The sequence below is a fragment of the Ptychodera flava genome, chromosome 1, assembly GCF_041260155.1.
Source record: "Ptychodera flava strain L36383 chromosome 1, AS_Pfla_20210202, whole genome shotgun sequence".
Taxonomy (NCBI): Eukaryota; Metazoa; Hemichordata; class Enteropneusta; family Ptychoderidae; genus Ptychodera; species Ptychodera flava.
In genome coordinates, this window is record NC_091928.1 from 47106538 (window position 1) to 47178626 (window position 72089).

The window sequence follows — 72089 nt, forward strand, 5'->3', positions numbered from 1 at the left end:
ATTACTTTGCCATTTGTTTTTTTAATTAGATACTTGGTAGCTACTTGGTACGTGGTAGCTAATTATCATAGTCAGTGGGTTGGCGTGTGGATTGGTACTTTGCTCGGAATGCGGTCACGGCAGAGGAGATAGGGTATGTCAGCTCGGCTGACACTCAAACAGATCAGTCTGCGGTCGACCATTCGCTAGATTTAGCGTCTTTGTTTTGAACATGTTTACACAGTCATCGCCAACATAGTGTGGCCAATAAAAACACCTACTCGAAAAATGTTACCTCGTCTGCGTCGTTCCCTAATAAGCCTTCCAGATCTCGTCTCCGTGCCTGTTACATCTTGGTTTGATTTACGCTACGTATTAGATACATCTATGAACGTTGATTTTTTTGTAATTCACAATTCTCCATTTTACCCACTCTATAGGAAACGCTCCCATTCTATGGCCCCGTTCTTTATGACCCACACTTTATATTGACTCGCCTTGTTGAAGAATTTAAAATCATGTCAATAGTTGTTTTTTTATCTTGGATTGTTTGTCTTTCACCCTTCAAGCCTGCAGTATCTTGTCTTTTCTCTATTCTTCTACGACTCGTCGCTTACAAAGCACCACAACTTTGACATAACTTGACAGTTTCTAAGACCCTCCCTGCAACTTTCCACCCTATGGCCGTTCTTTGCCAAGTGTACGTACAACAAACACGCGTTGACGTCCGTTGAGCGCTGAAGAATTACTCGTCACTGAAACACTGCTCGATTCGACATCATCGTACCAGCAAAATACTTTATCGCCAGAACATTACATCCTCAGTTAATTAATCACAGTACACGCACACCAATAACGACTTACCCCTTGCTAAGTATATTTATCTAGCGTCCGCCACGACACTATGTTCGTTTCAATCTTACGGCCGAGCTTGGTTGTTGGAACAATAATGGCCTCCGTCATGCATTTTGTCCTGCATCCGTTATCGTACTTTTAAACCAAGAACGACTGCTATGAGTAAAAATATTACATCTGACTGATCTACTGCGAGGAAGACAAAACCACCATGTCAGCTTTTTTGTAAGAGTGGACTGATTTTTTTCTAAATTTTGCTTTGGTTTCGTTGAACAGCCTAAGGCTATCAAACTCCAAGCTAAAACTTATCCAATAATCGATAATTTTTTAAGTAAATCCTTAGACTTACCCCCAGACATGTTGGGACTTTTTTTCAAATATTAGTAAAAGTATGAATGTGGAATAAAACGTGATCTCTCTTGTTTAAGAACTCACAGGGTGGCCCATTTACGGCATTAATACACAGATTAGTAGGTTAAGGTTGGAGACGTTTAATTCTGCCAAGAATTAGCGAACCTTTTTTGAAAACTGAGTGCGTATGCCGTGAAAGTATTTCAGTCGGATGACAAGCATACCAGACTTTTTTTGCAATGAATTCTCTTCTATATCAATCGCTATAAATCTTTATTGTTTCAAATTGGTCTTATTTATTGTTGACTGTAATCGCTGTCTATGGCACCTTTCTTTCGAACAGGTGTAGTATGACGGAGGGACCCCCTCAATTCTATGGCCGTTGAAAACTCCAGAGCGCCCGTACAATGCCACATTCCAGCCTGTGTCTGAGGCGAGAGAGACGCAACCCATTGTACTGAAGAATAGCCATGTCCAAACGCGTCTCGGCATTTTTTTTCGACTGTCGTACCTGCGGTGTGGTGGTGATCATATCGACGAACACTTTTCTCCAACGAATATTCTGGACATATTTAATGCTGCAAATTTAAGTAAGAAATGTGTATATAAAAATCGTCCCTGATGCTGACAAATATCGTGTCGACACAGCATGGAATTTGTCGATTGAAAAAACAGAACAAATAATAGTAAATGAAAGACAGCGTGAAGAAATGATAACAAGCCGTGCATCTCCGGTCCTGGAAGTCCCATCGCGCGAGAAAATGTTGTTAAAGGGCTATATATTGGTTAGTAATCGCTTAGCTGGTGTTAAACTGATTGCAGAGGTATAGTCATATACCCCCTTGCATACTTGATTTGAGAATCATATCATCCCTCCCACGAAGGTGTCAGAACAGACAGGATGCGTTCGCCCTCTTTGAGACACGCTGAATCGGATGTCGTCCTTCACAAAGAAAAAAAATCTTCATTTCCACATTGTGATGACAGAAGTGAAAAGGGCTTTCTCCGCTAAACTGCATGTTTGAAAAATGTTTGTGTAATTTCCGTGAAGATCTGTTGATACACTGGATTACTCCAGCACTGTGATAAAAGATGCGATGTTTAAATCTCAAAAGCGATTACCGGAAAGCGCGTCTCCGGTTGTATTCAGATTCACATTCAGACCAGCGAGAATCCGCTCCCGCAAGCGAGATGTGTCGAAACAAGTGACCGAGAAAGCGATCTTGTTAAAAGAGGTTGCGGACGAAACTGGCCAAAAATAGCTATTAGATCAGACGGCAGAATTAACACTTGTTTCTGGAAAAAATATTCCCTCTTGCCTTCTGGAGCATTCAACCATTGTTCAATGAAGCACCCTTGTGTTTGAGGGTAAGCTAGTGTTGGAGTGAGCCGATACGGCTTAGACACGTCACAGGCTGGGCCTAATTGGGCATCTATTTGCCTCGAATTGTAACCGGCACATTTTAAACCGCGCATAATAGCCCCCACTTCGCAACAAAAACCCCGCCGAGCAAACCCCCCAAACTACCGGCATTGTCTTTTTATCTCATTAACCCGTCTTCCCACGATCTCTTCTTTGGATGCGTTTCTCGGTGATTTAGTCACAGACAATGGCGCCGACTACCAGCGTAACCACTATGTGAACTCGCGGACATTCGCACCGGCCACCGAACTCGAAACAGACCGAATCCCAGCCGAAGAATACCGACGTCGCGCGAGAAAAACTGAGCCTTGCACGAGAAAAAGATATCCGTCGCACTTGGCGTGAATTTCTTATCACTCAAGTACAATTATTTCTTCACATATCATCAAATCGCGGAATATTTTGTCATTGTTCGAATGTCCCTTCAAGACACGAAACAGTTCATGAATATTTCACAAGCTTGCTGACTAAAGACTTTTTCTCCCCTGTCCATCGTCGATTATTTGTAACCGTTCATTCATGAATGCAACGCACTTGACTACCTCCAGGAGGAAAATAAGATCGCTCTTGTTGATTGACAAAAACAAATCTTGTACCTGTTCTACTTCATTGGCGTCCTACTGTACACGACCGCTATGTAGCGATGGCCCCGTTAACGCGCTCGCCCACGTGCTACTGCGAGAATGAAGAACGTCCATCACTGTAGCTAACTTCGGCAAAATCTTTAAGGATATGTTTGAGGGTGTCCTTTCTTACACGAATGTACGGCTAGCCGTCAACTGACGGTGTCTTTGCCTATTTCTTGAGGGCTTTTCTATCGCGACACTCTTACTCAGAAAATATTTATCTTTGATTTACATGTGAAGGACGAGTACATGACTGTTTCTTGTTTTATTTTCACGCTTCACCTCGTAAAGGCAGTCTCCACTACTTTGGAAACATTGGTTATGATGCAAAGGGAGGCACCAGTACAAACATAACTCGGCCACAACACAAAGTCGTGTTTCCGAATGCGGATGAGGAAAATGGACATTTATTTCTCTGTTTAGCCCTTAAACTTTAACGATGTGTCTTTTTAACAAGTTTCGGTAATGTCAGTGACGGTTAAGGGTCACAAATTAGAGACCGACGCGTGCGCGGCGCGTGCGCTGTGTAATTTCTGCATCTTGCGAACAAACTGAAGCCAAGGTGCACGACAATTACTTTCAAGAGTTATTGCATCAGAGAGGTATTCCAAGGGGAGTCGGTTCAATGACAACCACTGAAAATTGCAGAGAGATTGTGGGAACAAGTCTGCATGGACAGTGTTTTTAATTCCTTAACACTTTTCTCGACGCAAAATTTTAAAAAATCGACGAACAGCAGAGCTCAATGTTACGGAAATAAAAACCTAGCTCATCCTGACCGCATTACGTCCATGCGTGGCAAACTGCAATCTGACGGTAAAAGTCAATAATGAATTTTTAATCATTGCTGGCTTGGGTTAGATAAAAAGACTGCAGCAGTAATTTAAATAGAAGACGTGGGCGCCAACAATAAGTTAGCTAAGTCGGTTCGTTGGTGAGTCATTCTCTTCGTCTTTGTCGCTCTTTCAGAAAGTGCGTCAGAAAGTCAAGTCGGTCAGTCAGAAAGTCTGTCTGTCTGTCTGTCCATATCGTCTGCAGCGGTTTGGTCACTCAGCTCAAACATAGCCTCAAACATACCATGGTGTGTCATCTATCCATCGCCATTCATATCGGATCTTTGGCTTGTTCCCCGATCCGGTCCGTCAGTGTATGTGGCATTATGTCAGTCTGTCTGTCTTTCTGTTTGTTGTCTGTCTGTCTGCCTGTCTGTCTATTCGTCGCTTCTCTAACTACTCTCGCGTAAATTCTATCGTTCTTTTAACTGATTTCAGATCTATATCTATTATATATATAATTTATATATTTATGAGGTGATTTATATATATATATATATATATATATATATATATATATATATATATACTTATGCCATTATCTTAGTCACATTCCTCTCACAGCATTTAAAGATCCACCTTGTCTCCGTACGCTCAATGCGTCATGCCACATGCTCACCGCAGGAAAAATATGTTTGCCGCCAAAAGTTTTAACTTTCGTCTGCCTAGGCTTAATTTTATTGTATCCTGTTTGCAAAATCCCCTTCTGAGTTGAAAGACCTTCGTTAGATCCATTCCATCGGACAGATAACGTTGTCCAAAAAAACGACCAACACTTGAATGGCTTCGGCGACAAGATTGAGCACCGATAAAGCCCTTCTCACACTGACTGACAGTAATCGTCACGATAAAACCCGAGAAGAAATTCATTCACGAAAACAGAAATAACCCCCCTACTTGTCCGCCTTGCAATCTCATTATATTAGCCTCCATTGTCACCCTTACAAAATCGGCACTAATTGCGTCCACCTCACTTAACCAAGTAACAAGATTGCCGGAATTATTCCTAGATCTCGTTGTGTCGCCGAAAAGAAAGCACGGGCTCCCTTTGGTGATATAAGTCGAGCCCCCCGGGCGATAAACCTGTTTCTTTGGGGGATGGTTTTGTCAGCGACAGTAATCCGGAGAAATGGTCCGTTTACTCTCAGGTTTTCGTCTGGTCGCATTGTGGATGGCCGAGTAGGTTGCCCAGTGGCGCGTTAATTGGTGGACAAGTCGTCAGAAACAAAGAAAAAAACCAACACGCAATTCATCCGGCGCAAGTGGAGATCTGTTACATTATTATGTTGCTTTGGCAAGATTCAGGGCCGCTAAGCTCATTTAGCGCAACGGACCTTTTTTGTTTCTCCAATCTTGTGTACAGCGGAACGGCGTCCTTTCCAAAGTCTACCTGTTTTTTTGTCTTGTCTTGTCTTGCTTTGTTTGGTGTTTAGAAATACCCTGACTGGTCAAAACATCATGATGCTGTGCCCACATTTTACATATCAGTTAATTATTCCTAATATGCGAACTGTACCACTCAGTTTTATTTGCCGCGAAACCGGTCGACTCCGAGCTGTCAGTCGAACTTGCAAATACATGGGCTATGCCTTTACCTACACCAAACTTCTGCAGTACATGGAAGCCAGTGCTGAATATAATCCATCGGCTAACTTACATAGGATTAGAGAAGACACTGGCAGTTATCTTCCGCAAACCCCCTGTAATCCTCTTACAATGGTGCTGTATTAGAGACACCGCTATGGTGTTAGTTTCAAGAATTTAACGTCCATTCTGGTGACTCCAATCCTATTTTCCAACCATTTTGTGCCAATTTTGAGCTAATTCGGTCGTTTCCCTCTGTAATTTGCAAACCTTGACTCCAGCTTCGAGACCGAAACCCCTCTTTCTCATGGGCGTTACATTTATTATAAATTGTCCATTGCACGACAATTTTTGATCACAAAATACTTCCCGCCATAATTATGATCGCTGGTTCTCTTTTTTTGGCAATGTTGAAATTTGCAGGATTGCATTTGTTCGTCTGAATAGTAATCCTATACATATTTTCCCGCCAAAATTGTGTAATATTGTTGTCTCGTCTTACCGACCAGACACTTTCGTTCCTCATGAAGTTTTGCGTTATTGCTTTCTCTTTCGCCCCATCTGGAAGCCGTTTTTCTCACACATTCGTAAAACAGCTTCACAATGAACAAAAAATATAAACAGGCAGGCCTGAGGCATTGGTATATTCAATGAAATCATTTTCAATAAGTTGATGTCCTGGAACGATTTACATGTTGGATTCTACATTATAAGCTGTCGTGATATTTGTCGAAGTGCATCTTATTATGTCTTTCCCTCTCCCGCGCCCTCTTATGATCCCCTTCCCCGCCAAGAAGATAGGAGCGCACGACTTGTCGTTTCAAAGAAAATTAACAACGGCGATCCAACTCAAAGTTCACAGAAGGCCAGCCATTTTGAATTTGATTATTTTAGCTTAATTAACAGCTTTGTTATTCTCTAATTAACACGTTGTCTCTTAATTAGCGATTTGTTATAATTGCTTCCAAGAGAGAAAGTATACACAACCAATCTAGAACAAAGGAGCAGAAGTAGATAGTTTTGAGGAGTGTCAACGTTTTCTTGACTCGTGTGTGACCCCCAAGCAGTCATGGCAGAATTCTCAAAGTAGCATTCATGTTTTTTTTTCCGCATTCGACTATTTATCAGGTTTTGATTTGTTTCATTCTGAGTACGTTTTATTCGTGAAAAGTCATTTTTGTTTAGCTTTTATGTCACTTGCAAACTTAATTGTAAAATAATAATAATGAAAAAATAACTCGTCGTAATAATTAAAATTTTCGTCCAATATTGTTAAGTTCCTTTTATCATTTGCTGTAACTTTTGGTAAATTTCTCTGCATTCTTGTCGTGTTCGTAAAATGCAATTTCTTGTTCCAATTCCTAAATCACGTCAAAATATTTAGTATTTAAAAGTCAACACAACCTGTATATATAAATGATGTCCAATGACTCTGTGTACAACTGAATTTCAGACCGGAGAATAATTTTGTATTTCAGCGTATTTTAGGGATGAGAATAGGAAAATATTCTTGTTTTCAATAGTATTTAATGAAGTCATCATTAATAAGAGTTTGAGTGAAAAGAAAAATGTTCCATGACAGGGTTTTTTTTTAGTCTACTGATAGTCGTCCAAAGTTGCCGCCATTGTGATTTTAAAATGATAAACTTCAAACAAAGGCATTTTCAATAAAAACCCTGTCTCCTTAGAACGACAAAATGGACAAATTTTATCTTCATTCTGTTGTTCCACGTCAGAGATGGATTCAACAGCTTGAATGAACACTTGATGTTGATTGCGTCTTAGGGGCTTTTTTGGACGACCAAATTTTTACAATACCTCGTCCGATGCTCTGCTTGTATGAACCCATTTTGGAGACAGTGGAGTAAATAAAGTTTTCACTGCCTTTTTTGTAAAATCGAAAATTTACATTTTTAAACATGGAGTTGAGAAAGGATATGGCGGCCATTAAGAACGTCAAATATCGGTGAAGGTGAGATTGCTTGTTACGGTTGCTCTGATCCCAAACGATGACCCCTGATTTTTATTCTTGATGACAAAGACAGTAGTTTAAAGATTCCTTGAGGAAAGTTTGAGTAGAAGTTTAAATCTTTCTGTTTTTTCGTGGCGCGCCATGACCTTAAAGGCGTTTGAGGATAAGAGAACACGGTACTCGTGCACTGGCAACGACACACAGAGCGACCACACCAATGCGTCTACGGCAGCACGATGCTGCGACTTCGAGGCAGACAAAATGACTTAGCGCAACTCAATCAGAAAGAAAAACAGACAAACAGATTGGCGTGAAGACAAATAAACAGAGACACTCAGAAAAATAAACACAGACGATGTGGTGTGAAAAGCTTGGCGGGAAGACATTGTTGTGTTGACGCGTGGGGAGGGGTACAAGCAGAACACGGTGCGTCAGGAGGTTACAAACGACATCACCTTTACGCAGGCAAAACTGTAGACATACCAGAACGAGTTATTGACAGGCAGGTGGATTGTTGGGGGGATGGGTAAGCAAAAGGGGAAACAAAAATAGGCAGGTGGTAATGAGAAGAATCGAATTATAGGCATGAAAGCAAAGCAGATACGTAAAATAATGTTCAAATTCAACACAACACACAGATACCTCAATCGATGTTATCAACCCCTGGAATAGATTGTAGATGTCAAACTATTTCAAATCATATACAGTTTTAAAAAAGTTCGCAGTTTTTAAGTTCAAAGACGTTGAGAAGCGTACATTTAAAAAGATGTTAACGAAGACAATGGCTGACCATGTGGCGTAAACTTCTCAAACCTTCTTACACAAGACAAAATGCCCGGACAGCCAGAGAACAGTGTCGAAACAAAACACCTAACTGGATTAAGTTGGCAAGTCAAGCCACACAGACCCCTGATCAACGGTCGGGCAAGGCTATGTGTGGTGACAGAATCGATCGCGATCGATCTATTGATCAGCGAGTTGAGTAAGAAATGATATCATTGTAGGATGAATGAATTGATATGAGGTTCCTGGGATTGATTATTAAAAAAGTAGATAAATTGACATAGTTAGATAGATTACCATTATCTCAGTTGCCTCTCGCCAAGTATTATGCAAACCTATTCTGTATGAAAGACCCCGTTCAGAAAAGGTTTTGCGAGTGGCCTCTAATTCATTGACGTATTTATGGTTTTGAATATGGGCGTACACAGACTAGGTAGTGAGTTAATGACACCGCCGCGGGGTAACTTTGTCGTCCCTCCGGCAAATATCAAGGATCGATAAAGTATGGTGGGTAGACATCAAACCTCTTTTTGCTGCCTCCCAACCATCTTCAATCTCTGATATGTGGGACGTCCCTCTGCTATGAGAGGTCCAAAGAATGAAAGACCGGAAAATTGGATGTGTCATTCGAAGTTACATGTAAGCCAATAGGATGCCTGCTTACACCGGCATATTTTCTTGGTCAATTGAGGCGAACAATGCAGTCAGTGTAGGTAGCGTCTCGGTTTGACCATTGCTTGGAATCAGGCAGCTGCGAAATCGATAAGCTGCATTGTGCTGGCAAATTTTCCGGGCATTTCTTCCAAGGACTTTTCCATGGATCTTTCCTTGATGCCATTGTCAACTGCAAAACCTTCTGCTTCTCTTTTGACTTTTTGTGAATTAGGTCAGATGTTGGGTGGCCGCAATTTCAAGTGAAACCCAAGACGGTCTTGTTAGTTATCTTTTGTCCTTATTTTTCAAAAAAATGCATTAGCAATAACTTATGAAATATAATTTTACTTGGATAACATTACTTAAACATTAAATATTGCGTCTTTCATTTTATTTTAGTTGGATCTCATATCTTTATTACTGAGTCTCGACAAAAGAATGAGTAATGTGAACAAAGTATAATTTAAAAATGCTATCTCCACCATACAATCGAAATCTGGATACAAATTAACCTAAACTATGAGATATAGATAATAGTAGAAAGAGGAATTTACCCTCAATCCGTACTGAACATGAGAACGCTTATACAAACCACTGTTTTCATAAGTTTTGCCCTTCTCTTTACTGCAACTATGGTTAATGTAGACATCTTTTAATTTAATCGCATATATATAGAGAGAGTCAGAGACAAAAATAGAAACTTTGCAATGAACAAGCAATTTGCATAATGCGTTTCGTACAGACAGTGGTAGTCAGAATACGATAATAAATAGACAGGAGTACAACTAGATGCACATAGATATGGATGCCTAGATAGATAGATAGATAGATAGATAGATAGATAGATAGATAGATAGATAGATACATAGATAACAGCTACCTAAGTAAATAAATACATACATACATACATACATACATACATACATACATACATACATACATACATACATACATACATACATACATACATACATACATACATACATACATACATACATACATACATACATACATACATACATACATACATACATACATACATACATACATACATACATACATACAAGTAACAAAGAGATAAAAAACTGACAATAAGCAAACAAAAGCTTTTGTACAACTTCCGGGATATCTTGTCTAATTTGATCCAATCAAGGCACACGTGACTGGGTACTAAAGATGTTTGCCCAATCCAATAGTGTTGAATTGTTCCTCAGCTCTGTTAAAACATGCCTGTTGCTTGTTTGTGGGCATGGCACTCGCTACTTTCTATGTTACAATGGAATAAGCCAGAAGTAACAAGGTAGCCAGGGCTGTTCACTAAATTCGACCAAAGTGAACTCTCAAAAAAGAAATGTCGAATTTTAATGTTACACGATCTCCTGGTGACGTCATGTTGAAAATATGCACAGTTTAGACATTGTGGAGACATATTTTCCTTGTACGCTACTGTTATGTACATTATTTTTTGTTTTAAATATGTTTGAAGAATTAAGATCTGATAATTGTCTCTGCCGAATGCTTCACGGTGTTTTTCATAATCTGCAAATAATGACATTACGATCAATGTGTACCACAGACCGTCCATCATAGAGGGACTGTGTGAAGACACAGGGAACCTAACACACAGGCGGACATGCAGCAAAACTAATTACGTGATTGCTTCCTGGAACCTGAACTAAACTGTTTCCAATCCCCAAACCTGCTTACTATAATGTGAATGTACAAACACAATGTCTTTGTTACATTTTATTTACGTTGTGATCTTGTAGACCAAGTAAATAAATAAGTAACCAAACAAACAAAAAACTAACTAAATAAATAAACAATACTTGGTTGCATTTCAAAGGAAACACTTCATACTTTTCGATAACATCTACACATAATTATTACTTCCATAATGTGATGTTTACAATGAAGTGTGTATGTATGTATGTATGTATGTATGTATGTATGTATGTATGTATGTATGTATGTATGTATGTATGTATGTATGTCTGTATGTATGTATGTATGTATGTATGTATGTATGTATGTATGTATGTATGTATGTATGTATGTATGTATGTATGTATGTATGTATGTATGTATGTATGTATGTATGTATGTATGTAGGTAGGTAGGTAGGTATAGGTAGGTAGGTAGGTGGTAGGTTGGTAGGTAGGTAGGTAGGTTGTTTTGGCATGAAAGTTGTTGGATAGGAAGGAAAGCAGGTGGGTATTACTTATGGAGGCAGGCAGTGGGCAAGTAGGTATACGTATTGAGACACGTAGTAGGTATTTAGATCGGCAGAAAGGCAGTGAACATCACCAGGTGAATGAAATAAAAACCAAAGTCCGTGGATCTTCACATCTGAAAGGCTAAAGTAAACCAAGAAGACATGCCAACTCCTAGATACGTACATTAATTCAGCGAATGGACTTTTTTCAACGTTGAACCAATAAGCGATGCCGACAGATCCAATTTTCCTCATTAACTTAACATTCCGAAACATGGCTGTTGAGAACGATGTCAAAATATATGCACGCATGGCGCTGCTCGAACATGCATCATTGATGTCGTAAAGGGAAAATATAGATCTCGTCGATTGCGAACGTCATGTAACTGTAATGAGGGTTGCAAAATGAGGCACATTACATTGTATGGTATATACATTTCAAAAACTTGATACGGTAGAGATCTTGTGAAGACATTCAAGTGTAGACTCAGCCTATTAACCCTTTGAGCGCCAAAGTCAATTTTTGTCACCTTTACAAAATATACCCCAGTCAATTTTTTCAGAGTTTTGCCACATGTTTGATAAAAACTGTAGCCAATGAAATGTGACGTCCATTTTGTTCAAAATTATAAAAAAAATTACAGGAAAAAACATTAAAAAATGGTAAAATGTTGCACTAAAATTTTGGTGGGAAAAATTACGGCATTCAGCCTATTAACACAAAAACTGGTGAGGCAAGGATTCTCGGAAAATGGATTATTTAGATCATTTAGGAAGTTCTAAAGTAGCAGAGACGTTGAATCGAAATATGACACGCCAGTTTCTCAAATGATGAGTGACAGCATTACTTGCTTTGACGCACAACAGTAATTTGATTGTTTTGTCGAATTACATTAAAATTTGTCACTTTGGGTCAACCTTGGCGACTGCAGCATGCTGGCAGGGTACGCTTACCCATTCCGGACACCTGGTACAACCACTGAACATTGATTAAAGATGATCCTATTGTTATTGTCATTTTCTACTTGTTTCTTGGACATGGTAAATTATTTATTTACCTCGAATGATACCGATTATTGGACCGGTTTTGATGTCTTATTTCAAAGAAATTGCAAAATATTGCCAAGGATTATGAAGGATTGTGGGACATTCAATGGTAACATTATTCAATGTTACAAAAGTTTAGCGTCTACATGTTACCAGTGAAGTCATGAAAAATTTCAGCCTAATGACCCCTATTTGCATAGGTTAATAGGTCATCAATAATGACTGAGATTTTGTAGGCACTATGCATGTATATTGTCAATGCCTCTCCAAAGAAGGACTTCCATTCATGAATTAGCGAGGCCATTCCTCGGAGTGAGTGAAGCGCGGCTTTCCCAAATCTCTCCGTTTAGCTCGTCTTACGCATACCCAGTTGTTCATAAAGGTGCAACAATAAATGGTTCACTGGCAACTTGAATCCATTGTGTGCCGATATCATGAGCTCGCCCAACGCCTCCGCCTCGGCTTTGAGCAGAATGGTGCTAAAGAGAGAACCTGGCGAGCAAAGTCAAAAGCTTTTCAAACCGTTAGGGTCATTAAACTCCCATTTACAAGTAATTTATTTTAACTTTCTTTTGCGGTACTTTTTTGTCGTACAAGCTCGAGACTACCTTTGGACTCCATTTCCAGTCGACGCATTCACTGTTGAGACATGCGCACAGCACTCTGATATGTACAGGTATCGCCATTCGTTAGATAACAGTGATTTCAGGTGCGGATTTAAAATACGAGTCGCCTGCGACGTCAAGTTACAAGAACAGCTCGGGCGTCATGGTCAAAATTATTAACAATTTTAGCTATCATTACACAAATACAAAATATGCAATATTAGTATTTCAACTTTTTAACTGCATAATTTGAGAAAATTAAGCAATTCTGAAAAAACACACTAGGCTGCTGAATTTTTTATGATGCCCCGCGCCCGTTTCAAGAGACCAAAATTTTGAGGCCAAGAAGTTTAAACTTGAAATTTTAAACACTGAACTCTCCCACCAGTCATTATTTGTTGACGTTTTACAGTGCTTATTACAGCTCGGTCGTTTACGGATTCATGTCGGCAATTGTCGGCAATTGTCGATCTGGGAAACCGCATTCCGAACACTTTTTTTCTGTTATACGTCTATGAAACAACTTGAAAAGCGACAGAATATTACATAGAGCCCCTTTATTTGCCTCTTTTTGCTTATCTTTCATTATTTTGTTCGGTTTAAAAATTATAGTTCCCTGTTCTACCGCCTAAACCGTATCAAAGCATCCAGTGTTCGACTAATCAATACTGCCAGTATGTGTGTAAAACCCATCGTTATTGTTGATATCAGAATTTAGTCCGGACCAGAATTAACCTGGTCACGATTAAATTACATCATACATCACGTCTTCTCTCGGCAAGACTGATACTTTCGCATTTCGAAATCATTTAGAAGGGTTCAATGACATAACCTTTGTTTTGAAACAAAAGTGATGAAAATCTCATCAAAAGTAACGCTTAATGCCCTCTTTTGAAAAAAAAGAACAAGTACGTGCATATTGAGTTGAGTGTCATGCTCACACCGTGAACAATGACACAGTTGGGCGGGTATCATCAAAAATGAATAAATGCGTGGAAGAACATGTTTTGACCTTGTCCAAGTAATTCAATGAACTAGAAACGTGTGTTTTGCCGTTTCTGTTGATATTCTGAAGTCAAAGGTTCCGGCAGTGAAGGTATCGCATCCGCAGCGAGATCTGGCCGTAGAGAATATACTACCTCCTCGAATTGACAAATTCGGTTAAAACATTTTCTTGACTGTGTGCCTGTAAGAGTGAAGCGACAATTGCCTTGCCCGGGGGCCCGGTCCTGTGAGGCCGGGGAAAATTTATGACGCTAGCGCCGTATTTATTATATCACTGTGTTTAGAATATTGCCGTAAGTCATACCGTTACTGACTCTAGGGCAAGTACGCTCTCCTCTGACTCGCATGACAATAAATCAACGGATTCAAAATGATGGAGGAAGCGACGAAATTCAAAGTTTATCACGATTTCCAGTAAAGGTTCTCAATCCCTTTGAGAAAAATGCGGACGCATGTCCTTGAAGCGAATACCAGCGTTTGTTGCCGGGCAACGAGGTTTTCATGTGGAAGCATGACGATGGGCGATGCCTTTTTACGGACAGTACTGATGCCATTTCGTTCTCCAGCGGAGAAACAAATCTCTCCGACGGTTCTTGATGTGAGACAGCGTCTAATGAACGAAAATCACAGTCAGTTTCACCCTTTTAATCTATTTATTACCCGTGACTGATCACTTAAGGTAGAACGCGTCTCAAAATTGACAGACTTAAACTTTTGCTCAAACTTTCCTTAAGTAAACTTTAAGTTCCATTTCGAAATCAAGAATAAAATTAGGGGGTCACCGTGCAAAATTTTGTACTCGAGAAACAAATTATCTAATACATACCGATACTTGAAATTCAAAATGGCTGCCATCCCAATGTGAACTCTGAATGGGAAAATGAAATTTTCGACTATTACAAAAAGAAGCCGGTGAAAACTGTATGCTGTTTATGGGCTTCAAAATGAGCCGCCAGAAGTTGTAGACCAAAATAGTATTGTAAAAAAAGTTTGAGAGTCCGAATATCTGTCCCCGAGGCGCATTCTACCTTAAAGACAAACGAGCGGGGTTATTTCCTTTCGTGATTCCCTACGCTTCGATTTTGATTAACATTGTCAGAGCTCGAGTCCAGAAAGTAATAGCATGATGAAAGTTACTGAAGTTGTAAACTCCCACTAACAATACTTTGGCCTGGTAGTATGCATTTTGCAATCAACAAACGCAGTTTGCAATCGTATACAAATTTAAATTACAGTTATCAACAGCGTTCTTTATTCTCCTTTTCTATACATTCTTTTCTGTTAAAAAGATACTTTGTTCCCCATCACCCTCCCTGGTGATTTTTATTTATTTAGTTTTAAGAACTTGTTAGCAGCGTCCTTGAAAAAGAAAAGTGAGAAATATAGGTCAAGGTTAAACACTTCATTCTGCTCTGGCCAAGGCGCTTCATTCCAATCGCTCATATTCAATAGTAGCTCGTGCATGCCTATGAAACCCGGCCATACATGCTCACCAATCTTGCAAATCTAAGATGTGCATACTCGGGGACAGATATTCGGACTCTCAAATTTCTACGATTCTTTTCTGATCTACCACTTGTAGGGGCTCATTTTAAAACTCTTGAAGAAAGAAAAACTTTCACCGTCTTAGTTTTTCGAAAATCCAAAACACAGGAATGGCGGCCATTTTGAATTTCAAATATCGCAAAATATTGGGAAATTTGTTTCGCTGGTTCCAAACTTTGCGGGGTGACCTCCGATTTTTATTGTTGACTTTGTAAGAGAATGGTTAAAAGTTTCATTCAGAAAAGTTTCAGCAAAAGTTTAAGTCTTTCACTTTCGAGGCGCATACTACCTTAAACGAATTTGTAAAAGCAAGTTGCTGTTGAGCGTCCGTCGTCAACAGTCAGCAAGTTTACCGTACATCTAGTCCACAAAATGTTCATCACAACAGCGCGTCTCTCGCCAGCTCTGTGTACATTTCAGTAACCCATTTCACCCAGTGTTCAGTCCTACCATGCGCCAGTAATCCCGGGTACAAAAACCCATTCTGTCGCCAAAAATTATTTTCACCTTCACCGTCTTATCACATCTTCAATTATCCGATACCAATCTCTGCGGTATTTTTGCTGTGAACTCGAAAACTCATATCTAATATATATTACATGTGCACTGCCTAACTCAACACTTTATAACCCTTACTTGACATGTGTACCGCGGAAGGGTACACGAGCAACCTTCTTTCACATGCATATAAGGGTCAAATTTATGGACCAATAACCCTAAACGTTACCGTATACTTTCAATATTTTTATCATACATTGTAAAGTCTGTTATTATAAGAACATTCAGTTGAGACTGTCCTTTCAATACAAGGCATAAACTCAATGTTCAATATTTGGAGTGTCGCTCTCACATTCATTGTCTCGAATTCCAAGGTTTGAAGTGTGCTGGAGTTGCTGTTATTTTATCTAATTGGCAATCCTTCTAGTAGACACAACGAACTTATGTCACCGATTCGTCATCTGCTCCGCCCGTAAATTGGTTTAGCAGTGCATTTGGAACCCCTCACTGAGAGAATCAATACGTTTAATCAGAGCTTTGCTTTGGTTGTCCTATCTGTGCTTGCAACCCATGACAAGGGAGTAATATCAGCCTATCCCGTTCATAGTTAATTCATGCACAGGTATTCAAGACACATGCAAACCGATGAATTATGTACTGATGCCCATTTAACACCGAATGTATAGATGCTGCCAAGATATATAATTATTCAACGTAAATCAGTCGCATTGTATGGTACTTTCAGTGTATATATATATATATATATAATATATATATATATATATATATATATATATATATATATATATATATATATATACATACATACTGATAATAAATAACTATATATAATACCTGAGAATTGTCTTCAAATGGAAGAAACAGTGCATGCTTAATGCATAATCAGTAGCGCAATCTAATGTATAAATAATGAGCACAGGACAAAACTTTGTCGTAACTCAGAGTTTAATATATATATATATATATATATAATATATATATATATATATATATATATATATATATATATGTGTGTGTGTGTGTGTGTGTGTGTGTGTGTGTATTAATAATATATTTTTATAACCTTCTTCAGATCGTAGCTAGTAATCTACATGTATTGATAACTAGTTTCGCCTAATTTAATGAGCATATGCTACACAGATATTTGTTAACAGACTTCGTGCTGTCGTGGGGATTTCGTCCCATTTCTTAAGGCTTGTTGTTGTGTGTGCGTTCATTCCATGACTAATCAAGCTACAAGTGCTCTAGTCACGAATGGGTCTTTCATCCCGCCTATTGACAGTATTTCAACTCATATTAGGATTGGTGCCCCACTCCTGAACCCACAACCTTTTTATGCTTAACCCACGGCCATTCCATCTAGAAATGTTCTTGTCATGTATGAGTCTGCACCCAAGGTCTGTAAAGCGAATGTCCCTCGTGCATGTATAGGTAATCAACTTAGTTTTATAATCTTAGCTTACAATCACATTTAGGTAAGTGCAATAATTGTTACTACTATTTTATTGATTACCTTGACATCTATAAAACATAGACTTCCAACAACCTATGAATATTAACTAAACCAGTGGTGCTTGATACATAAGATTTTATCCTGTGCCAAGACTTTTACTTAAAAGTATTCTTTTTGTTTATTTACTCTGCATCAAAACCATTAGCCCCTTTTTAATAGAAATATAATTTTATATCATTCTTGAATTCGCTAGTTATCACCCTTGCGTTTCGATCATTTGCAAAAGTCACCATTGTCGTATACCGTATGGCATTTTATAATACGTCCGTTATCACATTGAGATTCAAAAACGTCCCTTTCGATTAACATTCAATATCTACCAAAAACAATAAATAAGCTAAGTTTTAACCTGTTTGACAGCTTTAGCCTGAAGATCTTTTAAGGTAGAACGCCCCTCGGGGACAGATATTTGGACCCGCAAACTTTCACAATTCTTTTCTGATCTGCCACTTGTCGGGTCCATTGTAAAGCTCTTGTTTATGAATTTTTTGCGCCGTCGTAGTTTTTTTCGAAAATCGAAAAAATTATCATTCTCCGTTGAGTTAACACAGCGGTGGCGGCCATTTTGAATTTCAGATATAGGTAAATCTTGCATAATTTTTGTCCGTAGTACCAAAGTTTGCACGGTGACCCCAGATTTTTATTCTTGACTTTGAAAGAGAATAGATGAAATATTCCTGGAGGAAATTATGGGCAAATGTTTAATTCTTTCACTTTCGAGGCGCATACTACCTTAAGTGCGTTATTATGTCACCTAGCTCGTGTTTCTTCGAGAATAGGCTAAAAAAGTATACTCATAGCAAGATACACTGGTAATGACAAAACAATACACAACTTATAAGTCTGCAATTTCTATTTAGTATAATTTTAAATTTTGGTACTATTATTGGCTTTGCACTAGAACCTAAGTCCTAGAGGTTAACGGGCACCTGGTACTAGTAGCATCCTACGGGCCGTACGATACAGGACTTCCACAACATTGTACTTTTAATTGATATTTCGTTTCCTTTCTTACTTTAACGTTTGTTGTTGTTGGCTTGTGCAGGATTTTCGTTGATATTCTCGTGTTCTTGATTGAATAGACGAATCAACACCGCAGGACAGTGGTTGGCAAATATCTTAAACAAGGGGCGTCAATTCTAAATTTAAAATCCCAAATCTAACTAGAAACGAGGTACTTCATATGAAACGTAATTGGTCTCGAGGACAGTTTCTCGGAGTCTAAAAATTTTACAATTCTTAGGTTGTTTACACCTTGGATGAACTCATTTTAAACCACAACCACAACCTTGTTACGAATTTAGGTTGTCACGTTCTTGCCTCGGTGAAAAATCGTACAACTGAGGTATAAGGACAGTAAGTGTTTGCTTCTTGACTCAAAAAATATTTTCTGATTATGAAGTTAGTAGCTATAGTATCTTTGAGCAAAGTGTGCGCGAAATGAAAAATATCATTTCTGTGGCAATATAACTTCAATGGCATTTCACATGTCTTCCTATTCGGTGAAATGTTCTTAATGCTTGCTGGTGGATCATTGAATACCGTGTTACTTTATAACAACATAAAATGCTGGCCTGTCGAGTCCGAAATTCAAGATTATGGCAAATTTGCTTTAAGGTAGTATGCACCTCGAAAGTGAAGGACTTAAACTTTTGCTCACGCTTTCCTCAATGAAGCTTTTGACCATTATCCAACAGAACAAACCTCAAAATCAGGGGTCACCGTACCAAAGTTGGTAGAGAGACAAATGACGACGGTCGCTCCACAGCACCTTGGTGTGTACACATTCGTTTAAGGTAGTATGCGCCTCGAAAGTGAAAGACTTAAACTTTTGCTCAAACTTTTCTGAATGAAACTTTTAACCATTCTCTTACAAAGTCAACAATAAAAATCAGAGGTCACCCCGCAAAGTTTGGAACCAGCGAAACAAATTTCCCAATATTTTGCGATATTTGAAATTCAAAATGGCCGCCATTCCTGTGTTAACTCTATGGGGAAAATCAAATTTTCGATTTTCGAAAACTAAGACGGTGAAAAGGTTTCTTTCACCAAAAGCTTTAAAATGAACTCCACAAGTGGTAGATCAGAAAAGAATACCAAAAGTTTGAGAGTCCGAAAATCTGTCCCCGAGGCGCGTTCTACCTTAAAAACGGATATGAAGGTAGTTCGCGAATGTATGGGTGCATCTAGTAAAGTGTGAGTTGATTTCCAAGCAGCAACAAGACGGAACCTGTACTTCGGAGACGAGAGGGCGGGAGCGCATTGAGTCTTTGCTCGAACGGCGGGCCACCTGACCCCGATCTGCGATCTTTAATTAAAAGTCAGTTCAGCCCACCTGTTGACTCAAAGGAGATCTATCCGTCCATGAAGTCTGAATCATCAGTCCGATGAAGCTGCTTGGTGTTCCGTAGGTGGCGCTAAAATTTTTGCAGATGTTTTAAGTTCTTCACATTCTATTGGTCTGACATTAAACACAAAAACGTTTATGCTTTAGAGGAATTAAGACAGATATACAAATAATACTGACTTACATATCAGATTATTCTAACCATACTGATTCCTCCATTCGCTCGATCTCTTTTCCGTGATCGCCACAACAGAAAAATTAAGATTTCCGTAAGCTTCTTGCTGTTACCATGGTAAATGTGACGTCAGACGCGCTGGCACCAATAATCGAAGACAAAGCCGCCCGCGATAGTACGCGTATAGTTCACCCGCTGAAAGTGCTCGCTGAAGCACGCAGCGCTTGTCTGAGATCGGGAAACCGGAGAACAAAACCAAAATTATCTGGATCGGTCAGTAGCCGAGAGAAATACTTGAGTGGGTGGCTTTTTTTTTTGAGACCAATATTTTGTCGCAACAGCGGATTTCAAAAAGACACACTACAAAATGCATCACGTTCGGTATAATGAAATCCGGACCCGAGGACAGGTTTCGGTAATATAGGATAAATATTACTATGTATGTGTTAGAAAGTCCCCACTAACTGACACATTTGGCGTTATAAACCGACATTACTTTGATCTTTAAAAAGAATGAAAGATTTAATATTGCTTCTATTCACTAATGAGTGTGTCCTCTAAGCCAATTGGACAAGCAACTGACACAAAAGCGTGCACAGGGAACTTTAACATGCATACATCACATGCATATGTAAAGGGCTCAATCATTGAAACTTTCAAAGAAAGTCCTATATTGACTCAAATATTTTAGAAATCTTTAAAAGCAGAAAGAACACAGTTAAAAACATCTTAGAATGAATTGAGGTCCATGTTTTTAAGATAATGTACATCAAATGTTATCTTCCTTCTCATGACTTTAAAAGTGATTCTTAAGCCTCACTGCTTTTTAGCTCCTTGGTTCTAATCTTTTTTTTTGTGATTAACAGTTTCCTCCCGAGGACATAAACAACATCTGGGTACATTTTCGAACATCGATGTCACAAGGTTTCCCATTTGTTTTTGTTTTTGTCTGTTGTTTTTTTTATCCATTTTTACGTTTTGAAAGACCCACCTTGTTGAGTTTGACTCTGCCGGGATCTATGGCCGTTTTGACGTGGGGAGGATGTGGTTTAAGTTAATAAATAAAAGCAAATATATATATAAGAAAATCGTAAGTACACGTTTTTGGTAGGGATTGCAAATTTTCTGCTTTATTTGCGGAAAAACCTGTATTTTTTTCCTGTTCAGGATTTCACGTGCATTAATCAAATAAACAGAATACGCAACGTCGGGCATATTGTCTCAGTTATGTGCTAAATGACGTTTTGTGGCGCGTATCACTGATCCATTTGAGACGCTAAAGTTTTAAGTATCACTGAAGGGCCATTTTACCAAAGGAGGACCTACCGCTAGTACTCTTACTAAACTGTATTTGATGAATTTTATGACTCTGTGAATGGGGATGACAACGACGTGTCGATGGCCGAAAGAAGAATATCCGCGCATGGGCGCCTGGAGGTCATGGCTGCCGTTTCCTTGGCAACAGGCCCTGCATTTATCTAACAACGGCGCTACAATGCCATAGCAGCCATTTTGAAAGAACGCGTGGCTCAAATCCAGACACGCTAAAAGGGGCTTAAATGCTGTAAAGCGAGCGCGGTCCTCACAAGCCCGACGGGCTGGAGTGAAAGTCCACGACGGTGTGGTGTGGAGAAAGGTTTAAAAAAAGGACGATGCAAAAGTGGCCTTTCTGTGTTTTTGTTGACACGGTGGGGTTACCGTGTAAGGCCAGAGCTCGGCTCATACCTATTGGAGCGTATCCCGTCTATAGATGAATTGTCACCGAGACTGTGTCCCTTCATTGTGTGATTTGGTGACTCTCAAGTTGTATACATATACATACATGCACACATACAAACAATACAATCCGAATTTTGCGTGAATAGAGTGGCTCACGCGATGGGCTCTCTCTCAAGTTTTCGGGGTGTACTGTCCTATATTATCGTTTGTGCTTCCGTCTCTCGTCTTTTTGTCAAGTTTGAATTTTGCAAGTGGATGGGCGTTCACTTTTCTCACATATTGAAGACCTTATGCATACATTGTCACTCGACCTTTCTTGTCACTGAAAGCTCTGCCCTGCGTTCATCTGCGGGGTTAATCAACATATCGAGCCCCTACACCGATAGCATATTGATGTTCATGGATGCGCTTGTTCATTCGAACATTTGTAAGTTGGACAGCGGAAGGATTCAACTGGAGTTCACTTAAATTGAACAATTTTCCCCTGACCCGCAAGAGCGCGATGAAAAGATCCGCGACACAATCTGGCATTCGATTGCGATCACACACGTACACAATGGGTCTTTACATGTCATTGATACTATTGGTGTTATAGCCACAGCTTTGGTCGTGACACTTGGGTAGAAGTGGGGTGAATCTGCTTCCCGGCATCTCTGTCAACAATCGCCGTGTCGACGTACACGTAGAGATTATAACCGATACTCCATCGAATATAAAATCGACCCACGCAGAGGCGCCGGGCATGAAAATGAGCAGTAGCCTCATTTGCATACGCGGTCCCCATTGGTCTACCCCGGTGACGTTCGTCCACCATTAATTAACGCCTCTCCAACAGGCTTCTAATCTTACTGATCGTCTGGGAAGGCACATAAGCGTTGGAAAATTTGCGCGTCTTTTACTTGAATGATTCCAATTTTTCAAAATGTGTCGAAGTTAATGACGTTGCTCAGAGTTGACACATAAACTTGAATAGAGAATAAAAACGTTTTGCGGTACGAAACAAATAGATGATCTATCTACTCCTGATATGCTGTGGATATCGTTGCGTTGGGCAATTTTTTACTTTCTTCATCATAACGACAACGTGAGCTCTAATTTACCTGGAGAAAGGGTTTGAATTTCGATGACGTCACGTCAATACATTTACCCCTACTCTCGATTCTGTACATCTGCTAAGACTTTACTTGTTTTGTCTTTGTTTATTTTACCGTGAAGGAAAAAGTGCTTGGGTTTTTGTCTGTCTGTTTGTTTATTCCTAGTTGTCAGTGTATCAAAAGTCTTATTAGAATGATGCCTATATGATTCTTAAAGGTGAGTAGCTTTAGTAAACAAAGTCGTTTCTTCGACCTCAATATATTCAGCTTAAAGCCAAATGTCGGTCCGTTTCTAAAGTGTCCTCACAAAATGTGACTAAAAACAAACATCTGTTTCCGCGTCTCCTTTCTTTTGTGAGTCTATTTGTCACTTTTGAACAATCAGAAAATAAGATGCATTGCAGTTGAAGTGCAGAGCAAGACGTCCAGGTCTTGTCAGACCAGGTTTGTAAGACACGGTTGTAAAACAAACACCGGATTATATGGGGGCATTGAGGAGGTACGTTTGGCGGCTCGAGTCCGACGCGTCCCCTGGGATTGCCAACGCGTTCGCGTACGCACGCGTTGTCTGTACACAAGACCCATAACTTTCTTACCTCTGGGCGGTACGGTGTCCACAGAGGCAGTCTGGAGTGCAGTGAACCGACCAATTAAATAAAGTCAGTTATACCAGACACTTTTCACAGCTCTATCTGTTATCACAGGCGAACTGCTGATTGGATGTGCGCGGAAGATGACTCCGGACAGGTAACGAATCGGGGTCACTGCTCCGCCATTTTGAATCTAGCGACATATTACTTCTTTATTCAGTAGTCGTTTGGTCCGGCTTTGTTGAACAATTGCAGCGAACACTAGGTCGCTACCTCCATCAATACAGTGCTCTCTATATACGTACATGATATCTTTTCAAGTTTACTGTCCTGTGTCGACTTTTTGAATTCGCGGTCACTGCAGCCAAAGCGCGGGGCTCGACCGACACCCAGAGTTTAATTGTCGTCCCGCGCGGAGGTCGCCCACCCAATACGACTGGATTGCTGCAATTCTCCCGAAAATATACCTGTATCAGGCTTTCTTTTAGATCTTATACTTTGTGCATCGGAAGTGTCCCAGTACTTTCTAGGGGTACATCAGGACCGATCCATTTAAAACTGACGTCATATCACCGGGGGTGAAAAGCACGTTGATTCAGTTGTTGTCTTTGCATAGCTGATGGGCGTCCTGTTGGCCCGACCACTTGGCTCTCTCCACCTCGGTCAAGTTCAATGCCTTAGCCCCTTTATCCCGTGTATATTATTCCCACTGTCTCTTGCTATACATGTGCGTTTATTCATCAGTTTAATCGCTGTCTCAAGATCATATCGAACTTTGTCTCTCTCTGTTCGCCTGTCAGTCTCTGTCCAACACTTCATCTATCTCCTAGTATATGTGTCCCTGTGTCTGTAGGTCTCTGTCCCTCTCTCCTTCTCCCTCTCTGAACGTGCAATCGGAAAGAGCAGTCGAACTCAAACAGAGTTTTAAGCAAACAGTACAGTGTCGTAAGGTCGTTCCCTATAACCATGGGGTCGTTTTTACCCTCCATGCTACAGCCGACCTTCCGTTAGCTTACTAGTAGGCAAATTTTATCTGGAATAAAATTATAAATCGACTTGTTTCTTCTCTAGGAAAGACTTCTCAAACAAAGCGTGCCGTGGAAAGTTTTGACAGTGCCCGCTTAGGTTTTGTCACAATTTCTGCCCACGTGTTTGAGACTTGGGGAAGGGTGAATTCAAAAGTTACCAGGCAGACCGCCAACTACAAAAGTGGCCCGCAGAAAGAGTCGGGCAAGTTTTGATATCTCCATGGTTACAACGTTGCGTGTAACTTTACCTTCATGTTCATTTGAGTCGTCCAGATTCGTTTTATAAAATCGACTTTTGACTCACGAACAATCCCTTCTTTCATGCCAATTGCTGGCCGGTGCAAACGGTTTCCTTGGTTACGTATGTGGACGGCAATGGCAATCGCTGATAGGTCGAAAGGGGCCGGAGTGCATTAACTTCGCCTCTTCGTTTAAGCGAGAGTCTGTTGGCTTCTCTCAGGCCACAATTCGGCAAAAGCACACCCGTATCAGAAATTCTCTGTACAGAGTGTAGACTTCGTCGCGGGTTGGAGATCAGATCGCATTTCGTAGCGTACTCTGAAAGTTCAAAGGGTCGTTGAGGTTGAAAGACAAGTACGAGTAAGTTTTTAAAAAAAAGACGTGTATACATTTCGTCGTTCTATTGGCGCTAGATTAGTTAGCTCGAAAGCCTTGGCGGGGTTTACCTGTGACTAGCTTGAAGGCAGTTAAGCTTGCTCCGGCCCTCTGCCTGACAGGAATTGTCGTTGGCGGAAATATAGAGATCGAAAACGACCAGCAGACGTGCAAATTTCAAGTTTATCACTTTCGTGTCAAAACCACATCACTGATAGTATAAATTCCATGGATTTTATTGCTCAAAACACGTGGATGTGCCTCGCGAATGGGCAAAGAGTCCACTCTCGCGAGATATAACTTCCCCGTGGTGTCTACTTCCCTTTGTCTCTCAGTGTCCGTCCATACCTGTATGTCCCTATGCCTTTCTCCTCTGGCTTTCCAACTGTCCTCAAAGCGCCCGCCAATCTGTTTCTTGTCGACGTTTCCTTGTCTAACAGTCTGTTTACGCCTGTGAGTTCCTCCCTCTCTCCCCCCATCTCCCGTGGGCCTGTATCTGTCTAAAAAAGAGAGAACTGACAAAGATGGCCGTTATAATTTATGAAGCAAGCTTGCATTTATATGCTGCAACTTTATGATGGCGCCTCATCTAGACGGGACCAAGTGGGAGGCATCGATTTTAACGGGCTTGACTCCAATTCTGCGCCATTGAAACACCAGATGCTTAAAATTAAGAGTAGTTTCTTCGCTCGTTCTAACATATATACCAACATTATGGCGGCTTGTCTTGTAGACTATCGTGGTAACAAGCATGATTTGAGCGGTTGAGACACAACCTAACAACGGTCAGCAATGAGATCCGGTCTCAAAACATGGCTGACAATAAACCGACCGGCGGTGAATGACACTAGAATCGGTTTGTTTGTTTTGCTGAACGCATCTCACAATAAGGAAGTGCTATTTTGTGGTCTTTTAAAAATGGCGGTTACTGTAATATCTTGAAGCACCTATTTAGTGGATATTTTGCGAATGGTATGGCGGGGGAAAACAGCATTTTACCTGCTAACCTAACTTCTGTTGATTATCGCGAAACTGAAACTGCCAAGTCTTGAGAGAGCAATTTCTTTTGTCTGTGAACTTGCGTAGAAGTCGATTCGGAAGATATGATAAAAAGTCCTATGTAACGACAGGTCTTCTGAGAACATTTTTACGCTGGTTTCTATATTGAACGTCTGGCGAACTTAGAGATGGATTTCTTTAATACTCAATACCGACAACTTCTCGCTAAAATCGTTTGTGTATTAAAAAGTTGAACAAAGCGCGCTCAAGTCACCCGATTTTATGCGCCATCTAGCTAATATGTGCCAAAATCGGTTTCTGCCCGAACTTCTGAAATAGGATTCCCGCCTTGTTCTTGACTGTACGGCGTGGCAAATGCCTAAATAGAGCCGCTAGCTCGGGTTAACTTCTTCCTAAGATTGCGTCGCCTTTTTTTTTCAACCTCTCTCTCTGCGTCTCCCGAATCACCAAACGAGACCCAACGAGGCGTAGTCGCGAACCGGGGACGAATTTGCGCGGCAGATGGGAGCTAAGGCAGAGAATAAATTTTTAACATTTGTTTTGGCTAGCCATGGGTTCTCGATAACGACAGAGTTACAACAAAACAGAAGAGGGGGCCTTTGTTCTTTTTTTGTCTGCTTCCATGATCCGGTCCACTTTTCCAATGAGTTATTAGTATCTGATCAGCCCCACGTTCAGAGTGCCTGGCCAACCAAATAGGGACTTATGAACAACCATGTGCGCCCCAATTACGACGCTGCAGATATTGTTTTGCGGCTCTTAATTTGTAACCATTATGCTTCCTTTTTAGACCCCGAGGCCGCAAATGTATCCTATTTGAAAAATATCTTATTGTTTTTTGATTTATATGAAATCTGAGGCGAAAGCCGTGGACTGGGAGTCTCCTCTCACTTCCAGCATTATTTGTGATGGTTGAGACGACAACGCCGTTTTCCAGATTTTCTCGCTTTTGACAAAATTTGTTTGGGGTCACGTACCGTATTGAGTTAAAAACTCTGATAATTACGGGTGGTAATTAAGGGCCATATAAGGAATGGATATGACGGTTCCACATCATGTGTCCGCGTAATAGCCGAACCTAGAAAAGGACTCCCCGAGTGCTAATTTTCTCCCCTGAGTGGGCCCGTTGCGTCGGCCCGATGTATGGCTTGATGCGATACAGAGCTGGAAAAAAGCCATTTTCACAGACGAAATAGTCGCTGCTCTTTAATTTAAAACTGTTGACTAGCTTTACAGTAAAATTTTGACTGGAAATAGAACTTTCCCTCAGTTAAAACGAAGCAATTCGACGCTCTATTGAGTCCTGTGGTAACGGTGAAACTTTTCATGTTGGCCGAAACAGCGACCGGGTTGCGCCGTATACTCGCAGAAAAGTCGCCTTGGCCTTTGTCCGGCATTCTAGTCTATGGAAAATATTTATTTTTCCTGAAAAATTAATTTTTCTTGGGCGCAAAAGTTGTGTGTTTCCCGCACCGATCACAAGAGAAAACCGACGAGTCTCTTTAAAGAGCCCACAACATGGCTTAGGGTCCAACTTGCCACAATGCAACGTAGTTCCACTCAGTCCACGTTTAACAAAGGCATTCTATTATCTTACGACGCTGTGCATATAATAGGTAATTGAACTGAGTTTGCGCACTCTTTGAGCGCAAAAAAGAGCGCTGGAAAAAAGTTTGACGCGACACAAACTTTTGCCCCATAATCCAAACAACAAACACGTTTTTCGCGTGGCGCTTCGTGCTGTATCTCTACCCAATATATATTACAACCTAGTAAAAGCCACCTCATCCCTGAAAAGACGGCTTTCACCGGCTTTTTGGGGCTTTGTTTGAAAGCGCTTTACATTGACTGGGCCGTCTTCGCGCGTTTTTCGGCTGTCAAAATTTCGCGATTTTTTCCAAAACTCGCGCTTGCTCAGCCAACGCGCGCACTGTATGAAGCTAAAAGTGCCGAAAGTTGTAATAACTTTTCATAGCGCACGGTTTGCTGCCAAAATTAGGGGCCTGATTAGGCTTATCAGAACTTTATAAGCACTTTTGCATATGTATGCTGGGCTCCGGTCTGGAGTCTGGCGGTTCGCCGTCCCATGCAAGCCTAGCTGGTTGCCGCACGTGTTGTTCCCTTTTATGGTTTCAATGAAACGGAGCCTACGTTATATTTCAGTTCGTTTAGTCCTCATATCGTCCCATATAGGGGCTTTTATCGGCGAGACGCTGCAGCTGCCCTGCGAACGATTGAAACCTTTTTGATTTGTCTCCTTGATCGGTTTTTGGCGGCTGCAGTCAGAACCTCTGGTTTTGTTCCTGTCCTATAAACGAGAAAAAGCAGCTGTCTGTGCTAAATGAAGTCTTTAAAACATATAAATAACAACTAGAACTCCTGACAAAGACTTGGGCATGGTATTTTTACACTATGCAGTTGTTAGGGCATCTGAATAACAATTCTCAAGCCCGCATGTTCGCCCAAACGCAGGGCACATTTGAGCGATTTCATCCGCCTTAAAACATTAAATAGACGTAATTACATTTTCCCCGACTAAATTGTAATGCTAACTGAGTTTTTCTTTTGTGGAATATACAAATAAAATGCATAAAAGTAGCTCCATTCATGCTATGAAACAATTGTGGCTAACACGCAGGTGCAGAGCTAGGGGACAAGACCAACATGTCGAAAGAATATAGAATGTATGAGTTGGTTGGAGCTTACGCTCATGTGAAATGATATTTTTTTTCGCAGACTTATAAATCAGAAAGTAGGAAACATGTTACAGGCTTTGCCAGATATAATTGATAGAGCAATAGATGGCAGGGCTTTCGATCAAAGTTGGAGATGTGGCTCTCTGTGATGTAGGATCGGCTCATGTGGGAACCCCACGGCAGAGTCGGCGTTTTTTTTGCTTCCTTTCTTATTCCCCTTCGTGCAGACCGTCTGTTTGTTTGTCGGCCACGCACGTGGAGAGGGTATCTTAGACGTGTGTGGTTGTAGCCAATATGAGCGCTCTAAATCGTGCCCGATCTGCGCCCCAAACAAGAGACGGTACGCGTCGCCTGTCGCTCGATTCTCTTCCCCGCACCCGCGCTTTCCCCCTCGCCCATACGATCGAAGAGCCTGTGTTCAGGGACGTGACCGATCGTTTCCATGAAGCGGCCCAAAAGTTGTTTCTCTGTCAACACTGGAGATTTTAATTTCAAAGGATAGGCCTACAACATATACCCTAGAAAAACCCAATACAATACACAGCTTTGATATTTGAAACGTAAGGAGACAAACTTACAATATAACCTTATATGCCTGAAAAAGTTTAAAGGCTACAGGTTGTTTAGATTGTGTTTTTTAATGATATGATCTTCAAAAAGTTAAAATGGACAAAATTTCAGACGAATGTACGTTTTGAAAAGTCTTGTTTTAGTTTTTTTTTTCAAAATTATGCTTCCCAGACCTACCTACAACCCCTGAATGCACCTGTTATACAAAGAACAGTAGTCGCGATGGCGGCCTCACAAACTTCACTTTCGCGTGTCAGTCTCTGTCCCCCGGAGTTCGAATCTGTTGCTAGGGGGGATTTCATTCGGTTGCCAAGGAAATTTTTGCCCGATTATCGCTCTTTTGACCAATTATGTAAAGATGAAATCAGCATGATACAAAGGGCCGGAGAAAAGAGGCCAGCTGTCAGATTTGTCATGTACACGTTACTTTTTTCTGGGAACAATTTTTTTCCACTGGTTTGAGCATGCCACGCCTTCAAGAAAAAAATGTCCCTGCGTGTTGTGTTCTTTTCATCTACCCTCTTGTGCAATACGTCATCACCAATTTTAGCCAATCACATCGACCGAAGTGCAACATATACCGGGTCCTCAGTGACGACGAAGCTCAGCTTCTCACAAAGTCGGGAATAAGCCAAGCGTACTTCCCTCCTTTAATCACTTTAATTTTCAAAAGATCCCTTGGAAGCAGATGTGGTGTTATATTATAAAACATTCATTCCTGGTATTGGAGCATGTAGAGCGGCAATATTGCATAAACTGGGCACGGTCCGTCCTAGATCATTTGCTTCTCTTGTATTCATTTTTCCTCTCTCTCCCACTCTCTCTCTTTTTCTCTCTCTCTCTCTCTCCCTCTCTCTCTCTCTCTCTCTCTCTCTCTCTCTTACTACTCTCTACTACTTGAAGAGACTAAGCCACAACCCAAACGCACGATTAAATTCCAACGTCGTAAAAAACACATGCACAAGAAAAAGAGGGCTTGTGGGCTCTAAACACTACCCGAGGTAACCAGGTGGTGCGGTATGGTCGGCACCAAGAGGAAGATGGTTGCAGGGTAAAGCCAAGAACTAGACGCTGTCTACGGTCTCGCATCGACAGGTGCAAGACAACAAATCAGTCACATGTGTAATGAGCTACACGCAGAGAACGGTTTCTCGGCTCTATGGTTTCCAAAATGTATAAAGCAAAGCTAAATCGCGTTTGTTTTCTACCGAGCGCTTCCCCAGGGGTCTTAGAGGCCTACATTAGAACTTATGGTAATATTTGAGCCGATTAGGCAGTTATGATAAATGTTGACGGGGCAAACAGGACGGTTTGTGACGTGCGTCCCGTGTTTGCACGCGAACGAGAGATCCCCCTTTACAGAAAGATCTACTCCTTGCCATGCCTACTTTACCCATCATCAGATCGTTCTAGCCAGCGTCTATACCGCGTGAGACCTTTCCCTAAACACACAGACGATCTTGTTTGGAATTCTGGTCCCCCCAGCTGAAGTCGATGAGGGGAACCAAGCGGAGAAAATATCGCAACAACTCATCGAAAATCCTGGCCTTTCATTGTATTTTGCGAGGGCGTATGTGTTATTTATCCCCCTGCCCCGACGATAAAATCGCTAACACCAATAGGATATATAGGTTGCGGTTGTCAATAGAAGTCGTCACCACAGCAGATCTCGATTACGCCAGGAATACAAAGCTCCGTGGCCGCCATAGATTAACAGGGCTTTTATACATTTTAGGAAGCATCGCGACTTCAAAACAAGGGTTGTTCTCCACAGCCAGTATTTTATTTCGATTCAGGGGAGGTGGAAATCACGTTTGGCAACTAGGCATTAGTTTTAAATGGAATCATTAATTTTCTTGGTCTATTGCAGCCTGAAATAATAAATCGGGTAAAAGATGGCCGTGCGTGTTATTCAGATTTGGGCACAACCAAAGGACAAGTGCCTGCTTATTTCTCCCATCTGGTCTGAGTGATTAAAAATTTACTCCGGCAAAAACATACTGAGACGAGATACTTGAAATTTCCTGCGGAGAAATGAAAACTATTGCTGGGCAATTGTCCCCCCCCCCCCCGACATCACAGGTACTTCTGGGGTCAGAGGTCGAGCTTGATCGCTGTGACAGGTTGAAGATTTATCATCGTCACGTGATCACTTTGCTCAAGACGGCATGGACGCAGCACTGGCTAGACGGTGAGGCCGGTACTCACAGAACGAACTCTCAAACGTGGACCCTCATGTTCCGTCCGAAAATAACAGTGCATGTGCAACAATCATTAGTTACACTATCTAAGAAAACACTCATTGTATTGCTCTTTCAAAAAGACAACACTCTAACACCAGAAAATACCTTGTGAAAAAAGGGACTTTCCCAATTACTCTCTTCTTTTGGCGGCTGGCTGCCGGCGTGCGCATGCGTAGTAGGTCGCGACTTTTGGCTCTTGTCGCGTTGCCGTGGTGGCCGACACAGCACAATGGGTTCCATAGTGTGGTCTGAGTTTTCTCATGAGAAAAGGCAGAAACGTCTTTCAATTTGATTTTTTTAGCGTAGGGTCTGAAATAATTACGCAGCGTCTCGCCTGTACAAAGCGCCAGCGCGAGATCATCTATACGTGTGTGTAGGTAGGACTGGCATTTGCCCCACTTCTCGCTCAGCTGGCCTTTAGCGTGCAGGAAAGGGGTTTAGAATGGCTGGCATTCTCGCGACGTGCCCTGCAAGCGAACGCGCAATAATTCTCTTCGGATGTGAAACAAGTCAATCAAATATACTCAGTGATGTCTTTATACTCAGCCTTTTTTTTGTTCTGGAAAGCAAACCAGAGAACCGCAGTTCACTTCACCAGGCGATGGGCTACTTTTTAATGAGAGTGGAACTAGGAGCGTCGCTTTCCAATGAAGCATATGAATTTGAACTGTGGTTACATGAAATGCATCGCAAATTGAGCACGATAACACTTGAAAACACTATAAGAGATATTAATCACTAGATGTTTGACAGTGTCGATCCCGAATTAAATCGGGACACTAGTTATCAATTCAAAACATTTAATGCTGGATACATATACACATATATATATATATATATATATATATATATATATATATATATATATATATATATATATATATATATATATATATATATATATATATATATATATATATATATATATATATATATATATATATATATCGAAGTATACAGATGTCCTCGTGGGAAATTACGGTGCTCGATGCTAAAAGCAAATCGTTAAAAATAATATCACAAATTACTTCAAAGTACTTAAAGTAATATATATATATATATATATATATATATATATATATATATATATATATATATATATATAAAAGTATCTCTGTGTATATTCCTATCGAATCAATTACCATGAAAACACTGTCGTCTTCCTAGTCCGCGGAATGCTGGCGAAGCCCATTTCGAAAGCTCTGCGTGAGCGACGATGTATCCTTCGATATTTTTCACCTTGCTGGAACCGAAGCGGTTGCATAATGATGTATCTTGTTGTTGTTGTTGTTGTTGTTGTTGTTGTTGTTGTTGTTGTTGACAAAAATGATAATGATGGCAGCGGGGATGATAGTAAAGATGGTGATAAAGATGATGATGAGGAGGAGGATGAGGAGGATAATGATGATGATGACGACGGTAATGCTACGGTGGTGCGATGGCGATTGTGACAGAGGTCGTTGCCCACAATGACTTCTCTCTCCCGTAGTATTCCGATATCTGTTCAAGGGAGTGGAGCGGTCGCATACGAGGCCAGAAGTCACCAACTCTTGACGTTGAGCTTGCTTCAGACCGATACACATCTGTGTCTCTTCTGATCTGTGAACGATGTTAATGTGTGGCAAGATTACAGCCACAAAATCAGCGATTTGTTGGCGAAAAATTACTCTTCTGTGTTTTTTTCTTTTTTGTTCTATTTATAACGTTTGTATTAAACAATCAAACAAACAAACTATGAAACTGTCAATGACTGCAGTAAAAGTTAAAATATTACAGTTTGCTATCAAATTGTAAGAAAGCCACTTTTCTCCCACTAGTAGGTTTGCTTCAGTAAAAGTAAATTGTATCATCCAGGGATCTAGGGAGAGAACAAACATGAATGAACGCAAAATCACACACTCGGTGATAAGCTGACAGTAAAGATGACTTAAAGACTGAGTCATAAAGCAAAGTTTGTCAGGCAAAACCAGTGGCAGATTTTCCGTGACTATTTCTGTCCAAGGCGGCAGTATTCCTTTCATGAAATATGACGTAGCTTGTTGATGATCAGCGATACGAACATACATAATCGAATGTGATCACCAGACAGACATGCAGTTCGGCATTTCATTTTTGAACATGGGTAACTTTTGATGGAAAGATAACTGTCGGCACTACATCTTGTGAACGCGATGGCTACTCCCAATGATGGAGTTAACAGTGGTCTACATTTGATCATGTTCTCAGGGTTAATGAGTGCGATGATGATAATACGAATTATGCTGTGATGGAGTAATGGTGTTGACAATCATGATGATGACGTTGAGGAATATGATGCAAGTGGTGGTGTCACCGATTGCAATGATAATGACGGTAATGGCGGCGGCGGCGGCGACGACGACGACGACGACGACGATGATGATGATGATGAAGTTGATGATGATGATGATGATGATGATAACAAAGGTGATGGCGGTAACGGCGATTAAGACGACGATGGTGACGACGATGATGACGACACCAAAACGACATGATTATAATAACATTTCCGACGATTGCAAATCGATGGATAGAGATACAAGTACCCCGGAAAATCGATGAACACGCAAAACAGAACAAAACTCAATCAATGCCAACATGTAAAAAATACAAACTTTTGCTCTGTATATACAGAGGGCTTTGACAACTTGAGCCTGCCTGTACAACATGGACGGTGAAGACATTGGTGCATTACTTTTTGACAAAATTTATCCGCTTCCTCTACGTTCAGTTTTTATAACTCACAGACAAACAAATACAAGAATGTTGTAGATGTAAGGACAATGATGAAAATTTAAAATAAAAAATGGTGATGAACAACACCCTTTCTTTTTGAATTATTTTATGTTTTTGAGCAAACATTTTGCCATTTCTCGTACAACAAAGTCTAGCAGAATAAAAGCTCTACGGTTGAGTTTTGAAGAGGATCCAAAGAATTCAATGAGTATTTTGCACGGCGGAAAAGATAATGTCAGGTGAAGTACGTTAGCCACTAAATTTAGCTGCCTTTCCATTCAAACTACTTTGATAACTTACATAAGGTCGAAGGAAAATATATTGTCTATGTATTTAACCTGAGGAAGTTTTGCAAGAAAGATTCGACGTAGGTTAATTGCACAGGTAAATAACCAATATTGAACCAAATTTATTGTATAAGGGCAATAGTTCCCTTTTCCATGAACAACATCTTTCAGGATAATATCTTATTCATTCAATGATAATAGAATGGTTTATCTCTTGCTTATTTGCTTTATTGTACTATATTTCATGAACGGAATATTGAGAACATTTCAACCCAATTTCGTTCGTTCCCTTGCGCATATCGATAGATCGTCAGTGTTACTGCCAATGGTATTGGTATCTTGTTGCCTGTCCAACAGTCCTTCTTTCGCAGAGGATAACGGTACAAAGTACACTAGGCTGAAGTGAATAGAAACAGTGCGTTCAGCAAGAATCTCAAGTGTCTAGGTTATTAACGTTTCTTTTAGGGTTTGTTTAATTCTTAGAATGGACAACTGTAAATCTAACAAGAGAACAAAAGGCCATTTCCACATGTACATCAGAGATCAGGATGAAGCTCTGCGTTTAAGGTAATATGCACCTCGAAAGTGAAAGACTTAAACTTTTGCTCAAACTTTCCTCAGTGAAACTTTCAACCATTCTCTTACCGAAGCAAGAATAAAAATCAGGGGTCACCGTGCAAACTTTGGTACTAGAGAGACAAATAACTTGCGATTTCTCGATGTTTGAAATTCAAAATGGCCGCCATCCCTGTGTTAACTCTATGGGAAAAAATAAAATTTTCGATTTTCGAAAAACTATTTCTTTCACCAAGAGCTTCAAAATGAGCCCCCACAAGTGGTAGGTCAGAAGAAAATTGATAAAATTTGATGGCCCGAATATCTCTCCCCGAGGTGCGTTCTGCCTTAAGAGATTGAATAGCGAAGTCAAATTAGCCCTGAACCTCTTCTGCTTCAACATTGGAGTTATTTATTTCAAGTTTACGAGGATAAGATATAAAAGGGACGCCATCTGTAATTTTGATAATATCTTGATCATTTTTGCTTCCGTACATTTTCTACGTCTTCTCCCGACACGATGGTGAAACACGGGGTATTAACCCTGACAAGACAGCGCACAGTGTGGTGTACACTAGGCAATGTTATTGAAGCAAATGAATTCTGGTCCTTACCTAAATGTATTCGTCGACAATAACATTGCAAATTATACAGACAAGCTTTGTTTACAAATTATTTATGTGAAAAAAACAAACAAACAAACGAAGAAACAAATAAATAAATAGATTTAATAAATAAATAATAAATAAATAAATAAGATCCAATGTTTCTGTTAAAAGCTATGCATGTTGACATAATTAAGTAAAACAAGACACTGCATTTTACAAACACAACCAAATAACGAAATAACGGAAAATTCATTGTAACGTTATAGCCAATGGAGCTTTGGCCTAAGACATGTATGGCAATCAGAGAGTCACAGGAGACAACTGTTTTCTGTATTTTCTGTCGTAGTTTTTCCTTGGTAACGACGTTTAATTGACATTTTTTGGTACTTTTCAATTAATCTAATTGCAATCAACATTGATTTAATACAGTGAAAATTAACGTTACTGCAACACCTTGTTATTCAGTCAGAAATGGTGCTAATATAATATGCATACATAGATACATGTATAGATACATGTATAGATACATACATAAATGAACATATATATATATATATATATATATATATATATATATATATATATATATATATATATATATATACATATATATATACATACATACATAAATACATATATATATATATATATATATATATATATATATATATATATATATATATATATATATATATATATATATATATATATCGGTCTGTACAGCGTTGTAAAATCATACCTGTTTACAGAGCTGTGTACACAGGTGTACATGTACGACAGAGCTTTAACTGTATGAACCTGTATGTTTTGTGTATTTGTTTTACATTACCCTATACAGTACTGAAAGTTTAATACAGTACAGGCCTTTTGCACAACACTCAAAGATGTTCTGACAGACATGAAACAGACCTGTGGATGCAGCTCTGAATTCTTCTCGACAAGCACGTGACAGTGTCTGAATATTTTTGCATGTTTTTCAAATGTGTAGTGTTAGGCCACGCATTTTTTGCAAAATATTCAAAACTCTGATAGCTAACGAATTTACAGACCCTGCAACAAGGCCTGGCATTCAACGGCAGATTCAGTTTTCTCTATACAGTCATGTTTCAGGCCCTTTTGCACAGCACACAGTCATGTTCTAACAGGCATGTCAATGTAGCTCTGAATTTTTCTCGATATTACAGGCACTGTGGCATCGGCTATTACGCATACCCTGTGAGGAGTGTTCGGGTTCTGTGAAAGACAAGTCTTGTAATGTGGCTGTGGATGTCTTGCAGCATCTGCCATAAGGACCAATAATCCACGATGTCGTGCGAGCTCCGCTATGTAGGAGATTTCCACGTCGGTTGCATTATGGTGGTGAGCGCGTCAAAACTGGAAGAATGAATCTTTTGCTCAAATTTCTCCAAGGAAGCTTTCGGCCATTCCCTTTCAAAATGAAAAATAAATATCGGGGGGTGGGGGTGGGGTGGGGGGTATCGCGCAAAATTCGGTACGAGGGAAACAAATCACCATACATTTACATGCATAGCCGCCATCGCCGTGTTAACTCCGAGGGGGAGAATTAAATTGTCTATTTCCACAAAAATAAGATGGGGGAAAACTTCCGTCACTCTAACACCTTCAAAATGAACCCCACCACAAGCGACGGACCAGAGGATATTGTAAAACTTTGGATCCGAATAGCTGACTCTCAGTCCCTGCTACCCTTAAATCAAATTAAGTTCAAACACAAAATCCTATTACCGTCAACAGTTCCAGATTATAGAACTGATAACTCCTCGAGTCTCTTGAAATCTACTCGGCACAGACGATAAAACTGTCTATACTGTTTTTTTCATAAATTGGCCTGTCGCACTTCAACATTCATCTCGAATTCGAATTAACTTGTGAATTAATTATTCGGTTGATCTGCTGCTATAACGATCAGAAATCGGTTGATAGACAGGTTATTTGGAAAACTAGCGTTTAAAATCACCTTACTCAATTTCTTTTTTGTCAAACGTGAAAACTATGCAAATTTGCCGGGCCAAAGGTCAACGTCACCAAAACAGGTGCGTCACATGACCGTGCGGCGCCCTGGCTTCAAATCGACAGACAATAACGATTGGTTGAATGCAGACTCAAGTTGCGAACAAGTAATACGAGTTAATGACCGAGACGTTTTCTTGTTCATGCAAAGTAGGTGTTTATAGTCACGCAAACAACATACACACTACAATCTGTCAGACGACAGTCAACTTTCAAAACGTTGGCAGAGAAAATGTTTATGCAAATCCAGGGACAAACTTGTTTCACACGAATTAGCACTGTACATGTATGTATGGAACGGTTGTAAGTTAGTTAAGTTCCTCAATATCTTTGTTCGTGATCTTTTTGGCCGTATTCCAGGGAAATGATGCGCTCCACACATAAAATGCAGTTTTCCAGAATATAAACTGAAGTTTCTTTGCATCAGCTCTGACGACAAGAAACATTAAACCCGACACGAATTCAAGCACACGCGTACGAATTTCACTCTTTTGCACTTTGTAAGTTCCACTTTGTAAGTTCTACCCTCAGTCCGCTCTCTACTTCACGATCGAATCGTCGCGTCACGTGGCGTGAAAGAAGGAAAAAAAATCTTGCAAGGAAAAGTCAACATTGCCTTGGCATCGTGCACTGACTTGGCTCTGTCAACGGCAACGCGCCGCTGCTTTGTAAGCGGTGAAGGAGCGTTCTTCCCGTGCCCGTGATGCGAGCGTTGACATGTATTGAGTGTTCGTATAAGGCATGTTACAAGCACAATTTTCAAAAGACCACAATGGCGTGAGTGCAACTTGGACAAGCCGTCACACAATATCACCGGGATATTGTTGCGACTTTCTGAGAGAGTGTGAATTTCGAGTGGGCGTGAAAAAGGTGTGTTCTGCATTTTGCATGGTAAGAGACTTGAATTTTCTGGTTGATTTTTCATTTTAAGCCAGAAATGACATTGAACCTGTACGTCTCAATATCTTCTAGTGAGCAAACGCTACTTTGCGAGAAGAATATTGAACAGTCTTGGTTCACAAGCTTGACGTTTTACAGTTTACATTTTAGTTAATTTCTTAATGTGGGAAATCGTTTGAGAGTTCTCCTTCAAGTGCTGACTGACTTTAACTTTAAGACTTTGATGTGAAACTGATAATATATAATTATAATTCAGATATGACAGTTGACCATGACGTTAACAGAAAACTAGCATTTCTCCATCAAGTTGTGATTATGTATGTATGTATGTATGTATGTATGTATGTATGTATGTATGTATGTATGTATGTATGTATGTATGTATGTATGTATGTATGTATGTATGTATGTATGTGTGTAACCGGCACGACGCTGGCTACCTCAGCAGTCCACCGGCGACATCAGCAGTTTTCTACGACGGGCTCTTCACGTGCAAGGAGAAAAACCCCTTGATAATGTTTCGCCACCGGAGTCCATTGTTAACGACAATTTCGCCTGTTTTATTGTCCAAGCAATCACCAATTGGGCATGTTATTAGCTATATAAAAACAGATTCGATTGACAAAAGGATTTTTCCCTTTTTTAACCAAAGGATTGTGTGATTTTTATGGCAAAAGCGATCATTTGATATTGTTCATTAATTTTATTTTATAATACTGGTACAAAACTCAGTCGATTGCGGTGTGTATAGAGCGGGGTCTAATAAAATTCATGACAGCGAGAATATGATTTCTTTCCGTTTGAAGAGCCGTGTTTTCCCGTCCTCTGATGGCATTCATTGCCCGACGTTCATTGGATGTTTGGTTTTTGTTTTGAAGTACTCGATTCATAGACGTTCAAACTTTTCGTCTTTTATTAAAATTGTCAATTTAATGAGGCCACTCTTTCTGTGGCAGATTGGAAAGCTACTCTGCTAGCCGCCGCATAGAAAGGGGGCGTTCTCCCTGTCCAGGACATAAACCGAGACACGAGCCAATTTGTTCGGTGAGAAATTAACGCCCGCCTTTATTTTCGGTCTTGTTCGCAGAGGGCTATCGGTGAGCCGCGCTGTCAATGAATTGGCCTCGGCGAATGCCACGCCCACTTCTGGCTGTCAATCAAAGTGACGTGGAGATAGCACCTGTAACGCAATACTGTTAATAAGCGGTATCGCGGTGGAAGGTAAACACAGTGTTGGAACCACTTGCATTCAGTGGATGACCCGTTCGAAGTTACAACGGTGGATGTGTTAAAACAATCGTGGAGGGAGTATTCCCCTATGCAACGTGCCTAATTTTGAATCGTGGTTATTACAGGAAATTGAGGGACCCAGACCAAGTGTGCTGTTGTTTTTTTGTTTTGTTTTTGTTTCTCTCTGAATCAGCGGCTCGCGATGTTCCACAACGTGCTGGCACCTTCGCCGGTGTACCAGAACGTTTTCCGGCCTCCTGCTGCCCAGCCTCCGCCGACCTCAGCCAGCACCTCGTTCTATGTCGAAAACTTGCTCCGGAATAGCGCCCCGAATTGCTGCGGCATAGCGAGGCCGTTGCCGACGACCCAGTCCGCAACCACCGTCCCTACGCTTTGCATGAACTCGGATTGCAGGACGTGCACGTCGACGGCTGTCTCCACAACGGCGGCGGAAACAACGGGAACGTATTTGAAATTCGGAGTGAACGCAATTCTGTCGTCCGCCACGACGTCCACAGGTGAGACGCGAAAACACACACATGCATGAAACTCTTTCCGTGCACCCATGTTTGTTTCTATTGAATGATGTTAATTTCATTTAGTTTCATTTGATTTTATGACTGGGCTATGAATGAAACAGGTGACGCTCATTATTCAGATAATGGCCGAATTACAGTGTTTGATGCTTCCAATGAAATCAGTCCATCGTCACCAAGGTATCCCCTCACTCCATTCACCACAAATGAGAAATCCTCCACTCGGTTTAATGTGTGTCTTCACTAATTGTCAACTGTAGATAAACATTTTGCGGATTTCCGTTAATGCCTTCCACAAACACTGCGCTGAGAGGCTACTGTATGGTTTTCAACACCGTCTTCCGATTTGCTCGGCGCGGCCCGCTTTACAAACAATTAAGAGCTTTTAAAACGGTTTATTGCTTCTGGTACAAATATGAGCTACTCCTAGCGTGACCTGATTGATTTAGGAACCTTACAAAGAGTGGATATGCCAAATTAGAGAATTTAGTCAAATAATTTAGTCACGTTTTGCCGAATGCATGTTTTTCTCCGAATTATTATTGAAACATTTGTTCAATTTTCCTGATGTCCATAGGAAAAAAAATTCAGCGTTCATAAATTTTCATCCGTTCACACGGACTCTGTGCAAAGTCTGTTTTATCATTTTTGTATTTATGACTTTATTACTAACTTTCTTTTTCAGTATTCATTCGTGATTTCACAAGTTTTTGTTATGTTATTTTCCCCCACACAGGAGCATGCACGAGTGCCTTCAGTACGTACGCGCCGAAACCAGTGCCAAGCATACCGAGGCCGTTCTACGATTCACCGTTACAACCGTTGACTAGAGGCCCGTACTTCCCAGGTAATGAATCGTGTTTTCTGTCGTCCCGTTCCGTGTTGCTATTCACTACTCACGCCATATAAGGTTTCCCCCCGTGTACACTCCAAACATGACATCTCCCATTTGGTTGTTGTTTATTTTGGTGCGACGTCTCGCCTGCGCGATGTGACGTGCCATTTTTTCCCGGGTTTCTTCGCTATGACGTAATTTGCGAGATTCTTTGATTTTAGAGACACGGAAAAATATCTTCCTCTGCTTCGTAAATGGTTTCGATCACTTTTAACCTGTTCAGTAATAGCTGACCGTGATCGTGGGATAAGCGTTACGGAGTTCGTATGTCCCTACACCCAGCTACCCGTTGCTCGTCTTGATGGCGTGTGAGGGCGCTATCACACTCCAAGCTTTCTGAGGGGGATTCGCCGAATTGAAAAAACACTAGAACTCGCCGGGTCAAAGATCTCTCCTAGTTGACGCACAAACCAGTGGAGGCTAATGTGAAAATGTTAGCAAATTACTTAGCAAGGAAACTGAATTCAGTGCTGTAGTCATACTTACCGTAAAGCCTATAATTTCCAGATTTCAGCGACAATGATGATAATTGGTACGGGCAGCTCCCCCACCCCCCGTTTTCAAATCATATGTTACCCCACACCGAGAATACAGAAAGAAGTGTAACAACAAGTTACACTATAGTCAAAACATTCATCCTAATTACTGTTTTCTAATCATACACCAAAAAAGTCATAAAAATTTATGGTGGCGACGAGCGAGATTAACGAGAAAACAAGATAAAGATATTTTGACTTCCGCATGCAATGGCCATACGTTTCGACTTTCCGAGACAATCTCTACTGGACGCACGGACTGGGAGTATTGTTAAATTCCAATAATACTACAGTGCGATTTGTTGTCATCACATGTCAAAATTTGTTAGGTTTTATGAAGCGGAAGGAAATAATGCATTCATTTCCCAATAATTCCGGAGAAAATGAATGAAAACAGATGATAAACTCATTTAGTAATTGAGTGATTTTCAAACGGTACAAATAAACACATACGGTACTGGGGAGTTTCTTTATTTGTCATCGAGACTACACAAGGTCAGATGTTGAAACCAACAGGCAGCAGATTAACAATTATTTGAACGAACATGAATACAAATTTTTGTTATCGTTGCGCACAATATGGTGCATCCTATTGGATGGATGTATTATTACTCGATAACGATATATATACAATAATAACGGCGTAATCGCCAAACCATATTGTGATAGAATCTCTGGCATAATTAACCCCACGCATGGCCTGCCTCATTTAGTCCCCATCGAGGCAACCATAACACACACGCGCGTGACCAACGCGGGCGAAGCCGGTAGCCACAGCTGTGAGACCATGCTTTTTAGTTTAAACACCAATAAAAATATTACCATTACAAGCGTTTTAATCAGAAATTATTTCGGGATATTTTTAATACCCTTTATTAATTTTTTCCCCAACATGGTCTTTGAGTCATATTTTTTCGCTTCCTGGGCTGGCTCAATAAACAAAAGTAATCGCGTCGTTTATGGAATTCCTTAACTCGGTACACAGTAGAAGTATAGACTCTTGCGTATACTCGCTTGTATAGAAATGCGTCAACGATGTAATCTTTCTCCTAAATTTCATTAATTGTTAGTTAACACATAACTAATAATCCTCTCTCCACAGTTAAGTAAAATATTTTCCAACTGAGAGTATGTCTGCCCCTCTATGTCTGTCCTGTGTGTCTCTGTCTGGCTCTTTCTGTCATTACTTGTCCCTGTGTGCTTTTCTCTGTCCCTGTTTTGTCTGCTTGTCACGGTGTCCCTATACCTATGTCTCTCTATATCCTTTTAACGTCCCTTACTCCCACTCTATCGGTACGTCTCTGCTGCATCAGTTTGTCTGTCTCTGTCTCTGTCTGTCTCTGTCTCTCTCTCTCTCTCTCTCTCTCTGTCTCTCTCTCTCTCTCTCTCTCTCTCTCTCTCTCCTCTCTCTCGTACAATTCAAAATATCAAGATCACCTGGAATACACGGAGTACCCTCTCAATATATCATCCAGTCCTGATTGGTACAGTTTTCTCTACCATCAGTTTTCTGTTAGTGTTTGTACCATTTTATCTACCTGTGACTTAGTGAGTGTGGGAATTTATGACTGTCCATCTACATGCGGCGATGTAACCCCCATCCCAACCCCCCAACCCCATCCCCGAACAAGACACCTTTCATAACACAGACTGCACATACTGGACACATCACAATACAATCAAATCGTTCTTTGTGAACAAAGCAAACCCTTTAATATTGGAATACAGTAATCGTCTTATCTATCGAAACAAATTAATCAAATCAGGATTTTAACCGGCAAACACGTCGTCGCTCTCGTGTCTGCGGAGCTTTTAGGGGAGTGCAGCTTCGTCATCGTCCAGCGGAGTCGATACTGTGACAGACAGGCAGACTATAGAGATAAACAGGGGGATGTAAACACGGCTGTGGAATTACATGCCAAAGTTGAATAACTGTGCATTCCTAGAACACGTGTTTATCAATCATCAAGTAGTGTTTTACATCAATCCACTTTGATTGACATTATTGTAGTCTGAGCTTTCAACACAAACGACTATGCATTGTAAGATACCCTTCAAAAAGGCAATTATTGCTTCATAATAATGATACAGACTGTAGTCAGTTGTGATCACAGACGCAATTAACAATATGCGTGCAACATTGCCACAATTTTCATAAAGTGTGTTTCTAGACTACAGTAATAGTAATATGGCATCTGCTGGTCGCTACGTCTAACGTGGCTGGAGAGGGCGTGCCCACCTTGGCTGTGCGGTTCATGCGGGCTAACTTCAAGTTGCAGCACACTGGGCCGCAGAGCTGTAAGGAGCAACCCGTCTACGTTTAGAACTTGTAAGGAGAAACACAGCCCTTCAAACATGTTAAACACAAATCTGGTAGCGACCAAAATTCGTTAAATTTGACAAACCTCTCAGTGGACAAAAATGCAGTGATCGAATATACTAGAACAAGTGTGCTTGCAGCTGGAAAGTTGTTGCTTATATTGTTGCGTATGATGGCAGGCGGTGAACGGAGTCATGGTTGTTTGAAGTCGACCCCAGGTATTGAAATGCTTTGCGGTTGTAACGAAATCTTCAAATAGACACAGAGTTCCCGGATGTTTAATATTACCTGCTTTTTCTCAGGAAGAAAAGTCAAAAGACACATTTTCATATACAGCTGACAAGGTTAGAAAAATAGATTCAGTTTATCTAAAGAAGTTTTGAGCTATGTTGTCAGAATAGTGGCCGGCGACAATAGACCAGAGTAGACGCTATCAATCGTCTGTGATATTTTCAGCTATTGACAATCACATTTTTCCAATTGAGTAACGGTTGTATTCGTATACCAGACGTCAATTTATAATTTCGTAGGGGAATTTCGGATTTTTTTGGCAACAGCAGACGTACGATATGGGGTCAAAAACATGTTGAAGCGTGCCCTATTTGCCCCAGTTACAAGCACAAAACACAGGACGGTATGGAGCGATGGCCGCAAAAGTACACTGTCGCTATCTACTCACTTCAAGGATTGTTTTCCTCGCACATCGCAAGTACACGAGGAAAATACGTCAAGCCACTCAAGAAATAAAATATTTTCAATTTTTGACGCATCAGAATCATATTGTTAAATCAGTATCTGTGTCCATTGAGCAGTTGCAGAGTCATTGGTTAAGAAAACCAGATGAGAAACTATCGAGTTGTGAGTGCGCGGGCAACCATCGGGACTATCTCCGAATCGGGAGTCCTTTTCGCAGCGGGGAAGGGATCATTTAATGCCCGGGAGAATCTCGAAGACCACGTCAGAAAGTGCGCCGAAGTCTTGTTTTTTTTTAAACGATAGCTTTGGTCTCTCAAATGTATGCAGAAAGCGGTTACAAATTACCGCTAATTGGCACTCAGGAACACTTTCAAAATTACCGCAAGATTGTGTAAGAACACGAAGAGGGGAATCTGTGCACATTCAGCGTATTTAATTTGACATAATTAGATTTTCCGACAATTGACGCTACGCGTGCGTGACAAGGACTGTGTCCACGTTGGTAGGCGCTGAAAGACCGCCGGGGCCATTGAATTCATCGCGTTTTACAGAGAAACATAGACACAACGAATAGCGTTTGTTTAATTAGTCAAGGCCATGTCCGTAATTTTTGGTTTTCTCTGGATAATTCGCAACCTCCATTAAAAAGACGATAGGCGGTGATTGAGCAGCGGTCAATGTTGCGGTAATTACCGCCAATTGTGTGTCGTATGAACGGTCTGCTCAGCGCGCTGTCTGCCCGCTCTTCAACGTGACTTGGCCGTGCGGTGGTTTTTGTCCGCATGTCAATGTACGTTCGTCCCAGCGCGGCATTCAGAAGCTGCCTGTCTTTGGTATAGACTCAAATGACTGTGTCGCCCCTTTTTTTCTTGCAACTATCCGAGTCACTGAAGTTTCTTTAGTTCTATTTGTCCCCTAGACAATCAACCCGGCCTTGAATGATTTCAAACGAATGCGAGTCAGCCGGCCGCACTGGTGAAAGCCGATGTACTACCCAATATGTCACGTCAGTGTCCAGCTCTGCTTCCTACCTCAGCGCTGGGAGATTCATCTCCAGCATTGGTCAAGTTCAGACCATGTTGATTTTTCGTTACCCTCGCAATGTGTGGTAGAATCAGTGGAAAGAAGAAAACGGTGGCTGCATGTTCGTTCAATTTAAGCGTGCACACCCTTCGATCTGTTAATGAAATGCATTCTGCTATCCGGGCCAATGGCGTGCACGTAGAAGATGTAGGTAAACAGATCTCGGTCAGATCAATTCTCATAGGTCATTCTTTTCGGAGACCCCTCCATCCACCAAGGAGTTACAATTCTTGGACATATTTTAATGGTATCAGTTTTGAAAAACGTCTCTCCTTAACTACATAATCGTGGCAAAGACAAAACCAATTCACTTGACCCAATTCGACGAAAAACCAGCAACTCATTTCGTGGTTTAATTAAGACAGTAAAACACCACAATGTCCCCTGAAGTTAGTCTTCACCATACTAGTAACTATAGCAACAGTGAAGTTCAACCTGAGGAGGCTTAGCGAGTGTGAACGCGTACCATCTGTCAGAGAGCGGAATCCTAATGAACAGAGCAGCGTGTTGTTTCATGAAAACAGTGCCTATCAGTGATACAGGCTATCCACACAGTCTCCTTTTAATAAGGTTCAGCCATTGAGCTTCTAACCGTTTGGTCTGAAACTCGAAATATGTTTCTGAAGTGTCTCGAAATACTCGGTGACGATGCTTCAAGTTTGTATGTGAAATATGGAAATCACCATGGCGGTGCGAAAACCATGGAAGAGGTCAAAATAAGTTGGGTCGATCAGCCCCTACCCTCATTGATATCGAGGCTGCGCTTTCTTCGTCTCAGTCCGATTTACAGCTTTCATGGTTATAAGTTTCCCGCCAAAATTAGATGAAATATTTTCCACAAGTATTGGGAAAATTCTAACAGTTCTACTCGTTTGAGGAGAAAGGAGATTTTCATATATTTTTGTTATATCCTGCTGAAAATTCTACGTCATAGATGAAATTTTTTGCCTAAAAACTCGAGATTTCCGTCAACTTAAATTAGACACGGACGACTAACGTCGCAAGCGTTCGTCACGGCGCGCAACGCGGGTAATACAAACACATTCATGCCACAGCGCAACTGCACTGAAATCTATTTGTTTGCTCGTGCGAGGTCTGGTACCACAGCGAGGTAGCGTTTCCGGGCTTGTAACGGCTGCTGCAGCGGCGCAGTGTTTACAGGCCGTTGCCATTATGGGATTACCGTCGTGACAATAAACATAATTATAATCGTCATATATTATTGTTATTACAGCAATAATCATTGTTATGAAGTAGGTATTATCGACGTAAAGTAATCTTACAGTTTAATGATAAAAACAACCTGGAAATTTCAAAACCCATTTCCAATGTTACCACAAGCACTAAGATCCCTCTAAAGTCTACCTTCGACGTTCCAATTTTCCTAATGCAAACTCGCTCAATGTTTTCGTTCAAAATGTCAAAATATCAGACGTTCTCTTTATTGCAACCATGGAACTAAAACCTGTTTGATTAAATCTAGACGCTGAAATATATACATTTAGAATAGTAGAATAAAAATAAAAATAAAATACAGCAATAAAGCCACTTTAATTTGAGTCATCGTATGGTGAAATTTAAGCATTTTTACAGAATTAAACTGAATTCTGCGAAACACTCTGTATAAGATGCGTAATGGCAAAAGCCCTACACATACACGAATTGCTAGCGTTTACTCAAATGGCGCAAGTCATTTTTTCTTTTTTGGTGATTCAGAAGCGATCACACAAAGTCGTCTCGATAGCATCGTTAAAACCTTGTTTGCAAAGCCTTGGCGCATGCGTGTATATGTTTCAAATTTACAAAAAAAAAAAAGATATTTCCAGGTCCGTCTGTTTATTATTTTTGAACGACGACAATGACGAGAAGTTCGTAAAAGGCTTTTCTGGAATAGTCAAATATCTCAATAGAAATACCATTCTAAGATAAAAGAACATATACAGACGTTGTCAGGCAAAAATTTTGTACCACCGGATTCGCGGATAACTTTACTCCCATACTGGTGAGCAGTCCGTCCTTAAAATGTACGCTAGCACTTTCGCGTTCAGCGAAGGACAGGAGAGGTTGCAAATCCCTTAAAATTTTCATCGATCGACGAGCCCGACCGCGGACTCCAACGACAGTCGTTTCGGGCAATTCGTCATCGGAAGCAGTCACTTCCATATGTTCTTGGTAACAGACGAACACCCAGTTCCGGATTAGGCGTATTGATTAGTACATAATTATGGGGCGAGTGATTTGTGCTGAGGGTCCTTACCTCCCTAATAAAATGGTTAATGGTATTCAATTAAATGGGAAATGTTTTAAACCAGCTTTGAGGAGCAATCGTTAATTGCTAATGACGTCATTTTGGATATCCGAACTATGTACCAGCTCCGCAGTTTCTTCTCGTGTTTTTCTAGTAAAAATCTGTCGTTCTCTCTCTCTTCTCTCCTCTCTCTCTCTCTCTCTCTCTCTCTCTCTCTCTCTCTCTCTCTCTCTCTCTCTCTCTCTCTCTCTCTCTCTCTCTCTCTCTCACTCCATTCATGTGTAAACATACGTATGTGTTCCAATGCTTATTGTATACAACTGACTTTGACCGACGTATAATAGTCCATGGGCTACGCTTTTTGATCATGCTAAAATACTAGACATAGCACGCGAATGGCAGTGTATCCTGCGGCAGTTGTAAAATGGTATTGACTAATTAGCCGCAAGACTGGTGGCACATACAGTTCAATTCTCACTAGTTCACGCGTGTTCAACGAAAACCCCGATCCCTACTTCCACAGAGGAGTGTATTTTATCCTCCATATTACTGACATATAAATGCCGATAAAATTACTACAACTGAAGTTACGCAGATAAACGTCAGTCCGGAGTCGCATACCAGGTCAAAAAGATTGGTCCTGGTTTCGCTAGTTTCATCGCCCCCTTCGATGAAACAAGAAGGGTGCGTCGGCGAGCAGGTTTGACAATGCGTGCAATATTGAACTCCACAACTGCGTGTGTGTATATCTCTTCGCACGCACACCGTACAAAAAACCACTGTGTGCACCATCTTAATTCGCCACCATTGCCCGTTTGATCGAAGCTTGCTCGGTAATAGACTCTTGGAAGCGTGCAATTTTAATCATACATGCTTCCTAATTTGATTTGCACAGCCTATGCAAGAAGTGACTGGGCCGGTTTTATGGTTTTCAGGTTCACATTATAGCGAGATTGGTGTGCCGAATTTTGTTCATTCATCACAGCGCTGCCCATGCACACGAAGACGAGTTTACAAAACCAATCGCATTGTACTGCCAAACACAAAGTACAACGGGAAGGTTAACGGGCCTATTTTAAGAGAAGTGGTCTTCACATTCGCTTATTAACCACATGGAAGTGTTTTGTTTCTATAAAAGGGGGTCTAACATCTGTTGTTCTCAGCTCACTCTTTCTTTTTTATCCCTCTCACATCTCTCCATCCGTGGCGGTTCCAGCATCGACTGTGATTCCCGTACCAGGCACCTATGCGTGGCCGGCGACAGCGAGGGGCAAGCCCCGCCGGGGGATGCTCCGGAGGGCGGTGTTTTCAGACGCACAGCGCAAGGGACTCGAAAAGAAATTTCAACAACAGAAATATATCAGCAAGCCAGACAGGAGGAAATTGGCGGCAAAGCTTGGGCTTAAAGACTCGCAGGTGAGTTATAACTCCGCCACGGTTTGAGGGGGTACACGGGTGGAATATGCAGACCCAGGAGCAGATATACTCATACGGACACATTTGCACAGGTGTGGACTTTGTAGAAAGACATAATTATAGGACAAAAAGGTGAATGGACGAGAGAGAGATAAGCTCGAAACAAGATTGAGGTATCTGAGAGAGACGAACAAGAGCTAAGAAAGTGAGTCGATTTCATCATACGCGTCTCGGTTCGACGTGAATGCCGAAACACGAATGAAACGCTAACCGCAAAGACTACCAGTACAATTCCGTAAGACCGCACAATTTCAGCGCCTCTACAAATGACTGCATCCACATATACATTCTATGATTGAACACGTTGTGCACAATATCCTGCCGATTGCTAGTCGGAGCCGAGTGACTGTCCTTCGCCTTGAATTTGGCGACACAGTGAAATGTTGGCCAAACGGCCTCCTTCGCGCAACTCGGTGCGGGAGGCGCAGCGCACATGTCGTTTTCAAAGCGAAACAAGCTTTCATGAATGGAGTGAGCGAGGGGCGTCAACTTTGACTCTAGGTCTATTATCAAGCTGTGACAATTGTTTTAGAAAGTGTTGCAAGTATCTCTATTAATTGATCTATCGTGTGAATCTAATGAGTTCCTGTGGCGTTACAGCTCCAATTTTGTGATCTTTCTTTAACGCGAGCGGCAAAACATTCAACGCGACCAACGGGTAGTCACTTTGAATTTTTCGAAGGGGGTCGGGGGAGGAGAACGGGAGATTTCATAGAACATAGAAATGTAGAGGGGCACTTCATTAGTTTCAAAAGGCAACCATCATGGAATCTCAAGCCCATGATTGTCAAGGGAAGAAATAAAATCAGTTTTGCTCGTATGTTTAGGAAAACTTTCATCGACCGAAAGTCACCTTAAGTTGACACTCTGATGTAAAATTGAGGTAAATTTCATATTTTATACGTGTCTTCTAATTATTTCAGGGAACCGAGTCTTGCCTACTCTTGGCAACATGCAACCAGTACTGATGTCATTTAAGCTTGGATAAGAAAACGGAGCGTTGTAAAAAGCTTTTTTGTGGTCTTAAAATCTACAAGTGCATCCTGGAAAAGATTATGAATTTGAAATGAAGAACCCCTAATAATTCTCTTATTACCGACCGCTGTCTGGACCGATCAGAACCACACAAATCCCTTCAAGTTGGCGACGTGTGGGTACCCACTTTTTCAGAATAGGAGATCGTTTCCTGCGCCTGCGTATTTACTCTTCAAAACACCACTGTTTAAACGTGTTCTCGCAGGGGAAACTTTTGCAGCCACTGCAGTCCAAAATCGTTTGCTAGCATGAATTCGACACAAAGTTTTCGAACCGTGCCTGTAGCCGTCACGATAACGTTCTATGAGACGCGCCGTAAAAATGTGAGTTTACTTAAAAAATAAAACCATGACATAGTTATTGCTTGTTAGATCAACATTTGATAAGCAAACTGACATTTATTTTCAACTCAAGGCTCTGAAAGTAGTAAACACATCGGTGCTTAGTCTAAACTCAATCCTTCACTGGGGTTTTCATGTTTGTTGCCAGCGGAAACCAAACGCTTGAACACTTAAATCAACATAAATCAATGACGACAAGATGTTTTTGATTTTTTTGTCGTTACTTATGATATTTTATTTGCTTTTCTCTGGTCATCTTATATAGAAGTAAGAAAAACCCACCCTGCAATGATTCAAGTGTATGATGTGGACAAGACTCCGTAGTATTTACAAAGAAACGAATCATTGCTGAAACCAAATACATACAAAAGTGTTTCCATCCGGGTTCTTAAACTCCCGCCATAGGGAGATTTTTTATCAAAAATTTATAAATTTGTTACAATCATCTGCAGACTTTATATGTATCCATTTTATGTAGACGTCGATAATGACTATAAAGACGCTAAGTGCAAACTTGAACCCGTGTGTACATACACCTTGACTTTGCACATTTCCGATTCGAATGACATCTAGAAAAGAAAACCTCAATCCGGGTACTTCAGGGATCCGGTTGTTATTGCCAGAACTTGGACCTCATTAAACAGCGCTTAAATTTCATTTTCCTCTAATTAATTCAACTGTTGCCTCGGGCGGTACAAATCGATAAAAACAACCAAATTAAAGGAAAATAAAAAGGTGCTAGAAAAATCGGATTTTGATTCTAGTATCGTACTTTCTGTGAAAAAAAAATCGATCAAAATCGATAACTGTAAATTTTTATCGGATCGTTGGGGTGTAGACGTGATGTCTGCTAATTATCAGTTTGTTATCGCTATTAATCGACCCAAAAAAATTATCGATTCGCGTGTGAACTGAGTATGTTGACCTTATATTTTTTCACGGTGCGTACAGTACAGCACCAGAATGCTTTCCGTGACGCCGTGCGGCTAGCACGCACGCAAACAACCTAAAATACTTGCCTTTTTTTCCATAAGACCGCGAGTAAATAATTCTGTATCCGTTATCGAATTGTGCGTGAAAGCTTTACACAGTTTTACCCTGTATCGGATTTCCAATCGAGCGTTTCTGCCCAGACAACGATCAATAAGCCACGCTCATGCAACAGGCCCTCCTGACAATAAAAAAACCAAAACGCCACGCTAGATAATTCCCATGTACGACAATGTTATCAGTATATTCTCTGAGCTCTCCTCTTGAGGCAAAGAAAGGAAAGAAAAGGGCGAAAATCTGATGTGTAATTTCCCATATAATCTTGTTTGTCTTTTTTGAAAACCAAACAGAAAAGCGACAGATTTTACACTTCTATCCACATTGTGAGTAAATCATCACGTTTGCCATTGAAAATCCAACAGCCTCTTTTCAATAGACGACATTCAAAGTGCGAGCAGTGAGTTTTACCAGCCCGATTTTTAACCGCCACATTTTCGCCATAATTTTGCAACACTTTTTCATCAATTCAAGTACATTTTAAGAATTAAGGGCGAGGATGATGCGAGACAATTTGAATCCAATCTCTGCCCGCCTCTTCCGGTAAAACGCACGATTTCTTTCGTGATGTCAACCGGAGGTGAATTTTCTTTGCTCTTCATAATTTCCGACTTACAAAGTCGACATAAAACACAAAAATATAGTACAAAAAACTCTCACTGACTTACTAACATGTTAAACTTTATCCGGTGTTCGTTTTGCAAATTTGGCGCCAACCTCATTCATGAATTCCGTGCAGTGTTGTCGTTTACTGGAGTCTCGCGAAATGTCGGTTGCAAAAAATATATCTGTGGTTTATCAATGTTTAAACGTCAATATCGCCGTATTCAACTTGTAAGTTGGCGGACGCAATCCTGGTGTGAGCCTACGAATGCTGACTCGCACAGAAATCCTAGGTACAATGTTTAACGTATTATAGACCTATATTTTGACTCTAGTTGCCTCAAGTCGCCTTGAGTTCTGCCTAGGAACTCTGTTGGTCCGATTGCTCCACTTCAAATGGTGAATGCTGTTTTTCGTCCAGAACGGTGTCGGCCGACGAAGAATCTCTGTTGGTTCTATCAAATAGAATATCGTGTTGCATCGTACTAGCATACTATTTAGGCGTCATAGTGATTTCATGTAATGCTTTCTATATAGCAATATTGCTGAAGAAACGCGATAATATACCAAAGTCATCCCGGCCATTTTGGTGCAAACAGTAGACTCGCGCCCAAAGTGAGGTTGTGTATCTGCTTGAGTTCAAACGACCATAGTTTATGAAGTGGGGAGTTAACAATAAAGAGAGAAGCTTGAACAATATGAGTGTGTTGGTAGTTTCGTGCATGTGTGGCCAGCCCTGGTTTGCTGTTCCTCTTTCCTTGTGTGGTCGATTTTGTATATCTGTGCCTTGTTTCCTTAATCCGGTATAGTATGATTTGACAGAAGTTGCTAGGCCGATTCATTCGGCTTTATTCCATCACATTCCATTATTATCCGCTTTTACAATCATAGTTTTGACTATACATTTGTGAAAAGAATGCATTCATCAATTGTGATAAATCTTTTCTTTTGATTCCCCTCCCGTGCGACCACAACTTGTTGTTGCTTTATTGAACGACATCTTGAACACATTTTCTCACATGCGCGCTTTCTCGTTCTTTCTCGATCCCAGGTGAAAATTTGGTTTCAGAATCGGAGAATGAAATGGCGGAATTCCAAAGAACGTGAACTTTTGTCCGCGGGTGGATCCAGAGAATCTACCCTGCCAAACAAATCCAATCCCAATCCGGATTTGAGCGATGTTGCAGACGACAAGAAAAAGGACCTTTCAGATTCGGACAAAGAGCTGGACAGCCCTACGAGTAGTCCCTGTGCCAGCCCGTTGCCTGACGATTCGTCAGACGCGATGCACATAGCTAATGGCGCTGAATCGGACGGAGAAGAGATCAAAGTTTTGTAGTTTTTTTAGGGAAATCACGTGATTTTCCTCCCAGGAGGGCCATCAATGGGCAATGCACAGTATCTGTCGTTTGGTTAGCAGTACGAACATCTCTTCAAGATTGGTTAGGTTAATTGCCAAGGAAGAGCGCCGTTTTTATTTCGTTCGTTTTTTCTTTCTAAGATGTGTGTTGGTCGCCGGCACAGGAGACCGGCAGACGATATGACGTCAGAGAAATCAACGTATTTCATTGGTCTTACCTTGCTTGAACTTTACTATCTCGTCGCCACGGAAAAGAGAAAGCGTTGCCTACATTATTGCAACTACTCGCCATCTTTACTGACTGTAAGTGAAGAACAATGGCTTCGGAATACCGATGTCCAACTATAATTTATTTTGCCAAACACGGCTCTTCCAAAGTGGCAAAACAAAGGCGCGATCTTCGCTCCACTTAGTCAACAGAAAAGAGAAAAAAAAGAACCAGTACTTAACAGGTAGTGTAGTGAAAGTATCAGCTAAGGACTTCTTTCATGTCTTCCGCAGCGACAATTTTAAACTGAAATACAAACTTAGTGTTTTGTCGCCTATTGTTAGCGTGTATTCTGGTCTGGAATGGAGTTTTGGAGTCAGGATTCTAGAGTCAGTCCGTGAACCAAAAAGCTATACACCGACAGACCGTAGCAAAGGGACAGTTTGATTTGTTTGACTCGCCATTGCATACCCTGATTCCATGTGATCTTTTTCGCAGTGTGCCGAAACACGGCGTTTGCAAATGCGCTTTACCTTTTCCCGCCAAAAAAATGTAGAGAGGAGAAAATTGCAGTTTGTGTTGTACGTAGTTGGATGACCAGAGCACTTCACATCGTTAGAGCATTTGAGCACAGCTATCGTTTATGTTTGTTCTGAGCCTGGCTGATCTTGATTGGCACATTTTTAGTGTGTAACAATTGTGCCAATAAGAATCTCATCCTTTGTGAGCCTTTTTTTTGTACTTCTGTTTTTAATTCCTCTCCACTTTGGAAACAATAGGTACAGAATGAACGCTTTTGTCACTGTGGAACACTTCAAGTGGTTTACCTGCCGAACTCCGGGCGCCACGGGACTTAGTGTCACGTTACCCGTGACGTCACAGGTGATGACGTGTCGGTACAGCGCGTTCAAGAAAAAGTGTCCCTGTGTGCCCTGACAGAGAGGCCCGGTGTAGACATAAGTTAATGGGGTTTCAAGAGACGCTATCTCCCCTTCCGCTGATTTTGAGGGAACCAAATAGCCCTCTTGAGTTAGGCTAAGGACGGACAACTTAAACAGATTCTGTGTTGACCTGTGAAATAACTCTCTGTAGTTTCTTCAATTAGCGTAAAACCCCCCAGCAACTTGAAGGTCTACTATTTCCACGATTTCACTCAAAACCATTTCAATTTCTCATTTTAATCTAAAAAGGCTCTAGTCAGACTAAACTGACCATTCGGATATCCGGATTGTTTACAGGAAGGGATCGCCAATTTCGTATTCACGAGACAATAAGTATTTTACCCGGGCCCGAAATCCGATATGTAGCTACAAGACCCTTAATAAAGAACACTGTTGTGTGACATGTCACAAATTTTCCAACTTTTATTTACTTTTGTCACAAAACGTTTATTTTAGATGAAAGTATAGGTGATAATTTTGCTGATCTGGAAATGAACCCCCACTAGGTCGAGAATAGTCGTGGTTCCTTAACGTGACTGTTGCTGCGTCAAAGTCTCTTATCGTCTGGGTCTTCTTCAGATTTTCGCTCGAATCTTCCAAAAAGATTTGTGAATTCAGCCAACTTAATCGATTCATAAAGTGGCCGGGAAACTGAAAGAGGACCCTTTTTGGAATACGCACTGTAATAAACGCCGAAAAATTGGTTGAATATTTGATAATAATATCTCGAACTGTATTTTGTCCCAATTTTGTCTTGACGTGTGTCAGAGAGCTCCAGTTTCCACCACATTTCGTATCGATAGAAATTTAAATGAATAATATACTCCACAAGAAACTTGAGACCATTGTCTTCCGAAATCAAGAATGAAAATCAAGGGTCACAATGTAAAATCCTGCTTCTTTAGAAACAAATTACTGAAAAGTTACAGACATTTGAAATTCAAAATGGCCGCCATCCCAGAGTTAACTCAGTAGGGACTAGTAGGGCAATAATGAAAATTTTTGATTTTCACAAAAACCTGACGGTCAAAACTTTATTTGCTCCAAGAGTTTCAAAGTTAGCCCACACACAAGCAGTAGACCAGATGAGTGTTGTTAGAGAACGTGTATCTGTCCCTGAGGCGCAACCTACTTTAAGCTAAAATTTTTAATATTATATTTAATAGAGAGAGAGGTAAATTGAATGTTTATACAAAACGCCTACTGAACATATTGTCCTGTATGACACCCTACTGCGAATCACTCACACAGGCGGATATGATAAGGTCGTGCATTGTACAGAACGTTGTTATGAATAACTTAATCTTGTCAGAGTTCTTGTTTTGGTAACCATGGTGATTTTCAAGGGTCGCTTTTTTGATTGGTCGAATTGAGAACAGCGTGCCCGTGCTGGTAAAGTAAAAGGCTCACATAGACCATCATGCACCGCTCCATGGCATCAATTTATACAACAACGAAAACTCATCTCCCACGTTTTTGCCTTGCGTGTCATTCAAGTGACGTCATGGTAGCGACTGATATAAGTTGTTGTCATGACGACACTTATGAAACATAAAATTCTCCAGTTGCATTTATAACGTTCCTTGAAATCTTGTTTTTTTATTTATTGAGATATTTTAGGAAAAAAAACAATACGAAAAATGTATATTATTTTAAATTGAGTTTTAATAAAAAGTGAATATTTGAGTACACGTGTTTTGCTGCAAATCTGTTAAACACATTTGTTTAAGCATATGTGTATACACAATGTTTTTCATGTTTTCTCATTAGAATTGACGGATTCTATTCGTCGTGTATCTGTCTGATAATCCATTTATGTAACAACGTGTCAATCAATCAATCGACCAATTTATCTGTCACTCTGTCTGTCTGTCTATCTGTCTGTCTGTCTGTCTGTCTGTCTGTCTGTCGATTCACTATCCGCTTGTTTATCAACCAATCCGACTGCCTGTCTGTCTGTCTCTCTGTCTGCCAGTCAAATATATCATCATCAACCGTACGTCTACACTTCCTTCTGTCTATGATTTTCTATTGTACATCTATCCATCTATCCTTCATACATAGATCTATGCATCAAGCCAGCCCAGAATTCCATCTATTGGCCTCTCTCGTTATCCTGCTTCCGTCCATGCATAGGCCTGTAAAATCCATCCGGTCATCCGATTTCTTATTCAGGTTTGTAGACGCCGACGCGTTCCGACGAAGCACGATAAAGCGCGATAGCACACCGCCCCACCCACCTCAACAGAAAACGTGCATCAGATTGAAAATCTACATCAAAACGATTTTCCCATAACAAATTATATGAAACATTTCCCGCAATTTGATACACATATAATTCGCGTGAATTCACCGATGAACCCAACTAGGCTTAAATTTATATTTTTACCCTTCATGAAGCACGATAACACGATACACTGTTCATTTTAGCTCAGCCACATTTATATAGTCGTGAGTATATTTTTCTTATACATTTTCATAGAAAATAAAATTCCCTTTGAGTGTAGGGGCACGCCTCAGTTGCTATATTGGCAGAGGTGATTATAGGCAAGTAGTATTTCCATAACATCTGGTACAGGAATTAAAAATCTCATAACAAAGGGATTACTTTTTATTGAAAATTCATTTCATATTCGCTATGACTGGACCATATGTGCTTTTTGATGGAAAAATGTGACGTTTAGAGGGATCTTCGGTGAGGACGATAACGTGCTATAAGGAGAGATTTATTATATGGGTCTAAAAGGGAGCGATCGTTCTTCAATAGAAAACAATGCCCTGAGCTATGTGGGTGTATATATGAAAATATGCATTCATCGTTGAGTTAATTGCGTCCACAGATATGAAACGGGCTTATATTTGAAATGAAACGTTTTTAAACATTAATATTTTCACTCGTTATTAAAAATTAGTGATTTTTTTTCGCATTTATATATGAAGTCTTTATTGTCTGTCGGTTTGATTGTTTGTTATTTATTGTTTGCGAAAAGTAATTATCGGGCTACATTTCTTCACGAAGTCAGCGTTCAGATATTCTTCTGTTTTTCCTACCGCACTGCCCCGATCGGTATGTCACCAAATGGCGTCATATTAATTTTTACGGCAATGTTGGATGTAAGAAGAACCAATGTTTGAGAGTCACGAATCGTTTTTTTTTTTGTTGCGAAAAATTTGAGACCCTCGTATATGTTAGACCATGCTCGTGCATGGGGACTGCCTGTCTACAATTGGCTATATCATTATTTTTCACCAACAACAAAGCTAGTCATTGTTGCTTGGCATATGAAGTACACGTAGGGACATTTTTCATCGTATAATCTACAAAATCTCCTACCAGAGGCACACTCAAAAATTTCCGCTGGAGTTTTTAATCCAATAGAAGCCTAATAACCGCGACTTTTCGAAATATTTTTACATTTTTTTTCAAAGCTTATGTATTTCATGTTGTTGCATTCTCTAAGATTCAATTTGTGTTTCTGGTAATACTTTTTTAATAATACATGATTAACTTTAAAAAAAACCCGATAACACATTCACCCTAGAATATGGCCACCAATATACAGAATAATATAAAATCTAAATAAAGTTTGTGTACTGAGAGAAACAACACAATATCACAAGTCGATCCTTCTGAATTCACCGACGAACACTAAAATCAAGTTTGTTGCTGGGTAGCTGTTGTTAAATGTAAACACAGAAATTTTGATATGAGGGTTGTTCAAAATGGCAGTCAGAATATTTCCCAATGTTGTCACGTGACTCTACGTCACCGTTGAATGGCCATGGCAACACTGGAACAGCTTATATTGCTACATATATGTAAATTAGCGCCAATGAGGGAAAAGTTATATGGTATCAAGTAAAAGAAAACGAATAAATACAAACACAGATTTCTCGAGAAGTCAACGGCTTCACCTCTGATGTCCTGGAAAAAGTGTTCCCTCGACTGCTGGAATGTGCAAGTTAAAGAAACTTAGGACTGTGGGACACATTGTCAATGTATACTTTTTCTTATCAATCGACGGAGCGCAAAGCTACAATTATACTCTTTCTACCTCCTAGGATGTATGTTAGTCTTGAGGTCAGTGACGTTTGTGATCCGTGTGATCGCGATCGAGTTGTGACAGCGTGGTTGCATCATGATTTGCAAACGACAGATTTCGCCGAACAAAATGCGCGGGAGGTTTCTGGTTTTGCAAATTTGAGAACGAAAGGCTTGATGACTGTCTCCCGCCACTCGTCCCGCATCTTCCATCACAGACCCTGGTTGAAGATGGTCTACACATCATCTTTCCTTCGGTGACAAGTGTGAATCAACAGGGCAGAAAAAATGCAAGAAAACTTCAGCTAGAGCACGGATAAGGAGATCTTTAAATGAAATTTAAATAGCTTGAAGTGTTTGGTGGCAAGCAACACCACCTCCAGAAAAAAAATTATCGACATGTAACATGCCGTCTTTACACTTTCGCCTTTATTGAAGTGTAAATGTCCATAGCTTATGAATGCCAGAGAGCGTAAACAAAACGCCATGAAAAGAGCGTTTGTGTTCTCTGGGGCAGCTATGTTCAGGTGACGGTCTGAAAGGCAGCTACGAGTTTGAAGGAGACAAAATGATGGATTATATGTTTGTTAAGCCCCCGTGTATGTGCGCCTGCATATAACCTACAAGCACGTACGTAAAACATTCATTTGTTTGTAGTGCCGCGGACGAGGTCGCGAAGACCACCTTTTGTCCTCAGAATTGGCATTCGGGCCAACCGCGCAACGTAAATTTGGGCGACAACATTTTGTCGTCTTGCCCCCAAAAATGAACCCACAGACTGGCACAAATCCTTCGGAAATATGTTCAGCATGTCCTTTTTTCTGAAAGATAAACCTAAGAGTTAATTTGGTAAATTGTTTTAACACTGGTTACGTAGAGCATAACTGAACTGTCACCGCCCAAACTCTGTAATCCCGGTGAAATGGGGAAGATGGCACAGACGCCGTATTCATTTCACTAATTGCTAACAAAACAACTCTCAGAAGGTGTGAATTGATGTCTAGTTGACTTGGTCTTTGTCAACAAGAAAACTCCTACTTTAACACGTCCTGAAAGACTACTCCGTGGCAGCTTTCGACTCCATTGAGATTTCGATTGAGCAGAACTACACCGTCGCATACCGAGTGCGGAAATGACAAACGATGCACTCGTGCGGTGCAGGGCGCGACGACAGATCTCTTTCGTCTACTCAAAAAAATCGATAAAAGATGAAGTGACCGATGCGACCAATCTACAGATTCCTACTAACTGCGAAAGGGGCCGGTGTCAGAAACGTGTGTTCACCGCACAAGTACAACCAAACCAAGACCCTTCCGTGTCTTTCATCGAGAATACAAGTCAAACATCTTGTTTGACAAGTAACTCCTCAAGTACTCCTCGAATCACCGGCCATAACCTTTCTCACTTCTTGACCTCCCCATTCGAAAACCCTCATTCTGAGGCAAACATATCATTCAGAAAGTGATTATGACATTATCCCGCTCCCAATTCACCGGGTGGGGAACAGAAAGGTTAAGGAACGAGAATTTCTGGCCATTCAACTTTGGCGCGAAAGTGTGAAAATGAGGTCAGCAATGGGGTCTCTACGACGCCAACATTTCTTCCAACTTGCATTGTGACCTATGCATATTATCTTTTCTGCGTTTGAAGATATGACTCTTGCTTTTACCAGACATGACAAAAAATACTCAATATATGAAAAATGGCGTGTTGCAGAATGATACACATTGTGCCCAAAAGGTTGACAGTGAAAGTTAAAGTCAGAGCTATTATATGCAAAAACGAAATGTTTCCAGCCGTTTGAGTTACATTTCTTAACTTACTCCTCACATCACCAGATATTGATACAAAAATTGCCAGTTTTGACGCTGCAGAATATCGATCGGCCAGAGCTTTCGACAGGGTGTTTCGTCTGTGTGCTACATCCATGTATTAAACCACACCGATTAAATCAACGGCGGATGACAAATCCGATTGAAAGATTTAGCCACGCGGCCGCAAATGAATGAAAAAACCATATGCGTTAGGATCTTTAGAAAATCCTTGGGGAATATTTCCAAATATAAAAACAAGGACTTTGAAAAAATTGTGAAAATTGTTTTGCGATGACGAATAAAACTCAAGAGGTATCATTTTATGAGCGAGAGCTTCCCAACACGGGAAATGAGGAGAGTTACGCCTTTCAAATATGTGCTCGAATTAGCTAATATATCATGTCTGTCGTATGGCTAGAACTTTGGTTTTGATATACTTTTTATCGTCTGCTCTGTATTTACGACGTGCTTGTGACTTCCAACGCCGGCCTCTGTTGAACATCGTGCCCCAAAGCCTGGCCATTTTTGCTGAAAACAATGGGAAAACGAAAGTATTTCTCTCGTACGGTACAGTGGCGCATCAGTGTGTATACGATGGCGACTGGCTCCAACCGAAGGCTGGCGACCAAACCACGACGACATTTCCCGTGAATAGCGAAAGTCGTTAACTCATACAGATGACTGGTGTGGCATGGTCGTCGCGCGGAAAATGCTGAATAAATCTCTCTGGCACAGAACGGACGCAAGAATTTCCTCAGCTGACTTTGCTCATAACCGTGCGGTGCAGCCAAATTCGGACTAGATATGATAATTACAATTATTTTTACTCTGTAAACAGATTAGTCTTATATTTGCAGTGAAATTTGTCTTCGTGCGAATATTTTTGAAAAAAGGGATATACATAGTTTATGGCCTATTACTTTAGAGCAAGAGCCCACAGGATTTTAAGGCTAGAGGCTAACGACACAGCGGCGTGACACGGTGGTTGCACAATAGTTACTTTGTCAATTGAACCGTATTGACTGAAGAGCCATATTCTCGACTAAAACGAAATCATCCATGATGCATCGCCATTCCATTACTCAGAATATTTAACACTTAAGTTGATTTATTGCAACACGAAATGGCACTCGCGCATACGCAAGCGTATGGGCTAGCAATACACGACAACGTAAAGTTTCGGTATCATACTGATATCATGAAGCTTCCGCACCCCGCCGTTGAATATACATGAAAACACCGAAGTTTCCGCATGATGTAGGGCTTACAAATTTCAAACCTCGTGTCAGGCACATGCAGGTGATCCGTCGTTGGCAAATTAAAAATACAGCCAGCATCAAGTACAAAATATCTGATTTTTCTAAACAAATTTACAGTATAAATGTGTGAAATGTTCATATAAGTCTAGATCTACTAACGTGACGTGCCTTTTTTAACGCGAATGAGTTGAAATGAAACCAACTCCATTTTGTTATTTCAAGACGATCTCTCCCGCGCTCTCTGTCTTTCTACTTATATGAGTCTGTCTGTTTGTCATTCTGTCAGTCCGACCGTCTCTATTAGTCTCTTTGTCTCTGTTTCTGTATCTGTCTCTCTACCCTGTCTCTCCCCTCTGTCATTCTTTCCCTCTTTATCGCAGACAGACAGACGGACAGACAGAGACAGACGGACACAAAAACTTACATTGTCTTCGAATTATTCAATTACTTTAGTGATCCTAAATCAACCTTAGGAACTGATCGAAATAGATTAAATCTCATATTACTGTAACGATCAGGTAGGTATGCACGTATTTGTATGAATGTGTATAAAATATTAATAATAATGGCTGCAGTTTCTAATGTCCAAAACTGACTGGTTGATAAAATTTTGTTCAGATTTGGCTCGTGCAACACACAGAGACTCTGGTGCATCCTCCGATCATGTTTAACCATCCGATTTTGCTTCACTCGATATCCCGTTCGCTTGGAGAGAATCGATTTTAGAGTGTGTGGGAAGAGGAACGCAAACATGGATATTAATTTGGTCACAATATGTTGAGGTTTTGCCATATTTGCTCAAAAATTACCCTCAGCGTGCTTTGTATAATCCCTTAAACACAACATTGATCGTTTAATGCTGGGAAAATAGACAAAGTAGGTCACTTATAAATATTTGGAAAAATTGTCGTCTGACATGAGCAGCCGGTCAAATTTCCCACGTTTTCAGCATGGGAAGCTCCCGCCAAAACTCAAACCTGTTGACGTGTCGATCAATCAAATCACTTTAAATTGGTTTTGGATTACTTACTTCATTGAGACTTGCTATCTGCGCACAGTCCCATAGTGTTTGCGTTATGAAACATGTTTTAGCATTGTTGTTAAGGTAGAATGCGCCTCGGGGACAGATATTCGGACTCTCACACTTTTCAATTCTTTTCTGATCTCTGACTTGTGGGTATTCATTTTAAAGCCCTTGGTGTAAGAAAACTTTTTATTGGCTTCGTTTTACGAAAATCGGAAATTTTATTTTTCTCCATAGAGTTAACACAGGGATGGCGGCCATTTTGAATTTCAAATATCGGTAAAACTTTGGTGATTTGTTTCTCTAGTACCAAAATTTTCACGGTGACACCCGATTTTTATTCTTGATTTTGAAAGACAATGATAGAAATGTTCCTTGAGGAAAGTTTTAGCAAAAGCTCGTCTTTCACTTTCGAGGCGCACACTACCTTAACCATCACAATATGTAATTCAGTCAGCTGCAGGACTAATGTGATAAAATTGTACGCCTCATCGTCCACAAGCTATGTTCCGGTACTGACCCCAGTTTGCAGAAATTTCAAGCGCTAATAGTGTACAGTGTACAAATCGAAGTGTCGTTTAAGTTGTGCCTGACTATATTATATGCAAATTTATGACGTTCAGTTGATCGAGCAAGAACTATACCATCGTCTTGTTCTCGCGCATACGTTGTAAGGGTTTGCGCCAACTCCAACCTAAACCACTGGGCTCAGAGTTTGCGCAGACCCATACCCTAGTTCTTCTAACTTTCAGGCTAACATATATGTAGCTCATCATTACCAAGCGGAGAGGCCAGGAATTTGAAATCAAACATCAAAACTGGGGAAATTTTACAATCAATTTAAATGGAAAACATTTACAATCACATTTAAAAATATCTCCGGTGTAATATTAAAACCTTTGTCGAGAAAAGTTCTTATCCGGACAAATTGCATGTCGCGCATTTAATTGTCAAATCCTCACTGATAAAATTCGAGCCATAAACGGCTCTCTGGTAAATCATATCACAGATCATTAATAGTCGAGTCATACAGTCCGCGCTGGCACGCAGTCAGAGAGCGGGAAAAAATAAAGATGATCCGATTTCATTGTGTTTTTGAGTTCCCTCATCGTATGTCGTCGATTTGACGACAAAACAACAAACGGGGAAATTGTCGTCGGGGATGATTGGGTTTTATTGAGAGAATGATAATGATTATGGAATGTAACAGCCGGCCGGGGCCAATTGTCTGTCTAGCGGAGCACAATGGCAGCTTTGATTGATCTCCTAGAGATAGCAACATTGTGGTAAATATTAATATTGGTGGTACAACAGAACTAGTGATGTACCGTGCATATCTTTTGACTTTTAATAGGCTTAAGTTAAAGCTATCGACGTGCCGGGGTTTTTTTTTCAGTTGCGCGCTCAACAGGGTTGATTCCGATCAGGATAGGCATCTTAAATGTTCACAACAATTGAAATCACAATTTCTGGACAGTCAATTATGCTGTTTTCATGTATCACAGTAACGTTTAAGATTTTACAACGGAGTTACGCACACCATACCTCTACCGAGGCAAATAGACTCAATGCAAGCAACGCTTTGTAGTCTTACAGAAATCACATACATACATACATACATACATACATACATACATACATACATACATACATACATACATACATACATACATACATACATACATACATACATACATACATACATACATACATACATACATACATACATACATACATACATACATACATACATACATACATACATACATACATACATACATACATACATACATACATACATACATTCTGCACTCCATGTCTCTCCCTCTCTGTTGCTGTAACACATCTTATCTCTGTCCCCATCCCCTCCTTTCCTCCCCCTTCTCCGTTGGAACACTTTTCCGATTCACACAGGCATACTAGGACATACAGAAACTACGTTGTTATCATCACATGATATAATAGATATATTTCGCCTCATGGCATTTGAGATTGAGCAATTTTCGATGAGTGTGTCGAGAAATTTCAGTGATAGAGGGCGCCCTAGACACGCTTGATCGAAGGGAGCTTGCTTAGTCGATGAGATATAAATTCATCGCCCTCGGCTCCAAATTCGTTACAAAAGGGTGTTTTAAAATTTCATTGAAAATAAGGATGTATATAAGGGAAATTCAATTTAAACATTTTTATAAGGGTTTTCAATGAGTGTTGAAGAAATGTACGCCTTCTGGAAACTATATTATGAATTTAACACGATCACTAACGTTATGTCATTACATACCGAAAAGATTGTTAATAGGAACAATGACATTTTTCATTTCGAATTGAAATATTGGTACCACAATTATACCGTATGGTGATGGCGTTATCTGATTGTGAGAACTATTTTAAAGAGCGCTCATTGAGTGCGCACGCGCACTGATTTTTAGTAGTTGAATCACAAAAGACGCTACAGGCGTACGCGTTCAAAGTGGGGAATAAAGAATAAGACGATTCATTCTATAATTAATTGGGTTTGAGTCCAATTTTCTATCGTGTAAGTATATTTAGAAAAAGGTGACAACGCGGGAATATAATGCGATGGGTTGCCTATTGAGGGCGTTTTTCGCTCGAACGGAACATGTGTGAACAATTTTTTAACAGATAGACGACAACGCTAACCTTGGAATAACGCTTATCAGACGGATAGCAACTTGAATTTGAGGACAGAATTACGGCGCACACTGAATAAGTGACCCTAACCTGGCAACATTTAAAAAGTGGTACGGCAATACACTGCAGCCATTGCCATTGCCCCATCACAGGGCCTCTGTGTCGTGTCTATATTATCAGTTTGTAGCCGCACCACTTTTTGAATGTTTCTCCAACCTGAACATTATCGCTTGATTTTGCATCGGTGATAATAATTAGTGAGAACGAGGAAATGGGGTTAAAGGTATACAGTCACCTGTAATCTAAATATGCCCATATATGATGATCAAAGGGGCTTTCCTTGGTATTCAAAATACCCATGTGGGGGCGCTGTTTTTAAAAAGCGGCCACCCGCTGAAAATCTGTGATTGGTTAGATTTTCTCTTTCCATGTAACTGTGGCAAAATTGGAATAGATGACAATATGTCGGAACTCCGTTCGCGTAATGGCTGCGACGTTCCAACAAAACATCCACCAGTTGACCCAAGCCAGCCTTGCCCTCGATGGCGGTTTCCATATCTGACACAAAAATCTAAGCGGTTGAATGAAGATTGTAAGAATAATTTCAATGAAGTTAAACACCATTTTCAATATTTTAACTGTATTATTGGTAAATGCTACAGAGATTTGGCGTTGGTTTTCCGCTGTGCGTTAGTGACATCATCAATTTGGAGCCGTACATCTTGAATGTATTTGCAGTTTTGTTTGAAATTGAAAATATATCTATTAAGGACACCTTAAGGAATGGAAAAAGTGTCCTTAAAATAGAGTTGTCCTTAATAGAGAGCTTAAATTCTATTCAAAATGTAACTTTGGTTTGATTAATTAATCTGGCATTAATAAAGAGGTGCCCTGATTAAGAGAGGTGTCCGTAAGGACAGGTTTCGCTGTATTTGAAATCTTCGAACACTCTTTTTGTGTTGTCCGCAGGCAAGTTACACGGGAAATGGCCATACTGCCGTATCATAATACGTATAATATCATTGGCTGAAAGTTCGCCTGTCTTTTGTAAGCCACAATGTCATTGGGCATATTTTGTCCAACCTAGTTACATAATTAAGTACGTGTATGTCACTGTATGGTGACAGATATTTTTTAATGTTAGTATTGTATGCGCCAAGTTCAAAGTTCCAATAGAAGTAAATATCATTTATAATACTTCTGACGGATTTTGAGAAAGCATTAGGAAAGTTTTTTGAAAGACTGTGAACAGTAGAATCGCAGCTACGCGCATGAAATCAGCGCAAGGTACAGTAAATTGAATTTGTCTAAAAGTTATTTTCCGCTATACATGATTAATAGAACAAAGTCCGTACTCCTAGCGCTGTTTTTCCTGCTTTGTTGCATTCGCAAAACATTACATGGTATTTGCTTAAAACCGTGGTTTGTATGAGCATGTCAAAGCCACGACTATACTCTTACTTTTAAAGTGATATTCAGAAAATTGTGGTTTGTTCAGTAAATCTATCTGTCAGCATTGAATCTTTAATTTTATTTCGCCAAAGCAGCTATTTTAATATATTTATATATATATATATATATATATATATATATATATATATATATATATATATATATATATATATATATATATATATACTGAGAATCTAGGAACTTGTAGTTGTCACTCTACAGGCTGTTTCATGCGCTAAGCAATCATCATTTTATATATATATATATATATATATATATATATATATATATATATATATATATATATATATATATATATATATATATATATATATATATATATACACAAAATGTATACAATGTGCCCTCCCGGTTATCACCATAATGGCTTTATGGCAACCTCTGAACTTGGGCACAGAGAGTACGGTTACACATTGTGAGAATTGAAAATATGGACTCACCAGAGTGCTCCAACGGCAATACATACCATGAGCGAAGCATAGTGCCAACAGTGAACGCCCCTTATATTACGCAAGAGGCTGCCCAACAATCTCAGAGTGCTCTAACTACTATTAAAGCAGTGAGCGAAATACACAAAATGTATACAATGTGCCCTCCCGGTTATCACCATAATGGCTTTATGGCAACCTCTGAACTTGGGCACAGAGAGTACGGTTACACATTGTTGAGAATTGAAAATATGGACTCACCAGAGTGCTCCAACGGCAATACATACCATGAGCGAAGCATAGTGCCAACAGTGAACGCCCCTTATATTACGCAAGAGGCTGCCCAACAATCTCAGAGTGCTCTAACTACTATTAAAGCAGTGAGCGAAATACACAAAATGTATACAATGTGCCCTCCCGGTTATATATATATATATATATATATATATATATATATATATATATATATATATATATATATATATATATATATATATATATATATATATATACACACATATGTATATACATATATATATATATATATATATATATTATATATATATATATATATATATATATATATATATATATATATATATATATCAAGGAGTAGCCTATCGGTGACCTATTAGTAGATGCAGCAAGTTCACTGAGTTCGGGAAACTGCTACTCTAGCAAACCGGTGATAGTTGTTATTACAGTAACTGTTGTAGCATGTCTGAAATTACATGGACTATGCCAACCTCACTGCGTATTTTCTCCCCTCCTAAGCCGATATTATATTTATATCATATCAACGCGTCAGTCACACAAATGCGTCGTTCTGATTGGACGTAAGCTCACGCGTGGCCATGCGCTCAAGAGGGCCCCTGAACTAGCATAAAAACTTATAGCGGAGACCGAGAGCATTTTGATAGCCGGGCGAAGGAGGTTGGTGTAAGAGCAGGTTAGATCATTAAATAATTTCAAGAGTCGTTTAAACGTTTAGAATGGTGAGGTTAGAGCATAATTCGTCCAATCAGTTTTGTCGCATTGCAGTCGGCGTGCAATGTATCCCGCGCGTCAACAATGCTCGGTCATGGGCGCTGAATTTCTGTTCGTCGACGATCACTCAATATTTGATTCTGTTTTCTCCATTTTGCATGCTAAAACTAAGGAGAAAGCAACTTTCACGCAATGCATAATGAAACAGCATTAACCCCTTTGCTTCGCAGGCTAATGTACACTAGATGTGGGTGCAATTCACTCCATCTAGTACTCTCCAAGCGGCTCTTGTTATGTTGCGCGCACATTGCGCACAAATCTCGTGTATATCCACCTGCGGTGGGGTTATTTGCTTAATTTTAACATTTTCTGAGTCTTCAATCAAAAGGACCTTTCAAAATTGAGGTTTCATGTCGTTGGTTTAGTTTGACCTTTCGTTTGTCCTTCCTTATAAGACATGCAACACTCAGCGCAGGTGACCACCCGTGAGCAAAACAAAGTCCTCGAGCCTGCCGAGGTCAAAGGTGAAAAATCCATCGGGAAATAAGTCACCCAGACAACGAAACGGTACATTAGGGCACCTTTGAAAGGCTGGCACGTAAATTGCTAGATAACTTAATGTTTACCGTGTCGAACAAGAGTGCGTTTGTAAACCAGCGCCGCGCATAATCAATTTACAATGGAAAACCAATTATCCTACATTGGAAATGTAATACGTCTCTTTTAAAGTGTCCCTCCGGACACGTTTATCTTCAATTTCATTAGATATATCTGAAAGGGGATGTTCTTTTCTTAAGTGGTGAACGTACCTTCATGAAAGGGGATAGAGAACTGCCTCTAAGCGTCGCGACAATCCCATGAATAGATGTGCCAATTTTATTGCTTTTTCAAAGGTAATAGAGACTGCATCAAATGCTGGCCTTTGTTCGGCGTCTTACAAGGACGTCTGGGGTCCTGATAAATCAAACAGAAGGTGTACCAGTATGAGTGCAATGTAAGGCAGTAGTGCGGAAAAGTCTTCCAACTGGGAACGGTGGAGGAGGGAGGAAAGGAGGGGACGGGGAGAGAATGTGTGTTACAGAGACAGAGAGTGGAAGTCAAGGTGGGCAGAATGTATGTATGTATGTATGTATGTATGTATGTATGTATGTATGTATGTATGTATGTATGTATGTATGTATGTATGTATGTATGTATGTATGTATGTATGTATGTATGTATGTATGTATGTATGTACGTACGTACGTACGTACGTACGTACGTACGTAAGTACGTATGTATGTATGTATGTATGTATGTATGTATGTATGTATGTATGTATGTATGTATGTATGTATGTATGTATGTATGTATGTATGTATGTATGTATGTATGTATGTATGTATGTATGTATGTATGTATGTATGTATGTATGTATGTATGTATGTATGTATGTATGTATGTATGTATGTATGTTTTATGTATGTATGTACGTACGTACGTACGTACGTATGTATGTATGTATGTATGTATGTATGTATGTATGTATGTATGTATGTATGTATGTATGTATGTATGTATGTATGTATGTATGTATGTATGTATGTATGTATGTATGTATGTATGTATGTATGTATGTATGTATGTATGTATGTATGTATGTATGTATGTATGTATGTATGTATGTATGTATGTATTGTATGTATGTATTTATGTATGTATGTATGTACGTACGTATGTATGTATGTATGTATGTATGTATGTATGTATGTATGTATGTATGTATGTATGTATGTATGTATGTGTTTCTCTATCAAAGTTATTGACAAGTAAATCATCACGCTGTCAAAAGTATATCAAGGAGTTTTCATACACTTGTAATTTAATATGTGAAAAGCAGAGATCATAACTAATCGCCTTTACAATTGGAGAAAATCATCCACGTTATTTCCTTCGATTTTAACAAGCGATAATCTTGTAGCAATAGATCAATAAACAGATTATTACACAGCGGTCCAATCTGTCATTGTGATCACTATGGCAACATGTCACAATCAAATTCAGACAAAAAGTGCAGGGGAACCCGAAACAAAGAGTTAATTGGTATTGTGATCCAACCTCTGTCAACACCATATAGCCTGGTAACAGTCCCTCCGGGAGGACGTTAGCCTGGTTGAAATTCTGAAATGAAAGTCTTGAACCTCTGTTTATGCTTCATTCCCGAGTAAATATAAGCAAAGGTTTTAACTGTTTTACTTCAACAATCGAGAATAAAAATTCAGGAATCATTATGCAAATTAGAGAAAAAAAATTACAGAATATTTACCAATAGTTGAAAATCTAAATTATATTCTGTTCTATTTATTCATTCTACGAGACAAACTAAATTTCCCATTTATTTAATAACATTCTACGAGACGAACTAAATTTCCAATTTGCATCCGACTTTAATACGCGTCGATGAATTTCTAAATAATATATGCCTCTTTTCGTTTCACATATTATAGATAATTTTTATCTTCACGACCGAAAATTTTAATCTTGGCTGATGCTGCACAGTGGAGTCACATGTCATAAACAGGCTTACAGGACAAAAATAAACTATTCAAATTCGACGTGATCTCCTGTATAATAAGTCTGTTGTGTCGCATTCAGCTTTGTGGTGGGGGGGGGGGAGCATACACTTTCAAATAAAATCAACAAGAAAAAATTATAAATGACTTCAGTTTATAGTTTCGCAGAAACAAAACAACGGAAGAAAAAGTTTATTTCCTCTACAAGTTTCAAGCGAGTCTGCCGAAGCTGTTAACATTGAAGTTTTGTAAGATTTGGGTGTTCGCAACGTATTTCCAATTATGCCGTTAAAAAGTACAATGCGCGTATGCAAACGAGCATGCATTACACTTACGTCATGAATTATTCGTACTGACAGCTTCTTGTGCGCCAACGGTAATCAAGTTTAGCACAAACTTTGGTGACATAAAATTTGAAAATTTCTACATTTTTTTTATTTTGCACTTATTTAGGTAATATTTCATTCTGAACATGCCAGGCAGTGTTGCTTTGTTGAAGTTAAATCCGATTTTAACAAACTTTTATTCTAGTTTTAGGACGCCATGGTATCCATGGTGACAC

The 72089-nt window shown here is 40.2% G+C and overlaps 1 protein-coding gene across 1 annotated transcript; it reads left to right on the forward strand.

The window, feature by feature from the left end:
* The first annotated feature begins 39939 nt into the window (after positions 1-39939).
* Positions 39940-56274, forward strand: LOC139139514 (homeobox protein DBX1-like). Its single transcript, XM_070708429.1, has 4 exons — positions 39940-40489; positions 41244-41354; positions 49502-49701; positions 53839-56274. Exons 1-4 carry the CDS (start codon positions 40174-40176, stop codon positions 54124-54126), a joined length of 915 nt encoding a protein of 304 aa, XP_070564530.1. The 5' UTR covers positions 39940-40173; the 3' UTR covers positions 54127-56274.
* The last annotated feature ends 15815 nt before the right edge of the window (positions 56275-72089 follow it).

What these genes read in the sequence shown, in the direction of transcription:
- LOC139139514 (XM_070708429.1), top strand. Translation starts at nt 40,174, where the DNA reads ATGTTCCACAACGTGCTGGCACCTTCGCCGGTGTACCAGAACGTTTTC. An exon ending in GTCCGCCACGACGTCCACAG is followed by an intron (nt 40,490 to 41,243) that starts GTGAGACGCGAA and finishes TCCCCCACACAG; the next exon opens with GAGCATGCACGAGTGCCTTC. An exon ending in TAGAGGCCCGTACTTCCCAG is followed by an intron (nt 41,355 to 49,501) that starts GTAATGAATCGT and finishes TGGCGGTTCCAG; the next exon opens with CATCGACTGTGATTCCCGTA.